This window comes from Prosopis cineraria, unplaced genomic scaffold (genome assembly GCF_029017545.1).
Source record: "Prosopis cineraria cultivar Desert tree isolate PC_DT_omini unplaced genomic scaffold, ASM2901754v1 PC11, whole genome shotgun sequence".
Lineage (NCBI taxonomy): Eukaryota > Viridiplantae > Streptophyta > Magnoliopsida > Fabales > Fabaceae > Prosopis > Prosopis cineraria.
Genome location: NW_026555342.1, coordinates 35,997,184 through 36,069,272, shown reverse-complemented (window position 1 = coordinate 36,069,272; position 72,089 = coordinate 35,997,184). Strand labels below are relative to the sequence as shown.

The window sequence follows — 72,089 nt, the reverse complement described above, 5'->3', positions numbered from 1 at the left end:
ATATTCACAAAGTTTAGGTTCATCACACAAATTCTAAAATTACATGACTTTAACAACTTTAAGCCGGTCCTAACTCTTTCTCCTTGCTCTACTCACTATTGGGACTTGTAAAAAAGGTAACGACAGGGTGAGATAAAAATCTCAGTGACAGAATAACTCTCTACTAATGACTTTCACATGCAACCATAAGTTAGTATAGTATAATATACAATTAAACATAGCATATAACTTATGTTCAATTCACATTTCATCTATATAAATCATTTCACTTCTTTCAGTAGTATATTTACTACTTTTCACCAACTTTTCACACATAGCATGATCATTGCCAACCGAACCTCCAAATCACCCTGACTTAAACCATAGGCTCGCTTTAGACCAATATACACTCTCATTGGCCTTGAGCTCACCTTTAGTGGTAAAATACCAAGTCAAAGGTGTTCTATCACACTTTCGAACTATAGTTTCCCTCAATACACACAATGGAATGTCGTTGACTCCAACACCACATCACATTATCAATCTTCTACTCACATTGCTCTTAAACTCATAAATTCTACTTAAGGTTTTGCCCAAACCCTAGCTAAAAACTCCAAGTCACTACACAATCAATAAACCTAGGTTTTAAAGCTTAATTTAACTCTTCAAGACCTTAACTAAGGCAATGGGTTCAGTTACAACCTAAAGAGAGACAAATCAAACCCCAACACACCCAAAACTACTAAAAATTTGAATAAAGGGAGAGGGAGAAGTATAGGAAACTTAACCAAGAATGAATCTTACTCCAAATGCTTCCAAATAGCTCCTAAGGTCAAGCCCTAACAACCTTAAGTTCATTTACCATTTCCTTCTCGCATTTTTTTTCTTTTTCTCTCTTTTGTTTTTCTACTAAAATTGCAAGTTTGATTAATGCAGATTTTGTCCATCCCTCATGGCACATAGTGTGTCTACCATGATGAATGGCACAGATTGGCCTAATATGATTTTGGGCCCCTTTTGTAACATCCTGAATTTCTTAATCCTGTAATTAGTTGTTCATCAAGGGTAAATTGGTAATTGTAAAGTGATAAAGGTTTTAAGTGATAATGTGATGATTTGACTTATTGGGATATTCAATGGGCAAATATAGGTGAGAGGGTTGCATTTTAGGTCAAAACTAGTGTGCATAGTAAGAATAATTCTTACTGTGCCATGTGCCGTGGCATATGATGCCTGCGCCGTGACACATGGACTAAAAAATAACCCATAGTCGTGAAATATGGGTAAAGTTCATGAGGAAAAATCAAAAACACATAAGAAAGATAGGAGAGGAAGCTATAGTGTGCTAGGGCAAGAGATTTTGGAGCATTGGAAGGCACTTCTAATAAATAACTTATCGGGTAAGCTACGTATAACCCTTACCTTCCATTTTACCCAAATATCTCTAAATATGAGTTATAGAGAAATTAAATTGGTGAAATTTGAGGGATTTGTTTCTTGCCTAATAGTAATAAAAAGGTTCTCGAGAGTTAAATTAGAGCTTTACAGTTGGTTTAGAGTTGAACGATAGAGTTTTAAACTCGTAGGCTCAATTTGGCCCTAATTCATTGAGATTTTAGGGTGAAAATTGTGTTTAAGTGAAATGAGACCAGTTGAGGTAATGTAAAGTGGTAATCAAGTAATAATGGACCTAGAACGAAAAAGTGAAAAAGAATAGACGGCTAAATAGAGCCATAAGTAGTAATTACGTACTTTTAGTCAAATTAGACCAATTGACTAAATTATGTCAATTGTGTTTAGATTGGCATATTGTGCGTGTGAGTTGAGAAAGGAAGCTTGTGAAGAGCTATAGTGGTAGTTGAAATTCACGGGTAACCTTTCTAGTGACAGAAGGGTTGAGATAACCGAATAACTTTTTTTGTTTGACTATTTGTTGTAACTATGTGTAAGTATGCTTTGTAATGCATGAAATTGTTTTGAACTGAGCATGTTTTGTAACATTGAATGTTTATTGCATGAAAAGGGAATTTTGGGTTAAACAAGTAATGAAAATTTGTGTAATTTTATATAGAAATGTGTATATGTATATATATGAGTAAAGTGATAATTGGGAATTTATAAATGGTTCAGAAAACATGATTATAAGGATGGGAGTTCACTCGTGTGAAATGTGGTGTTAAGACCATATGCCATATTCTCCTTAGTGCCCGACAGGGTGCGGTGTTAAAGAATTATACCTCCTTAGTGCCTTTTGAGATGTGGTGTTGGAGATGATCTCCTTAGTGCCTATTGAGGTACGGTGTTGGAGATTTAGACTCCTTTACATCCGTGTGATATAATGTTAGAGTCAACGATACTCTGTTTTATGTATTAGGGGAAACTATAGTCCAAAAGTGAGATAAAACACCTTTGGCCAGGTGATTCTACTACTGAAAGTGAGCTCAAGGCCAATGAGAGTATATATTGGTCTAAGGCGAGCCTATAGTTTCAAGTCGGGGTGATTTGGAGGTTCGAATGATAGAGATCATGCCTATGTTAGAAAAGTGGTGAAAAATAGTAAAAGTGGTGAAATATGCTATGCTAATGAGATTTGAAATGATATATGTTATGTTTGGTGATATATTATGCGATGCTTTCATATAGTTGCATGTGATAGTCAATAGAAGTGAGTTATTCTGTTAATGAGATTTTTATCTCACTCCCGTAGTTACATTTTTATAGGACAAATTAATGATCAAGGTAAAAGAAAAGAGTTAGGATCAACTCAGAGTTGTGACAGCCATGTGATCCTAAAGTTTGTGTAATGAACTTAAATTCTTGTAGATAATGTGTATATAAGTTGCCATAGGGTTGCATGCATGTTTTGAGTAATGAAATAGAGAAATTATAGGATTGGTAGTAAATGTTGTGAATTTTGGTGAATCTTAACCCATGTGTGAAATTATGATGAAATAAGTAATTTGGGGCTAAGATTGAGTTGTGATTATATTATGATGTGGTTATATGTGAATATGTGTTGAGAAAAGGCCAAGTGGGTTAAATTGTAACAAATCGTGAAAAGTTGAGAAATGTAGAAATTGGCCGTTGAGGGGTCAAGTATCAGTATATGTGTATGTATGTGATATATTGTGTTTAATTAGGTGTAATAGGTCCTTTTGGACTTGTTTAAAGCCTTGTGTGTTCTAATAAGACAATGGGATTGATTTGAGTGCTTGAATGTGTAAAATTTTCAGAAAAGGTGACTTTTTGTACTCGGGTGTTCAAATTTTGATCGGACCATTAGATCGTGTCTAAACCTGTCTCATTAGCGAGCTTATAAGATAAGCTTCGTGTGGGCGCTTGAATCATTATGATTGGACGTCGTATTTAAAAATGATACATGCTAGAAGTTCATCATTTTTGTCATCAAATGACAGCAGAAAATTCAGACTGGCATGCTGTGGTGTATGACACAGAAAGTCAGGTATGTGGCTTTGTGTCAAAAGTGCACTCAAATTAATCTAGCTTGATTAGTAGTCACATACACTGTTTAACTCCTTAACCAAGTTAGCCAATTAATTTTAGATTTATCCCTGGTTTTGATCACTTAGAATCAAATCCCTTTCACTTATTTTACACCCTCACATGCCAACTAAGTAAGCTGGATGTGACTTGCAAAGTGGACACCTCATTAAACACATTGTTTTTTATCACCCACTCACACGCGCATTTCATACACTTCCAATTTCCATATCTAACTTCATTTCGTCCCTCTCTTTATTTTCTCTCATTCTTTTCATTTTCAATTCTCCTATTTTCAATCAAGGTTTAAAGCTGTGGAAGCCATTTAAGGAGGAATTTCTACATGGATTATAAAGAGAACTACCATGAGTAGCTAGATCTTCTCAAAGCTTTTCAATGAGATGAAGCTTATGTTTGAGTTTTCCTAACATTGCTTTTCATTTTCTTTTTCTTGTGAAGTTGTGATTCTTCTCAACTCTTTAAGAAGATGCAGCCTATGTTTGAGTTTTTCTAACTTTGCTTTTTTTCTTTTTCATGTGATTTTTCTCATCTTCTTTTGTGATTCTTTCATTTGTATTCTTGATGATTCAATCTAGGTCTTAGTTGTCTTATTTTGGCCAAATTTCTTGTTTTAAGGAGAAGAAGATATGTACTTGACTCTTGACTTGATTGTGTACTCGAGGTATTTGTGAATTGGTCTAATCACTTATGCCTAGTCTCAAAGGTCATTTAAGCATCTTCATATGTCAATTGAAGGGCAAGAACTAAATCGAATCAAGTTAGGAAGAATAAGATTGTATAGATGGATTCATTCCTTGGAGAGCTACTTTAAATGCTTGGTTGAAACTTCAACAATTTCCTTTTGTCACTTTGTCAAAAATTCAAAATTATAAACACTCTAAACTCTTAATCTCACTTGAATTCTCCTCTACCATTAACTTGTTGTGGTCTATGAATTAGTCTTGATTGCCATTGCTTGCTTCTATGGGATTAAAATGACCTAGGGTGTACTCTCTTCTACATTATAGTTTTTCTTTGAAAAGCTTGACACTACTCAAGGCTTCTCAAGAACTTAATACATTATGGCCTAATAACTTTTTATTAGGTCTACCTTGACCATAAAATCTAATTGCAATCTTAAGATCTAACAACAATTTCACTGAGCCTTTTCTGGATCTACTGTAGTCTTTCTCTTGGAGACTCAAGACCTAAGGATAAAGTTGTCACATAACATTACCTCTATTCAATCTAGAAACTATGATGATTATTTGTAACCTTTTCTTATATTCACTCAATATAAAAGAAGATTACAGTGTTACCACTACCTCACATCAATTACAATAATCAAATTTCATTTTTAAAAGTTTCGGTCGAAGACTTATTTTGTAACATTAATCAATTCACAATACAATCAAAGAAAAACATAGCAAAAGTAAATCATACACTCCTCAAATACATAGTGGACATAACCCACCAACTTTTCTATCTTAATTACATGCATTTCAACATAAAAATAAAGCTAAAATTTAGTCCGTGTGCCGCGGCGTGCAGTTCGTGCATCATGGCATATGGCACAGAGCCACACGCTCACCCTTTCTGTGTTGTGCTCCGTAGTAAGTGTTACCATGCGCCACGGCGTGCCTGTCCGATTTTCTACTATCATTTTGATAGCAAAATAATGAACTTTCAGCGTGCACCGTTTTCACGTATGACATCCGATTGAAGTGATTCAAACATCCATACAAAGCTTAGCTTGTATACTAATAAATGAGATAGGTTTGGACACAATCTAAGGGTCCGATCAAAATTTAGACACCCAGGTGTAAAAAGTCATTTTTCCTGAAAATTTTGCGCACCGTAATGCTCAATTCAATTCCTTTCTCTCATTATACCACACTAGGCCTTGAACCAAGTCAAAAGGATCTAATACACCTGATTGACTGCAATTAAACACAATCATACTCATATATAGAAACTTAACCCTTCTATGGCCAATTTCCACAATTCACTAACTTTACACACTTTGCCATTTCTTAGAATTATTTAGCCTACTTGGCTATTTCTCAACTCATACATATACAATCATATTCATAATACAATCTGAGACCCCAAATTACTCATTTTATCATAATTTATCCATTAGCTTAAGATTTCCTAACACAAAATTATTTCAACACAATATACTCAAATCATAGCCCCTTTTGTCTCAAACAGCACATATACATATAATCGGGCTTGATTTCACAAAATCTCAATTCAGTACATGCATGCAACCCTATGGAAACTCATAGACACATATATACAATCTCGGTTTAGTTCATTACATAACCTTAGAGTACACGACTTCACACTCAAGCCGATCCAGACTCTCTTCCCTTACCCTGATCACTTCCCTGTCCTATAAACATGTAATCACAAGGGTGAGATAAAAATCTCAATAACAGAATAACTCACTCCTATTGACTATTACATGCAACAATATAGAAGTAAACATAATATATCATTAAAACCTCATAAAATAGCATTTATATCACATATCTCATTTCCTTTCTCAACTTTTCCTTAATCATAAAGGATTCCATGTTATCTCAACATATTTCATCATATCACATAATATATTAGCATGATCTCTACCAATTGAACCTCTAAATCACCTTGACACGAAACCATATGCTCATTTTAGACCAATGTACACTCTCATTAGTCTTGAGCTCACCTGCAGTGGTAGAATCACCCGGCCAAAGATGCTCTAATGCATAATACAGACTATGGTTTTCCCCCACTACATATAGTGGGGCATCGTTGACTCCAGCATCGTATCACAAGGACACTAAGGAGTCTCTCATGTCCAACACTGTACCTTAATAGGCACTAAGGAGATCTTCTCTAATACTGCACCTTTCAAGGCACTAAGGAGAATCGTTTCTAACACCACACCCTAACGGGTACTAAGGAAACTTTGCCATATGGTCTTTATCATCTCCTACACTTGGGTGAACTCCCGCCCCTATGGTCATGCTTTCCCAAATCATTTAAGGTTCTCATTTACTATTTTACACTTTCTTGCACATAATATATACAAATAACACTTTACATTACAAAACACACATTTCAATGCTTATTTCAACCAAAGGTCATTTCACACACAACAGTCACTCAATGCTATAAAACATGCTTAGTTTAAAATAGTTTCATGCACTACATAGCATACTAACATACAGTTACAATAAACAGTCAAACAAAGGAAGTTATTCAGTTACCTCAATTCTTTGTCACTAAAAAGGTTACCCGTGGATTTCAACTATCACACAAGCTTATCTCAAGCTTCCTTTCTCTACTCGTGCATTTAGTATGCCAATCTGAACACATTTGGCACATTTTAGTCATTTTGTCTATTTTGACCAAAAACTCATTTTTACCATTTAGAGCTATATTCATCCATAAACTCTTTTCCATTTATCCATTCTAAGTCCATGACTACACAATTACTGCTTTACATCATCTCAACTGGTCTTATTTCACTCAAATCAAATTTTTGCCCTAACTTTCTCTCTCTAACGGCTAAAATTAAGCCTACAGGTTTAAAGCTCTATCGTTCAATTCTAAACCAGTCGCAAAACTCTAATTTAACTTCCGAGAACCTTTTTATTACTATTGAGCAAGAATCAAACCCCTCAAATTCTATCAATTCAATTTCCCTATAACTCATTTTTAGAGAAATTTGTGTAGAATGGAAGGTAAGAGTTATACGTAGCTTACCTAGCAAGTTACCAATTTGAATTACCTTCCACCGCTCTAAAATAGCTTGACTTAGCTCCTCAGCCCTTCTTCTCTCCTCTCTCGTGTGTTTCTCAATTTTCACTCTTCTAAAATTTTTGAATTTTCATGACTTATGAAGGCAATTTCTGGTCCATGCACTATAGCACATGGAGCACAAGCCGTGGTGTATGGCACAGTGAGATCTATTCTCACCACACGCACTTGCTCCAACTTAAAACGCTCTCCTATCACCTATATTTGTTCATACAACACACAAACAAGTCAAAATACCAATTAATCATTTGAATCTCTAATCCCACACTGACTTTCACTTTACCCTCGATTAACCTCTAAACTTAGGAATAAGAAATTCAGGATGTTACATTATTCTCCTAAGACTAATCTTAGATGCCATTGATCTACTCCTATATAGTATAGGCCTGCACCCAAGAAGGGGGTGAATTAGGTAATACTTAAAACTTTCAAAAACTTAAGAGAGTGAAATGCTTTATTATGAAGGAAGATGAGACATACAAGGTTTAAACTAGTTCAGCCTTAAATTTGGCCTAGGTCTAGTCCTTAAGATCATACTTGATATTTCTAACTAAATTCACAAGCTTCAATGGGCGCTTGCCACCACAATATAAATCACAAGACTTAACTTGTCTTCAATCAAACAACAAACCTTGTTACAATCCAGCAAGTTATTACAAACACTTGAAAAATACTTTTTCAATATTTTAGAAGAATGAAATAAACTTTCACAAAGAAACTCTCCTAAAGAGTAAATAAATTACAGTTGAAAGCTTATAAACTTGTGAGAGCTTTTCCACAATTCTTTTCAAGAATGATGAATGAATGCTAAATGTTTAAGCACAATTTGAAAGATTTGTGAATGCTTAGATAACGAAAAGTTCACTCAAGAATTAAAAGTTCTTATTCAAACTTAAATTGTATCATATATATAGTTTTGGCAGTTGTCAGACTATTAGAACAATGTTTCTAGTCATTGGTGCAATTTCTTACATGTAACCTGCTATATCATGCATGAAATTGCTTTCAACATGTTCCAAATAAATGTATATGATAAATTAGGCATGAACTTCAGGGTGTCTCACACATGGTTTGCACTATATAAATATGTAATCTATTATGTGTGCAAAAACTCGCGTGCGACTTTCTTGCTCTCACATGTGGTTTGGCTTACAGAAAGTTACCACTAGTTTTGTATGCAAAAACTTGCGTGTGACTAACTTATCTTCATTCATAATTTAGCTTATAGAAAGCCAGTATCAATTCTGTGAATAAAAACTCGTGTGAAACTCTCTTGTTCTCACCTATGGTTTAGCTCACAGAAAGCCAGTACCAATTTTGTGTGTAAAAACTCACGTGGTAGCAATGATTAATCATACATGAAATGACTTACTTCAAACTTAGACCATTCGGGAAGAAGAATCACATATGGAACACAATATTACTCACATGTGAAATGGCAAGTAGTAAAGCTTAAACCATTCTGAAATACATATCACGTGTGGAATTACAAAATACTCAAGCAAGATTTTGCATGATCAAGGGATATGGTTTTGTGAATCACGGATCATATAAATGAGTAAATTAAACTTGGCTTGAGATGACTTAAGACCCAATATGACAAGATGTGCTCAAGGAACAAGTGACAAATCACACATGGCTACCATCAACTCTCACACGTGAAATGGCTCATGGCACAATGCAATGAAACACAACTTAACAAAACTTACATGTAGACTAGTGGGTTACTTGCATGATTTGGAATACAGAAGCAAAATTAAAGCATCACATAACACAAGTGATAAATCATGCATGAATCACTCCCTGATTCTTGCATGAAATGTCAGTTAGTATGCCTAACATGCTAAATCTCGTGAGTGATCACAGAATCATACGTGATTCTATAGCCCACATAGAATTCAACTTCTATGAACCTCAACAAGCTAGAATGATATATCTTGCAAGCTTGAATATACTTAGATAAGTCTTAACGAGACTAATTGAGCTAAAGATGATGCATTCATTTTAATGATTATGAAATGTGATTAAGCTCTCAAAGTTTTTACATTGAATCTAAGAGAATTTAAATGACTTATCCTAAGGTTCTTTATCTTCTCTTGATTCTTCATGCTCTTGAGGTTTTGTCTTCATTCATGATTCTTTATATATATGCACACATAACAAATATCTCTTCTCTTAGTTTTATAATCATCAAAACATATGATCTAAGAATCTCCCCCTTTTTAATGATAAAAAAAACCTTAAGATCAAGGTTCTTAGTTCTGTTTAATGTAAAGCTCCCCCTTAATTAGATATGAGAGAGTAATTGTTAAAAGCTCAGAAATATTAAACATGCAGTCAATAAATTTACCACATGAATAAATAACTCAGAATATTTCATTGATAAAAGATAGAGTACAAGTCATAGCATAACAGTTTATCAATGAAAAATACAAAATCTTTATAAAAGATTTCTTCTTAAGGTTATGTTTTGTGACTCCCCCTTAAGTCTAGCCTATCCCTCTAGTTTCTTATATATCTTCTCCCCCTTTGACATCATTAAAAAGATGCAGGTCTTCCTAAAAGAGAGAAAACCTGATATCTAAAATGGGCTTCCATAACTTCTTTATCAGATAAAGAATCTAGATTAAAGGCTGGAGTATATAGAACCATTACCCAGGTGGAAGAGTCATCTGGAGTAGCTTGAGGAGAATCTTGAGGTAGCTTTGGATTAATGTCTTCAACTTGACCTTTAGGAGGTAGAGGTACTTGACTTTACTGAGGTTGATCTTCAGGTCCTTGGTCCTCAAGTTCTTCAACAATTATTTCCTCAATAGGTTAGCGAAAGGAAGGTTTGGCTTATTTGTGTTTTGGGATAAATTTCTTGCTCTGAAAAGTTTTTATCACTGATTGATAGAGGAAATAGCTGGGGAAATCATAGGCATAGGTATGGGCGAAGGTGTGGCAGGCTCTCTAATATTTTGGGTGAGTTTACTAACAAGCTTAGTAACACTCATGCCATCTATATCTTTATATAGTTCTTTAAACATAAGAGTGCTTGTAGATTTTGGTGGAGAAGGATGTGAGGGATTGGCATGCCATCAAAGGGATGGATGGGCTTTGAAGTGTCTTAATGGCTTTAGGATTCAATTTATGAATTTTATGTTGAGCTGAATCCTGAGGTTGAGTTTCTAGGTGAAGGTGAATAGATGACCCTTGGTCTCCTTAGGAGATAAGATTTTCTTTCTCCTAGGAAGAAAGGTCAATGGGGAAGGCATGTGAAAGGTGAGTGAGGTTGTTTAAAATAGGTTTTGGAAGTTGAGGATGAGTTAACAGTGTAGACTGAACCTTCTCTAAACCTTGATGAACCAGCCTTATCTTGTTATTTGATACTTCCTCATTATGCCTTAAAAATTCCAAGGTAATCCATGATTCTATCTAATTTGTTGTTTAAATATAACATCATGTCACCAAGGCCTTTGATATCATTTTTTAGATATACCACCGCTTGATCAAGTTTGCCTTCAATGCCATTGAGAATCTTATACAGGAAGGCATTTGACATATCACTTAGTGGAGTGGGCCTCTGTGGTAGTGGTTGAGAGATTAAAGCACCAACTGTATTAGAAGTTCTAGCAGCTACTTTCTTCTTTAATTTTCTCTTCTTTCTTGCTGCAACAGGATCCATAATTTTCATCTTCTTCTCGAGGAACAAAACTATCCTATCTAATTTGAATTTCATCTTGAAGAGAGCAGTGTCTTTGAATTCCTTAGGTTCTAATACTATTCCTTAAGTATATTTGACATTAAATCTCCTCAAGATAGTAGATACAACTGTTGGAAAGTAGAGATTTTTGTTCTGCTTTTTTTCCTTCTTCCTTTTCGTGTCTACATTTGAGGCATACAACATCTTGGTCAATACGTAGTGACACATAGTGATCTTCTACTTCTTGATTAATCTTGTTAGTAGCTCATTCTCAAACTTAATACACGTGTTGAAGGCGATCCTTTTATTGACAAGGAATATTGCTATAACATAAGCAAGCATTCTGTGCTTAAATAGGAAGGATGTGGGTCTGAAGATAAATCTAGGTTTAAGTCCCTCATCTGGCACTTCTTCTGTCATCATAATAGCTTTGTATTTATCTTCATTTAAATAAAGTATGGAAGTATTCCTTTAAATTGCTCGATCAAATTTTTGAAGCTCTAGACCTCTTGCTTTTATCCCCAAGATGTGTCCTAGGCTTTTAGCAGTGAAGAACATGGGGCATCCTCTAACATTTTCCTTGTATGTTTTCTTCTATTTGTCCTATCCAAAACTTGCATAGAAAGCTTTGACAACTTTTGCTGAGTAGCTCAAGTTTAGCTCCAATAAGCCTTTATAGTCACTTAAATAATCATCTATATCAAAGTTGTAACATCATGTATTTTAACTTTGGGAACTTCTACTATTTATAAAGGTATTTTAGTCAAATTAAGTGAGTTTTTTTATTAGTAATGCTTTTAGAAGACTAATGTATCAAATGAATCCTTGGACAACTTTAAAAGAAGGCTAGCTCGAAGTATGAGCAGGCCATGGCACGAAGAGAGATTCAAAAATGAGTGTGGAATTCTCTATGCTATGTGCCATGTACTGCGGTGCACGTACAAATTTTTGCATTTATCAGATATGTGACCAGATAAAAAAAATTAGAGGAAGAAAAAGAGATATCGAGAAGGCACTAGGGAGACTCTTGATACTACTAGGGCTCAAACTTTAGACCACTTTGGAAGCATTTGGAGTAAAATTTAGCTTTGGGTAAGCTTCCTTCATTTCTCCCTCTCCCTCTATGCGAGTTTTTCTAATGATTTGGATATTTTGAGGCTTTGATTTCATGTTTCCTTAGGTAATGGCTAAACCTATTGCCTTAATTAAGGTCTTGAAGAGTTAAATCAAGCCTCTAAACCTATACTTATATATTTCATAAAGATCTAGAGTTGTTGGTTAGGGTTTGAATGAACCTTAGGTAGAAATTGGATGATTAAGAGCAACGCGGGTAATGTAATGGTGTTGTTTATGTGTTGGGATGTTAAATAGGATTAATGTGGTTTGTTGGAAAGATTGTTAAGGCTAAATTAGTTGTATTATAAATGAGGTGATTAGTGAAAGGATTTGACAATTAAGGGTTTAATTGTGTAAGTTAACCTTTGATTGAGCATCATGGTGTGAGTGGACTCGTGTGAAGCTGTTAATAGACCACGGTAACCCTTTTAGTGATAAAAGGGTTGAGGTAACCGAATTGTCTAATCTCCCTTTTTATGTGTTTGGATGGTAGTGTGTAGATTTCAAAGTTAATGTTTTGGTTTGGTATTAACATAGTAATAATATGAAATTATGATTTTGAAGTTATGTTGAGTGGAATGAACAGTTTTAATGTTTTAAGTATTTGAAGAGTAAATTCTATTTTTATGTATAACTACTTGCGAAATTTTATAGTTTACATGAAAATGAACAATTGTGATCATGATATGTTATGAGTATGTATTGGATGTGTTAAGCATGTTGTCATGATCGTTGTAAGAGGGTAGGAGTTCACCCTTGTGTGTTGTCGGGACATTTTTTGGAAGTCCATATGGTATGCTGGCACCGTAGAGGCCTCGCTGCTCAGTATTATATTGTTTAGAAGTCCTAATACTACAACTAGTAGATTAAGCATCGAAACCCCCAGCAATTATATATAAGGGAAATCTGTGGTCCATGGTGGGTAAAGTTGCTCTTGGCAGGGTTGCCTCCTACTAATGGTGAGTTTGGACCAGTCCAGTCATATGACTTGGTTCTATCAAATTGTCAGCCCACAAATTTAGTTGAAAGACATAAGGAGGGTATAAGGTGGTGTGTTAATCATGCATATTATCCCACAACCATATGTGTGGATTTATAAGACATGTTATATGTTTTGCTATACCACTTCACATGCGCACCAACTGTTCTCACACATGAGTAGTTGATTAGACTATTTGGTTACTGAGTCCTTGACTCATCCCGTGGTTCCATTTTATAAGTAAAGGCTCCGTTAGGGGTGAGGAAAAGGAAGGTGCAACCAAGCATCGAGGGGATAGCTCTCAGTTGTATAGTCCTTTCATTTATTTTTAGTTTGTAAGGAATATTGAATGCATATGCCAGCTTAGGACACACACACACACATATAGTTTTGTTGTATATATGTTGTAATGGCTGTGAGAGGTCAAGATACCAGTGTAAGTGTTAGTTTTGTATTGATTTATGTGTCTGATTGGCCATTAGAGTATTTATAAGAACTTGTTACCCTTTTGAAATTTATGTTCAAAATGAGGTTTTGGTGGTCAAATCTTGTCTAGGATATTGTGGTTGTGATTTAAATGTTTGAATAGGATTGCTTGTGGTCCATTTGAGTTGGATCAAGTAGTTCCACGACAATTGACATTTGGTTTAGGAGTTTGGGCACCTTGGTAATGATTTTTGAAAGAAAATAGCCATTTTGGGTTTGGATGTCCAAATCTCATTTGATCAATGTTAGAGTGTGGGACTAGTGCTAATAGCTAGGTGGCTCTAAGAGCTATGTGTTAACACTTGAATTGCTCAAATCAGATGTTGGGTAGTGAAATGACGTGCTCTGGAAGTTAGCCTAGAGAGCTATCATGATGGTAGTTTGCTATCATGATAGGACACACGCACCGCGACTTATTGTTCATTGCACCGTGACATAAGGCATAGAGAGGAGGCATTCCCCTCTGTGCAGTCCGCTACGGTAGACAATGCACTACACCGCGGTGCACTGTGCCTATATAGCTAGACTATTTTATTTATATATATGGTAGCCTGATGAATTTCTCATGCTTTTGTTGGCTTATTTAATTGATTTTAAACTATAGCTTAAACTCAAATGATCATTTAAAAAGGGTTTTTCTCGAGATCCCATTTTCTTAAACATTCTTTAACCCTTGAGTTATGATAACTTTATGGGATTAAGGAAATCTTAGTTATCATAACGTTGTTCCATGTTTGGTGTTCTGTGTGTTTGGTAATGTTGGAGATGACGTTACAAAAGTTGTGAGCTTTGATAAAAGAATCATATTTTGTGTAGTGACTAGTTACCACTATGGTTGAGGAGAAAAACTGAGTGAGTCTCGTCTGGTGTTTGATAAGCCATATTTATTACACACTTTTTCTTGTTATTATTAACAAAAAATCATGTTATATTTACCCAAATTGCACACTCATTGTATTAATTGTGAAAATTCGCCTAAGTGTAGGATTCTGTTCATTAAGGGGCATTTTGGTCATAAAATTGGACTTTTGAGAAAATGTTTGAGAAAATTCATCAAGAAGCATTTTTAGTCCAGAAGAACAATAGTCCAATTAGATTTCTCAAACTCTTTTTAGATTGAGAATAATTAATTTCACTAATTGATAATTTTGTAAAGTTAAAGTTTTGGGTTCACTTGTTTTCTTGCACTTGGTTTAGGTTATTTTTGTGCATGTATGGGCTTACAATTTTTAGGCTATTTGGCAAGCCCCAAAGGCTCTTTTATGATGTCATAATTAGCTTTTATTATTTAATTGCATTATATCACATAATTCAAATCCAAATTGACGCCATTACTCCCTCCAAATAGGCTCAAAATAGGCTCTTGATAAAATTAACTTTTAGACATAAGAAAAATTGGTATAATCTTGACCTAATGCAATTTAAATTGTAAAATTAATTCTTTTAACCAATTCCTAACCAATAAAATTGATATAATTCATCCAAATATTTCTTCCTTTTAGAGACTGATTTTCTTGAATTCTTCATGAATTTTGGATTACTTTTTTTAATTATACTTTAAGACACAAAACTCTCAAAAATTATACTTTAACCTCGATCAAGCTTGCTATTTTCAGGCTAACATTCACTCTTGTTTATTTTTAACTCTAGGTACTTTCTCATACTCTCATTATATTTAATTACATATAATTACCTTTGAACATTAATAAGTACCATCTAATCGTAGATAGGCTATTACTCTTCCTCACTTTTTTTTCTCTTTCCTTTTTTAGCCTAATTATAGTTGAGATATCTAACAAAAAGTTAAGGATATTCTCTCTGTAATAGTTAACCAAATTTAAGAAGTTTTTATATTTTAAACTCATCCTAGATTATTGTCTTTGTAAAGAACTGTCTTATACTCTATGGCTCAGTAACTTTTTATTAGGTCTACTATAATCATGAGATCTAGCTAGTATCTTGAGATCTAACTATGATCTCACAGAGCCATTTTTGGATCTACTATGATCCTTAGGATCTAACTGCAATCCTACTCTATGAGACTTAAGACACAAGCAATGGCAGACGTACATATATTTGAGTTCAATTTTGAGATATCTCATGTGAATATAAATTGTGTTTTAATTTACCCCTACTAATATGTTAATTTTAAACCCATTAGTTGAGTAAAAAATAAGGGAAGAGGAAGAAAGAGTGAGAAAAAGATGTCAGTCACCCACACCGAAGTAACATGTTAGAGTGCAAAATTTGTTTGGAGGAAAAGGGAGTATAATTGGATTTAGAATTTTAGGTATTAAAATTTTGAAAAAAGTGAAGTTGACAATGAAATTATGAAAATTTGATACAGTAGGTAATTGAAATGTTAGAATAATTTAAGTATTATGAATAATTTTTTTTAGAGTTTTATTTGAAACTTTTTAATTCTTAGGGGAGTCATTTGTTTTATTTTTAATCTTATTCTGTTACTTTTATTTGGTAATTTATTGATCCTTTGTACATTCATAAGAACATCTTGGGTATTCTAGGTTTATGATTTTTTGTTGGATTTTTGTTGTGATACCATGTACCCTACTTTTCCATTTTTGTTTGATTATATTTATGGAATGTGGTATGGTTGTTTAATATTGATGTTTTGGTTCTGATTCAATGTTTATTCTGCTGGTTATATTGTTTATGGATTTTTTTTGGGTTATTGAATGATTTAAATTTGGTTTTGTTAGCTAATTTTTTACTCTGATCTAATTCCTTCGATCATGATTTTTTTTTTGGTAAACAATTCTTTCGATCATGATTTGTTTTTTACTAGTTTGTTCCTTTTTTTTTTTGGTTGATATTTTATTTCTTTTTTCCTGAATTCATTTTGGAAATTAGCTTTTAAGGATATCATGGACAATATATTGTTCACTGTATATCTACAGCGATGAACCGACCGCACTTAAGATATAAAGGGTGAGGGTATTGATGTAATATACATCATTATACTTTACAATATAGATAGATTTAGTTCTGCTTCTTTTATTAATAAATTACAAACAGCTAGAATGCAAAAAAAAAAAAAAAAAAACAAACAAACGGCTAGTTATAAGTAATAAATTCATGAGGTATAATGCTAAATTTATGATTCTAAGTTTAACAAGTTTAATTTATAACAAATGACAAAATAAAAATTAGATTAATTATCTGATGTTTAGATTTATTGGAAAAAAAAATATGGGAGCATCCTTATGAATCAATCAATTTTTTTTGGGATCCATCACACATTTAACTAAAAAATCCCATTGGTGATAAAAAAAAGAAGAAGTTAAAATCAATTAATCAGTCAATTTAATTTATAATGATACTACCAGTAAATTAAATTTACAACAAACTGCCAGTAATAAATCGTGAGTTGTAACTAACTAATGCTTAGATTCTTTTTTTTAGTTTTTTATTGAGGAAAGTATAAAAGTAACGTCTCGAGTGCTTGTTTTATTTAATTTGTTATAGAAATATTTAATACATTACTTATTTTTTTAAAATCATTTTTCAAATCTTCTCATAAATACCCCATATTTTATGATATCTGATTTCTTTTATTAAAAATTTATTATTATATTATTTTAAAATTTTATGATATTTTCATCTATTTTTATAATTTTACAAATGTTTTTTTGTTATCTCATCATCATGTTATTTTAAAAAGCTACATGGTTCTTTTTAAATAAAAAAGAGTTACTCCCTCCGTTAAAAAATGTAAGATATTTTTAACTGAATTTCACTCCAATAAAGTAATTATCTATTTTTAAAATAACCCTATTTTTTATATTTATTTTTATTAAACACCCTATAATAAATATAAAGTCACCATCAATAGGGGCACTTTTGAAAAAAAGACAATAATTATACCTTAAAAATTAAAAATGCTTTATATTTTTAAATATTCAACTCTTTAAAAAATGCGTTACATTTTTTAACGGAAAGAGTATACAGTTTTCAAAAAAATAAAATATGTTTTTTATATAATGACTAAACAGTAATCATTTATCAATAAAAAATAATATAATTTTATCAAAATTGAATGGAAATCAATGTTTTTTACAAATGGAGGTACAAGAGATATTGTTTATCAATTATAACTATAAATAAAAAAATTCATTACTAATCATAAGGTAAAAAGTAAATTTAACTAGTTACTTTTAATTAACAAGACAAAAATTATATATAGAACAACATAACAACAGCAAAAACTATTCAAGATTTTAATAATAATGATAATAATAAAATAATAATAATAACAAGTACAGCATCTCCTGTCAGTCGGAAACATGATCACTTTTCTTTTATATTTATATTATATTATATTTTACGTTCAGGTTTTTAAAATGAGTTTCTCTTCCCCCCTTTCACCGTCAAATATTAATCTTATTTACTCATTAAATATTTACTAACTTTGGGATACCATCGTCTGTGAAGTTTCAAGAATAGCCACCGCCTCATTTGTCGACTCCTCACTTTCCCTCACAAGCTGTGCCGCGCTCTCAAGAATGCCACCGCCTCATTTTCCCTTTTTCCTGCGACCTTGCCTCCGCTTCTGCGACCTCGCATCACGTATCTCGGGTCCCTCCTCCAGATTGCTCTTTGTTTCTAACCTATGATCACCAATAATGGAGGATTCCCTTTTCAAATCTGGCTCTCTGGCGCAGGGGCAACACTCGGATCGTTTCAGTCTTCGTAATCTTACGCGCTGGGTTTTTCATAGCCCCCCTGCTCGTCAATGGAGGAGATTCGCTTTCTTGTTTGCTCGTCCCGGGCCCCTCCTTCAGATTGCTCCGGTAAGGGTTTCAATTTTCCCATGTGGGTTTCTTTTGATTTGGGTGAAATCTTTTTAAATATTGAACAAACTCCACAATCTGTTCTATGAAGTAAATGTATTATCAGATTCTCTCCCTCTCTTTTTTTAAACCAAAAAAAACTTATGTGCCAATTACCAAGAAAAAAGTAGGCTTATTGAGAGGGCATGTGGAATATCGGCCTCTCGCCTTCGAGTGAGGAGGTCGTATTGTGGGATTCCAGAGCCTTCAACTATTACGTTCAGGCAAAAAAAGAGAGCCGGTTACAACTTGCACTCTAGCCCCATTCTTTTCTTTAGTTTCTAGAGGAGGCGTGATTTTTTTCACACTTGACAGATTTATTATTTTTTGATTTGTTATCATGAGAAAAGGAATAGGGATGGAACTCGATCCTCTTAATCTGACTTAAATTGTGTCCTCTAACTTTTCCCCTTTTCCACGTATTGGACTGTAGCATAGCACCGTGCAAAACCCAATCCAATTAGACCCTGAACTCTAAATTCTAAATTTAAGTAAAAAGAAGAAGATGATTATGAAAAACTAATCTCACAACTCAAAGTGACAAATGTCCACACACTTAAATAAATGATTAAATTTTCAACTCGCGTGTGTGAAATAAATCAGGTTTAAAGTGATTTTTGTTGAACTTTATTTCTAATTTGTTTAATTGTTTATTCCTATCATAATTTGCTGAATATTGAATCAAGCATGGCGTTGCTCAATTACTTGTTCTCCATAGAGAAAAAAAAATGTCAGTAAAATTAAATTTGGAGGAGGAGAGGGCGAGGGCGAGTGGAGGTAGAGGACAGAGTAGCTGTGAAGGCGATGCTACCTGACGGCAATAAAATTTGGAAGTTAATGAGGACAAAACAAGCGAAGAATGCCCCGGTGTTTTCTCCTGTGCTGATATTGTAGCCATTGCTGCTCGTGACTCAATTGTTCTTGTGAGTTCACTTTACAGATAGATGTAGTTTTCACTCTCTGATTAATTAATTAATACATCCCTGTATATCAAAAGAGTTAATAACTAATTCTGTGATATATTTAACTATATTGAAGCTTGGAGGACCTGCCTGGAAAGTGAAGCTGGTAAGAAGAGATTCAAAGACAGCAGCTAGCTTGGCTGCTGCGAACATTAAATCTCCTTTTTCTTCACTTAACACTCTCATCTCCAACATTAAATCTCAGGGCCTCTCTGCCAGGGGACATGGTTGCTTTATCTGGTATTCCTACTTCTCCATTTATTGCCTTTCTCTAGAATCAATCTTTTAACATATCATTTTTAATATTTTTCATACTCGTCGGATTTAATTGTATGTATAATATTGTATGTATGTCTGTATATTGAGGTGTGCTAGTAAGTGGGACCTAAGTGTCACATTTTAATCAACTACGAAGATACCTATTTTATGTCTCCTTGTTTTAGTTAAAAGCCACATCACTTCCATAACAGACGGAGATGAGCTTTGATATTTTTGTTCATATTGAGCAAATTTATCAGTAACTTTGTAATGAAGTATTTACTGTTATTTACCAGATATGAAGAAAGTTGCCTTGCTTAAAATCCCCAGCTTCTTGGTCTGTTGTGTGAATTATTGGTCCTTTATTTAAAATCACTCATATCAAGTACAGATCAATCAGGCATATGTATTTTTAATAAAATTATAATCCTATCAAATATGTATATTGTTGATCAATGAAATGAATGAATTTATATGTCATTATCCTAATTCAATTTTCATATATTTTTCATTTTACCCTCACGAAAATTAAATGCTTCAGTAGGAAGTCAATGAGTCTTGGTCTCATAATATTTTTTAAAAATGGCACTCTGGTATACACTTTTGATGATATCTTTTCATTTTATACTGCTTTCAATTTTGCATTTGATTTTATTAGGTTTCTTTGGATCCTTTGACCTTAAGAATCTGTTCAGTAAAAAAAGAATTGCCCTTTGTCCTTTCATAATTTTAATTTATACCTTGGGATGCATACATAATTACATGGAATTAAGTCTACTCATTACGATAATTTTACTTATTTCTTTCTCTTTGTTTGCCAAAAGTTTACTTATTTCTTTCGATTTTCAAATTATTCACTTAAAAATAAGGTTCAATAATTTATTAGATCTTAGATTTGGGTAGCACTTATGAGTCAATCGACTTTATGAATTGAATGAGGAATTTTGGTGATTTATTAATAATATGACTTCACGAGCATTTGAAAATTTTTTGTTCTAGAATTCAATGGCATTAATCTTTGAATCTCTTTTGCCATAGTCATACTCAAAGTTTCATGTTTTTGAACAGATCTCTTGAAGGATATTGATGTTAAGCATGTCTTGAAGTATTGCATGTTTGGTTGTTTGAGATCACACCATCAACTTTAAGTGCTTGAAGAACTTTAAATTAGGTTGTATCCTCTCCTTCACTTTTACTTGTCATATTGCTTGTTGATTTCTCTAATTGGGAATTGTCTAAGGCCATGTTTGGTATGATGGAAGAGTTTTTAATGGAATCGGAATCAGAATTGGAATCGGAATTGAAATTGGAATTGGAATAGAATTGGATTTAAAAGTGTGTTTGGTATGATGATGGAATCCTGATATAATTTTAATAAAATATAAGTACTTAAAATAAGAAAAGACCAAAGTGCCCTTTTTAAAATTAAAAAAAATATATTGGAGGAGGGAGAAGGGGCAAACTGGAGAAAGGGAACCATGGAATCTATGATGCATGTGATGGAATTGGATTCTGTCAAATTTCCTTGAATCCAGATTCCAAAGAATCATAATTATTGCATACCAAACACACATATTAACAGATTCCATGTCCAATTTCATTTCTTTCTCCATGATTCCAAGCTACCAAACGAGGCCTAAGTGAGGGGGAGGTATTCATTAGGAAAAGGTAAAAAAAAAAAGCATCCATTGCATTTAGGTTTTGATATTTTCAAGCTTTCTTTCCCTTAGTTGTTGCGTTCATTTAGGTTGATAAGTTTGTTGGCATTGAGGGCTGTAACATTTAAGAGTGTGTTTTATGGGGGGGGGGGGTTTGTTTTAAGTCCTTTTGCATGGTTTTATGAGTTGGCCAAAATTTTTCTGATTTTTTGAAAAAGCTTTAGAAAATTAAATAAAAGTTTTGTTTTGATTATTCAAGGATGCTTGGTTTGATGAGATTGCCAATGAGATTTGAAGCATTAGACTTGGATGTTTCAAGTGTAGCTAGGATAGGATAGAATGTTCTACTTGGTTTGCTTGAGCTAGGGGATAACATTGCCTAGATGGAAGGTTATTTTGAGCCCATATTGATTCCTTTCTAGTGTGAATTATCCATTTATTCCATTTCATTCTTCAGAACTTGTTCTTATTCTTTATCAAAGCCACTTTTGCATATGTATTGTGAAGATGATAAAGGCATTCATATAAAATAGCCAGTATAGCCAAATAGCCAACCTAACGTGATTGTATCCTTTGCTTGCTACTTTGGGCCTATTGGTCAATTTCTTTCATCCCATTCATTATTTACACCCTCATGCTTTCCGGGAATGCAAGTTATGCTATATTGTTGTTGGGATCCATTTGCATATCTAGTATTCAAGTTGTGGATAGTCTGAGTTGTATTGAATATTTGATATAAATTGTGAATGAATTGAAGGCGAAAGCTGAAATGATTGTTTTGCAACGGCTAGAAAAAGAAAAGAAAAGAAAACAAAGAGAAAAAAGCCAATAAAAGATCGTCAAAAAGAAAAGAACACAAGGAGAAAAAGCCAAGAAAAGATTGTCAAAAAGAAAAGAAAAAGGCAATAGGCAATGTGAAAAGAATGTGGAAAAAAATAGAAAGAAAGAAAGCCAAAAAAAGGAAGAAAAGAAATAAGAGTGATTGCTTGCTTAGTTATGAATCACCTTGCTCTTAATTCATAGTATTGTATGTTTTCCATGTCTTGAACCTAGCTTATGCTCATGGATCCCATGTCATTGGTTTGTGAGATAACTGTGATATATGTGTTATACCCTTTTTCTTTCCACTTGCATTCCTACATCCACTTTTCACCCTTTACATTACAACCAAATGAAAGACCTTTTGATTCATGTATGCATTATGATAATAAGTGGTGGAGATTTAGAATATTTACAAGCCTATGGTAGAATGATTAGATAAGTGGACTTGAGTGAAAATTTACCCCTAAACGCTAGTGAGATGAGAGTGAACACTTTTCCTTGTGTGGTTATCTGCCTATCCAAGTTTACTAGGTTTGATTCCTGAATATTCTGGTTGCATGAGAATCATTTCAGGTTGAGCATAGAGAATTGAATTGGCATAATTATCATTCTAAGCATGATGAACTCTTTAATGTTTTCTTGATGAGTGATATTTCTTTCCTTCTTTTCACCATCATTTTCCTTGGTTTTTCTTACTTAATCTTTACAAAAATGAGTATTTTAAATGTTGAGTTATCATTTTGGGATTTTTAAGGTGAAAAGTTTTGGGCTAAAATTGTAATTTTCAAAGACACGTTCAAAAAATTCTCAATTTTTATTTCTTCCTAGTTAAGGAATAAATCACGCATAACTTTAACTCAAGACACTTTAATTACTTAGTTTAGCTACTTCCTAGTTTGCCTTCCAGCTTATGTGTCTAAGTGTACTGGGTTTGGAACTAACTTTGGGAATAATTGAAGTTTGAGGCTATGAAATTTTCTTATTTAAATTAACTAATATTTATAACAATTAATTTTTCTTTCCATTCTACTTCTTTTGTTGCATGTCTCCCTTCTCCTGTGATGGATTTTTTTTGAAAGAGCTTGAGTCTCTTCAGTGAACAAGCTAACCTGAGCCTGTGTAAGAACTGATTGGTATCATTGACGGGCAAGCTGACGTGGATGCACAATTTAATATAAGTGTCAAGCAAATATAAGAAATGCACATGTAAGTGGTTTGGATTGATTGTGTTTCCTTTTCCTTTTTCTTTTTCTTTTAAATAAAGTTTGGCTATTTTCTTCTTCACTCTATATGATTGCCGAATTTCTTCTATTTCTAAAAATATTTGCTTAACTTGTTAATTTATGCTATGTCTGTTGTTGTTTGTTATCTTTATGACTTTTGTGATTCTCAAACTATTTGTATGCATTATTACTAACACATTTGCGCGTACTCAGATGTCTTTTGTCCTTGAATTTCTCCCATTGCAGAGGCTGGTACTGACCAAATTGATTATGTATCGGTTTTTTTCATTATTTAATGGTTATGATTCTCAATCATCCTCTCGTGCTCCTTCTTTATAGATTGAAATTATTTTGAGAGAAATTTAGATGGTGTCATTATGTTATTCCATTCTTAAAAGGCATCTTCGTGCAGTTTTCTAGGTTTAAGGTGGTTCAGGTCAGTCAAGGTATCTTTGGCCATGAAGCTGTATTATTGCTAACCAAGAAGGTTGCAAGCACCTTTGCTGGATGAGACTGCGGATCTTTAACTTTGTGTTTGCTTTGGAGGAATTTAATGAATGTTTAACTTCTAGATTGGTGTGAATGGGTATGCATCAGTCTTGCCTTCCTATAGAATTTTCAATTTTGCACTTGCTATTACTGCACGGATATTTTCTGACCAGGATATGTCAAACTTTGCAGTACTATTACAATGATACATACTTGGATGGTGATAAACAAAATGCAATCAACATGAGTCAAATGAGCCCATTTTTTCAAGTTATATCCACATAATTGTATATATTAACTTATTTGATTTGCATTGAAATGAAGTTTTATGATTTATTATATATATGGACCAGGCTTTTCAGCATTGTCAGCCACAACAGGGAAAAGCAGTGTTATGGGAGCTAGATTCGTATTAGTCTTACAATGTTGCCAAGCATGGTTTAGTTTTTACTGATGATAACAATAGGTACATATTGTTTTATTTGACTGCTCCTATTCATGTTATATCAATATAATCAAGCATCTAAGAGGACATTTGTGGAATGTCTTTCTATCTTCTTCCCATATGAAAGATCTTAAGTTATGAACTATTTTAAGAGTATTTAGTGCTTCTTTATTTATTTGAAAATATTCCATTTGGTCCTTACTCTATTAACAGAACTTGTCATGTAGCATAGTCTGTTACTTTGTTTTTGGTAGGAGCTGCAGTAAGCAATATAGAATGATATCTTTTCTATTTGCACTAATGACCTCTTTATTGAAAATTTTTTATTGGCTATGGATTCTTGTATAGCTTTACTCTAATTCATGCTTCTTGTGCAATGATGGAAGTATATCTCCTTTTTTGGGTTGTATAAGTAAATATTCAAGTCATCCTTTGTGGAAAGATTGACACTACTCCTTTATTTTGGCAGGTCAACTATTAAAATATCGCTATCAGATGGAAATGTTGTTTGTTAAAGTGACACAATTGGGAACATAGATGATACAAACAATCAGCATTTATCTGAAAAAGCTGATGACCAATGTCTGTCAGTGTCTGATGCGTCTTTACTTGTGGAAGTGATATTTGTCAATACAGGTACGCTCATGTGGCATTTTGAATGTTGTAAATTCTGGTAGTAACGTATATCCACAAGCCCGATACAGTGATATTTAATAAAAAGCAGAAAGTTCGTTCTGACAAATTTGGAAAGAACAAAGATTCCCCCTGGAGAAGTACAGCAGCAAATGTAAGATTACCATTTGCCTGAGAACTATTAATGTGCTAACATTTTGATATGCACAACACTGTCAATTGGATTTCTTGCAAATAAAATTAGAAGAAGAATGTGTAGATGAAAACTTTTAAACTATGCTGAGAGCATCTTTGAAGCAATGATGTGGTTTTGTATTTTATGCATGCCAGAAGCTTTTATTTAAAACAGATGATGAGGAATATTACATTTCCCTACCTGAGTCATACATTTTGGAGTATTGTATTGTCATACACTCATAACAGATGCGGACTCTTAATGCCTAGAGGTCTCTAATAAGTAGTCATTTCACTACTTTTTTCTCCCTGCCAAACATAATACGCCATTTGAACATAATAACAGAGAAAATGATTGGGGATGTTTCGTCTGATTTGCCTCATTATCTGAATCAGCCAAATCCATCTGCTAATACACAAATGTAATTGGTGTGAAATAAATTGAATAGCTGGTCTCTTTTACTTTTCTTTTTCCCTATCTTCCTCTTCCTCAGTTGTGTTGTCTTCTTCCTCATAATTGCCCTCTTCCTTCTTGGATTTTTGCTTCCTTTTAGAACGACAATAGAGGTTTCAACATGCTTACACCACATTAAGATTTTCATCAATACTCTCCCCTGTCTTCTCCACATCATCAATACTCTCCCCTTCCTTTCTAAGACTTTAATTCTTTCTGGTGGAAGAGTAACCCAAGAACACAAACTTTGATAGCTTGAGGTTCAAGTTTGGTGGATGAATGGAGATGAATAAAGGCCTGCACCCAAACTTTTAAAGGAAGATTGGTCTCAAGATGAGAGAGAGTGTGTTTGGCACAGACACTCAAGTGGAGTAGAATAGGACAATATTTTACTAGATATGATTAATGAGTAAGAATGGCATCTGCCCAAAAGTCACCCCAAAAGTATAGTAAATGTATATTTTTTCATTCAGCCACCCCATTTTGTTGAGGGTTGTTAGCATAATAAGTCTTATGAATGATTCCTTTAGACTTAAGAAAGTTGATAATTAACATATTCAGTTTGCAGAATTTTTAATAAATGTGTGAAATTGGTTCAATATCATTGTGAAGAATTTGATGAAAATAGATGTCACATTAGACTTATCTATGAAAGATATACCCAACACACGTCATCAATGGTATGGGTTCTATTAGGAGCACGAGAAGGACCCCATACATCACTATGAATGATAGAAAAGAGGGCTTATAGAGGGCTTATATTCAGAGCGTGGAAATGAAGATTGATGATGTTTGGGTAACTCACAAATGTCACAAATATCAAGTAGTGGATATTGGGATGACCCATTCTTTTTTGCCATAATAAAATATCAACATTTTCAGAGGTAGATGTAAGGTTGCAGTGGATATGAGACTAGAGATTACTCACGGTTGACTCATCCAAGTAGTAGAGTCCATCACACTCCTCAGCAATCCCAATCATAGGAACATGAAGGATAGAACCCAACTGTAAAAATTCAGAGATAGTAATATTGCCCTTTCCAGCTATAGTAGAAGAGGTTTTCTCACGTCCACTGACATACGATGTAAATAATGTAGAATCCACAGTCATGTGATCAAAGGCCCTTTCAGCTCTTATCCCATTATATTCAACCATGTACCCTTCTCCCTTCTTTTGAATGGATTGCGTAAGTGATTTAAAAGAAACCAAAGTCTTGGTTAAAAGTTGGATCACCTTGTAAACATACCTTTACTCTTCTTACCAATCTTCATAGTCAATTGCCCCCAATTTACCCTTACTTCTAATGATTTTATCCACACCACTGAGTGGAAAAGGATATTGAATAATGTTCAAACCCTGTACTTGCAGCTTGAGGTCACTACAGCGTTGCTTCCCTTTAAAATTGAACCCAATCACTGTTGATCGAATAAACAGCAATTTCCTCTAATTAGAAGTTATGCGATGAAGTTACGAGTGGCTCTATGATCAATTAAGATCACAATTTCAGCCTTTTTGCACATTTGAAAACACAAGCGAAGCTCTTGCCGTCTAGCTAATTCAGCATTAGAGAGTCGTGTTCATCCTCCCAGACGAGTTGACGTTGGTCCAGACTAGTTTCAACCCAGTTTTGAATGCTCCTACCAAGTAAGCCTTTGACACATCACTCACCATGGTTGATACTCGCTCAAACTCTTCCACGTATTCACGTGCAGAGCCTCTTGCTTCACGGCTAGCATCATCTTGTACTCGTCCCCTATTTGTGATGGATGAAACCTGCACAATAGCTCCCTTTTAGACTACATTCAGATAGGGGCTCTGGTTTCGACCCATTGATGCCAGTTTAGAGCTTTTCCTTTCCTTCCAAACAAACAATTGCTGTGTTTCAGCTAATAAGAAATAAAGTACCTCTCCACTCGAAATAGCGAGGGGTCCTCCCCATTGAAAATGGGTAACTCAACTTCTTTCTCATGGTCTCCTATACTTCATGGCTGGGTTGATCTTGTTCATGGTTGTCAGTTGCCTGTTTCTATTTTTCCATTAATTGATCCAATGTTCCTTGCATCTTCTGCATCATGTCTTTCATTAAGGTCATGTCTTTTTAATTTGCCTGTACGTCACAAGCAGGGCAAACTTGGCTATCTTACGGGTACAGCAACAAAGCCGTCTACAAATATACAGCTTGGGAAACTGACAACTCCAAGCATGGTTAGTTAATTCAATGACTATTGAAATTAGTACTCACTTCTCCTTCTACCAGTTAGCACAAGAAGTATGGGAAGCTCCTAAAGATATGTAAGGCTGCCCATATTAGAGATAGCTACACAATTTTAGAAAAGGTAATCTATCGGTCACATAATACTACACGAGTTTGGTTGTCAGATGGCAACAACTTAGTAATGTCACTCAAAGCTCAATGACAGATATTCAAAATTCCTACTAAATTTGATGAAGTGAGGAGTAGAATAACAAGTCTCACATTGCTCGGCCAGTCATATGTAGAGCCGGGAAAACGGGCCGAGCCCGTCGGGCTAGCCCGTTTAAGCCTGTATAAGAGTAGGACTGGGCTTGAAAATGGGATTCCAAAATGATAAATCGGGCTTAAACGGGCTGCCCGTTTAAGCCCGTTTAATTTAGGGCTTAAAAGGGCCGGCCTGCCGAGGGCCAGCCCGTTTAAGCCCGCATATACATTTTTTTTAATTAATTCTCATAATTTTTACTCTTTTTAGATTTGAAAAAAAATAAACTAAATCTTACTTCACATCACATATTAGCCCATATTTACTGAGGATGGAAGGCAAAAAAAAAGAAGGAAAAATAGCAATGAAGAATCACTGATAAAAAAATTATATCAGTCAATGATCACTTGTTGTCAAAATTTGAGTAGATACTTGTGGATTCAAGTTAGCCTTTATCAATAAGTATTCATTTAGGTTTTAATAACAACTTATTTTAATTAACAATAGTTCATTGTAGCTTGTTTTTCATTCAGGTTTTGACAACAATTGATTCTTAATTGATATAAATTTCATACAGAAATCCTTGGCTACTATTTTTTAAAAAAATACAACCTTAAAATCCCTAATTCATCTAGATCTATGATAATGATTCATTCAGTTTAACATTTACTCTTCTAATTTTGATTGGGTGTTTGTCGGCTTAGCTGATCTATTGCTTATTGCATTACCATCATTTTATTTGTGTTTTTAGTTCATTTAGATGTTATTTAGTTTTTTTTGTATGAAGTAATTTTTTATTTGATTAAAAAATTAAAAAAAATAAAAATAGTTAAAAGGGCTTAAAGCCCGCAGGGCCGGCCCTGAACCCGCTATGTCAAGGGCCGGGCTTCAAATATCAGGGTTCTAAAGGGAACTCGGGCTTAAAAGGGCCAACGTCTTGCAATCCATGTAGCCGACCCCACCTAGTGGGATAAAGGCTTGTTGTTGTTGTTGTCTGAAAATATAAGACACTTTAATAAAAATAAGATTTCATTAATAATACTTTTTTAAAATTACTCTTATATATTCTTTCTTTTCAATCACTGTTTTGAAAACTGGATCGGACCGGCCGGTCGAACCGCCGACCGGTCTATTTTTTGGTCTGGTTCAAAAGAAAAAACCGTTTTAAAAGTTGAGTCGGTTTGAGCCGTTTCAAACCGACGGTCGGATCGGGAACTAGCAATTTTCATATGTTCTTATATTTAAATTATTATATACATATATAATTTTTTTTAATTTAATTATTACATCACCGGTTGGACCATTGATCCGGTTGAACCATGCGAATCGTGAACCGCTGACTTTTCCGGTTCAATGTCCGGTCCGGTTCTGAAAATATTGTTTTCAATATTCTTTCATCAATAAAATATTAAATGAAATGTATTTTTAAAAATATTTTTATCTTGAAAAGATAAGGGTGTAAAGTATATTTAATAAGCTTTTTTATCTAAAAATGTCTTATATTTTGAAATAAAGGAGTAATATGTACTCTCATAGAATTAAAAAAAAAAATAGGAAACTCACAGTCATGCCATTGGCAGCATTATTGAGAGTCGCCATTAATAAAACCAAATGGATGCCTGGCCCCAAAAAAAAAAAAAAAGTGGATGCCAATTCACGGTTTACTCGGCCCCTCCTTTTAAAATTATAAAGACACAATTATTTTTTTTTACTTTCATAAAAAAAAATGTTATACTACTCTGGTCATTATTATATAAGACACCTTGTATCAGAATTAATATTATTCATATACATAATTGGGCTAGGGCATTTCAGGTTAGCTTGAAAGAAGTCGAACATATATGCCTGTTTGATTAGTTATCTAATTCATGGAGGTTAAAAAATAACAAAGGGGACTAGCTTGATTTAAAACCATGGTGTTCTTATGTTCAAATAATTTCCCTTGAGGATAAAAAAATGACAATTAAAGACCCTCTAAGAACATTAATCTCAATTAAAGATCATATCATTTTGAAATCCTAGTTAAGGATCATGGTCTTTAATTGGAATAAAAAATGTAGTTTGTGAGGTGAGATTCACTAACATCACTTGGGAATTCACTAATCCAAAAAATTGTTAATGTATATTATGAAAATATGGGAATCGATTGTTCTAAAGTAAATTGTGAAAACATAAAATTTCACCTGAATCAATTGTTTAACAAAAACGTTACTTTTTTTATTCTAATTTGTTCATTTTAAAATAAAAAGTAATTCAAATTTAAAATATCCAAATTAGATATGAGACTTTTAATTTTATCTAACATATAAGATATATCTTCACTAGCATTTGAACTTTCATTTTTTGTAATACCATTGCCTACAGTCAATAATTCAGGTCAAGCCTGACGGACCAACCCGAACCTACCCCAAAAAAGTTAAGGTCGGGTTTGACTATATGAGCTTTTTTAAGAGGATAAAATACTTTAAGAATTTGTGAAAATGCGCAAAGGCTCTTATCCATTTTCTTTTGATGTAATGTAACTTTTTCTTTAAAGATTCCATTATCCTACTATGGAACACATCACATTTTAAAATGGAAACAAAGGAATTACTCAGTCAAGGCTGGCTATTGTTCTCTCTCTATTCAGTACACCAACAGTGATTTCACACTCTTCCTAATTCTTTGATTTGTCCCTTTGGATGTGATGCTCAAGACTCTCAAATCACATTTTTTGTAGATTTGTAAAGTCGAAACATATATAAGTTGCACCGGATTATAACTCTATGTGGAAATTGAGTTATTGTATGAACTCTACTGGGGCTCACAGTAAATTTACCAATGGCAAAGAGGAGAGGAGAGAACAAAAAAGGGAAGTTTTCATTCTGGAGATATTGCAGAGAGTACACCAATATGGTATCGTGCGTCCTATATTTGACTCCCACTCCATGCGAGGTTCTCATACTAGAAAGTAACCACTTTCTCCACAATATAGGAAGAGGAGAATATTACACTTAAAAATCCAAAGTATTATGATAAATCCCATTCCCATTCATTAATGTGGACTTATCTTTGGGTCTAATTTATTGAGGGTAGATATCTTGTAGGTCCCTATTTACTGGAGCCATCTGGCTTAGTTCTTGTTTGTTCACTCTTCTAATTACTCTAATTCAGGATTAGTTAATGTAATTGGATGTTGGAAACTTCAGAAAACTTAGCCTTGGCTGATAAGAATTTCCAAACTATAGAATTATTTTTCTTCTCCTTCATATGATTTGGAACAAATGAAAACACTGCTCTACACAATGATTTTCGTCAAACCCCATTGCAAGTGCTTAGAGAATTGCATAGTCAGTTTCATTTTCTTAAATAAGCCTGTAAAAGGAATTCCGGAACAAATAAGATGCAATTAGAAATCACTTGTAGCCAAATTGATCAGCATCATACAAAGGATTGAAGTATCATTTAGATCTCGATACTGGGTCAAGCCATATCAAATTTGAATTGGAAAAATATACATCACTAAGTTTAAAAAGAAAGTTGTACATAGCTATCTATTATCCATCTAAATGAGATCGATTCACATCAATTTAACTTACATGTATGAGATCGATTCTATTCTAGATCCAGATTAATGCGTGGAACTTAATTACGTCAGTTGGGTACATTTCGTATTTGTCTCCAAAAAGGCCATTATATTCGATCAGCTGAGCAAACTTCAATAGGACATTCATCGCTTGCTTCAAGATTACTGTTCAGTTTCTGTCTCAAAGCTTGATATTTCTATATTACCCGTTGATTCCTTTTCGTTTTTTCATGTCTTTTTTCATTAACTGTTGAAAATTATGCCCTAGAACCAATTATTGTACTATACACATTGTTATTTAATGAATTTCTCTCTTGTTATCATATCAACTACATGTTCACTATGATAACTGTATCCTTAGACAAACTAAAATGTCTGTCTCTGGTCGGTCATCTATAAGAGATCATAGATGAAACAAGGTTAGTATGACTTTAATTAATTATAGAGATATAAATCAAAGTCATGGACACTTGAAAGAGTATAAGGTACTGGACTAACCTGCTATGAAAAAGCTGAATGGTATAAGTCATCAGCTTATCTCATATGTAACTATATCACTAAGCCCTTTGACCTAAGATCATCATGAATTCTTACATAATGACCATTGAACTATGACCTAGTCAAAAGTCACCTTTGACCGAGTGATCATAAAAGCTATAATTGAGTTTAGTGATATTTATGTAGAGGAATATGAGTGGTCAAGATGCAATTTGTCCCTCACGTTAAGTGAGAGATATTACTGGATCTCTCGATGAGTAAGACTGAAAAAATATATGGTCATACTACAATGGAAAGAGTTTTTTTCATTGCTACAGTCAGTTCACTTAGAGATCGAGAAAGTAATGGTTAGGTAAAGAAAAATGACAATTTCATGTCTCATACTTGACTAAAATATCATATGACAAAAGGGATGTAATATGGTTACATGATAAGTTACATCGGTTCATCAATCTCCATATGAATTTGATAGTTACAATGTCTTGCTAGAGGTCACTTGTGACTTGTGGGCTAATAACATAATTAGTCTATTGCCAATTTTATATAAGCCTACAGGGTCGCACATAAGAACAGCCTAACTCAAGCTATAATATTCAAGTTTATTGAATCTAAATATGTCTAGATTCAATGAATGTAATATAGGGTGAATGAATTATATATATATATATATATATTTGAATATTTATTTGATAAATATTTATAACATAATTAGCCTATTGCTAATTTCATATAAGCCTACAAGATCAACACAAGAACAACCCAACTCGAACTATAATATTCAAGTTTATTGAATCTGAAATATGTCTAGATTCTATGAATGTAATATAAGGTGAATGAATTTTATACATATATTATATATATATAAATATTTATAATATATTATTTATGAAATATAAATATAAAATATAATTATATATATATATATATGTTTGAAATATATATATTCATATGTGTGTGATATATATATATGATATATAAAATTAAATATATATAATATATATTTGAAATATATATGTATATATATATATATATTCGTGTATATATATATATATATATAAAATATAATATATGTGTGTGTGTGTGAGATATATATATATATATTATATTATATTGTGTTAGTTTTAAATTTAATTTTATATGATAGATTAAATTAATAACTAACATGATACGAAAGAATATCATATTAGTTTTATAGTTTGAATTTATAAGATAAATTTAAATTAGATATGATATTATAGATTTTATTCATGAGATAAATTTAATCTAAATTTTGGTTAACTCTTCAAGAGGAAGGTAAAAACCCTAATCAATATATAGTAGATACAGGGGGACGTGCAAAATAAGAAAGTTAGAAAAGTTTTGATGGTCAAATATTTTGAGAGCCACAAAACACCCTAGAGAAAGGAAAACTAACATTTAAAGAAGAACGGACGCTAAAAGCACTAGCACGCTATTTAAGTTAGAGAGCTGTTCGTGTGGATACTGGTAAAGGGAGCAGATTTATGTTGTCAGCTCCTAAGATGCAAACTCTTGAAAAGGACGCATGTGAAGCACGAAAAAAGGTAACCTTTCTTCCCACTTTGACTTAAACGATTTCGTTTAGTCCATATCAGGATAGAGAATTTAAAATTTTAATCTTTCGCTGTGCTTCCCTGTCCAACATTAACTACCTTTAGTTTTTAATTCATGACTTTCTATTAATATAGTAGTTTGACTTTTTTCAAAATAATAATAATAACAAAGTGCACATGGGTATATAACTCTCCTACCCCCCCCCCCCCACAAAATCGGAGTCATGACAAGCACATAGGCTAAGCTAATATATTCCTACTTAGTCTAGCAAACATGAACATGTTATACTTCTCAAACACTACAAAAAAAAAAAAAAAGGCTACAGAAGCACTTCTATTATATTTTGTTTTAACAAATTGACCGATCCAGTAGAAGTGCTCTTTTATGCTGATTTTTTTTTCATTTTTTAAATAGCATATAGGAGCGCTTATGGTTAAGCTGATAGGGGTGACTCTATGCTTTTTAGTTAAAAATTATTTTTTTGTCTTATAATGGCACTTAGCTAGAAAAGTGCTCCTATATGGTGGGGTTATTAAAGTGCTTTTAAATAAAAGTACTCCAATATATTTTGCCTTTATTTTTAATTGTGTTTTTGCACATAAGCGCTTTGATAAGGGTGCTCTTATAGTCCTTTGTTGAAGTAGTAATACAAAATATCTCAATACAACACAACTTTTTCTCTTCCATTACCAATATCATGTTAACTCCAATATCCTCATAGTAGTCACAACGTCACAAAATCTCATCACACTATCCAACTATTTGAATCTACTCCATCTATCTAGTAATGATAGAGATGCATTTACACAGGGTAAGTACATCGTCATTAAGCTCATCTATCATCTCCAATCCATCACTAACTCTTATTTAAAAAAAAAATGGTTCAGAGACAACATTTGAGACACACATTTATATACAAGTAGAGAGGGATGTATGGCTGTCAATAATGTTGTCTCTAGAATTATAAGATATTTTTATATTTTTATTTTATTTCATTAGTGACAGATTTAGCAATGGATAAATTTAACCAAAAGATAGTGACCTCTAACCCTATCTCTAGATTTTTGCATATTATTATTTTAGTAATAGAGACATATTTAGAGACATTAAAAAGAAATATATCAGAGACCAACGAATTTTCATTGTCAAATTGATCGCTAATTCTAATTAGATATAGAGTTAGAGATCGATTGTAGTTTTTATTTGTAAATTTGGATCCATCAAAGTTTTTGACATGTGTTTTTGGAATATTAATATGCAAATTAATGTCAAAGGAAGTATAAAACTGTCGATCCTTATTCAATAAGTTTCATACTCATTGTAGTATAGAAAGGGCTATCTAAATCAATTATAAAAGCCTATCTAAATCAATTCTGGAATCAATTTAGATATGGGTGGCAAACCTTTTAAACCAACCAGTTTAGAAGATGTACTTTCTAAATTAGTTATGCATTGATAACTGGTTTAGAAAGTACATCTTCTAAACCGGTTAATGTCGTAACCAATTTGGAAAATCATACTTTCAAAACCAATTATGACGTTAACCTGTTTATAAGATATACTTTGTAAATCATTATAACATTAATCGGTTTAGAAATTAATCTTTTTTTTATTGTTTTGTTTGTTTCATTTACAACCCCATATTTTTTAGGGCAAATTTTTCATATAACCTGCAAATAAAAACTAGCTAATCCCGTCCTCCAACCAATCCTCCATATCATAATCACCATCATCAACCTTCCACTGTTGTGATGTACTTGACCTCAACCTTTTCACTTCTTCACCATGCCATATATATACTATATAACTTTTGCAAAATCCCTCACAAATCAAATGTGTGTATATTTCTATGGCTTTTAATGGCCTCTCTTTCAAGCAATCCACACATGGACAATAAAACTTCTCACTATTATGTTTGGCATCCCTTTTAGCAAAGTCCAAAAACCCCTTTACCCCGTTATCATATTCTTTGGTATATCATTTAGCATTTATCTAACTTCGATCCATGGTTAAATTCTTAAAATGAAAAAAAGTTGAGAAATTATTATCGCTCATTCCCAAAATTTCCAATTTAAGTTGGAAATTTGTAATTTTTTGGAGGAAAATGAGAAATATTCTTTAGAGTTGGCTTCCTTCCTGTCTAATAGGTGGGAGGACGAGGGAAGCCAACTTTAAATTCTTTAGACCTTTTCATATAGAGGAAGGGGCTAAATAATAAGTTTTTTTAAAAAAATCAACAAAGTCCCCCCTAAAAGTTGGACTTTCTAATAATTTTACAATTGAAAATATTACTTTAAAAGACAAAAAACCAATCATGCAATCCCCAAGGGCCTCTGACTTCCTCTACCAACACTCCACCAGATCACAAAAAATAAACCAATCATAGAAGCACAATAAGCTAAGCCAACAAACTAAGAAAGGAAAGGGCTAGCAAATTTAACAATTCAATTCACAAAGGCTAAGTTATATTAATCCAAACAAAAAGCTTATTACTAATTAAGCTAACAATTTCAAACAAATTTAGCTAACACTCATAATTTTAAAAAAAATTTCAGCAAAGTATCCCCTAAAAGTTCACCTTTTCAATAATTTTACAATTGACAATATCACTTTCTGACAATTTTAGGAGACAAAAAAAAAAAAAAAACTAGTCATGCAATCCTTAAGAACCTTTGGCCTCTTCTACCAGTACTCCACCAAATTACAAAAAATACACTGATCATTGCTAACACATTGGAGCAATGTGAATATTCAAAAATCATGCTAACAAAATTTAACATTGAAACAATTAAGTTTAGATGGTTTCACTTTTAGTAAATAATCAAATATGGAAAACTAACCAATCAAGTTTATGTTTAAGTTAGAAAAATGTATTAGTTTCAGCCATCAAAATTAACCAATCAAATATGGAAAATTAAACATAATCAAACAATCAAGCCAAAGCATAGTCAAGAATATTCAATCACTAAAGCTCACAAGCTCTTTTTTTTTAATTTAAAATAAACATCAAGCTCACAAAAAGTCACAGAAGCAAATTCAAAATGAAGCTCACGAAATTTAATCCACAAATTAAACCAAAACAAAGCTCAAAGTACCTATAAAGCTTAAAGCAGGACATGGAAGTAAGGATTAAAGCTTCAAAGGCAACCACAAGCAAGACTTAAAGCTACCCACAAGATAAATTGAAATGAAAAAACAATGAACACCAAATGCATGATAGAATTTAGAAAATAGAACAAAAAAATTTGGGTGAAGCAGTTGGAGCACATGAGCACGAGGGAGGGAGGGAGAAGACAAAATACCTAGGCACAAGCACAATTCTAGGTTTCAAGCTCTACAATTCTAGGTTTAATCTAAAGCTTGGTTCAAGTTTAAAAATGGGGTAGTTTAGGGTGGGAGAAGATGAAGAAGGGAGCGAGAAGGCAAAGATGATGGAGCACAATGTGAAGGTGGTTTTAGACTTTGATTTAGCCAGTCGTTCGTAAGATATCGAGTGAGAGGGAGACGTGCGAGCAAATATGATCTATAATGAAAATGAACTAATGTGAGGGTTTTTTGAAAAATTCTAAAGTGTTTCTAGACTAGTTATACACAATAACTGGTTAGAAAGCAATTACAAATTATATTTTTAAATATTTTAAAGACTTCTAGACTAGTTTCTACAAATAACCAGTTTAGAAAGTTATTTAAATTTTAATCAAAAAAATATTAAAAGCTTTCTAAATCGGGTGTCAATAAAACTAGTCAAGATAAGCAACTAAAAAATTAAAAAAATTCCTAAAAAAATTCAAATTGGTTTTCAAATTAACCGGTTGAGAAAGTACAAAAATTTATTTTTTTAAAAATAAATAAATTCTAAGATTTTATCACATCTTCCAATTTGAAGATATTTTTACTTTGGGAATGGAAAGCTATAACTCTTCTTAGCATCAACATTATCAACATTTTCTTCTCCCAAGCTCTCTCATAAGCAATTAATTGTCTTAGCTTCTCACAACCTTCATCAATTGTTAATCTTTCCAATCGCACCAGACTTTGAGCAACAAAGGGTTGGAAAATTGATGATTGGAACATTGGACAATATTGCAATTCCAAGACCTTCAAACAAGGTAGTTGGAGATTGTTATCCAAGAATATGTTATGCAATTTCTTACATTCATTTAATTTTAAAATATGCAACTTGCTGAGAAAAGACTAGGAAGCTAGAAAGCATATGACCTGAATATAATTCTTTCACACCCAAATCATCTATATGCAGCTCAACCAAGTTGGAAAAGGCTGTCACATCATAATATATGCTTACTATTATCAATAAGGTGCTCAATGTCAGTCCATTCAAATAAGTGAAGTTAATTCAAATGATTTGTCATCGCTTTATCTTTTACAAGAACAATGTCAGGGCCTATACTCACTACTACAAAAAGGCACTTTTACTATGCTAATTCACATCACATTTTGAAAATGTAAGTTAAAAAAAAAACACAATCCACATCACCCAAAAAAATAGAGGATGTGGATGCTAAAAAGATATTTCTTTTAATTTTTAAGAATCCACGTCACCCAAAGAGGAGGGGGATGTGGATTATAAAGAATTCACGTCACCCTGAGAGGATGGGGACATGGATTCTAAGAATCCACATCACCCATGTCATTAGGGACGTAAATTCTAAAGAATCCACATCACATGTGAGATGGGAGAAGTTGATTCTTAAATCCACATCCCCTTCTAGTGATAGGTGACATGGAATAGGCTAATTTTTAGAGCCTCGTGCCTTGTCTTAGCTTCTTTTTTCAAAACAGATAGTCCCTGTTTGTCTTCGTCTCCATCTCTATGTCTTTCAACTTCCTCCCTCTTTGTCTCTTTCTTTGTCTCTGTGTCTCTTAGCTCCCTCCCTTTCTCTCTCTATCTCCATTACCTTGCCTGAAACCCAATCGCAACTCCCTTCCTCTCTGTCTCTCAGCTCTGTTTGTGTCTTTGTCTCTCAGCAGCTCTTTGTGTCAATGAATCCCAGCCACTCATGATTGAGCAGCTTCATGCCAGCAAGACCCACACAACTCTTGTCCCTCGGTCTCTCGTCTCTCCTGCTGCCCCTCTCCTCTTCTCTCTTCTCCTAAAACAATTGTCTCTTTGACACTAGCTCTAGGTATATTTTTTTTCTTTCTTTCTTTTTTTATTTGTTGTTATCTTCACGCAACTCTGCCTCTATAAGATTTATTTCTCTGATTTCTTTTCAATTTATTTTCCCACATTATGTCCTATTTTCCATGCTCTAACTCTCCACATAAGTGATCTATTTGCTCTAATTTAATGAGATAGTTTGATGAAAATTTAGATAATGCTACACCTAAGAATTTGTGATAATGGTTAGGTCCTCCTTGCAATAGATAATGCTATAGATTATAAATTATATTATATAAAATATTAGGATGAATAAAAAAACCACAAGATCATAACACAAATTGCACAATATATTAAATATATATAAAAAGAATTGTAAATCATAACACAAATTGCACAATAAAATCTTAAACATTGAAAAAGCAAAGTATATTGGAAATTAAAGTGGCTCACCTCAACTTTATCCTCGCATTCATTTAATTGGAGGGCTTAAGAAAATGAGATTGTAGGGGTAGCCAAGTCAAGTTCTTTGATTCAATAAAAAAGAGAAAAAAAATTTTTTTTAAAAAAAGAAGGAATAGAGCACGCAAACAAAAACAACATATAACAAGACACACCACATACACACACCTAATTGCCTTGAAGAAGTGAATGGTGGAGGAGAAAAAAAAAAGAAGGAATATCATGCAAGCAAACAAAAAAAAAAAAAACATGAAAGAAGACAAAAGGCATACACGTACCTAATGGCCTTGAAGCTGTGAACAGTGGCAGCAACTTTTCAAAACTTAGAGGTAAAACTGCACAAACAAGACAAAGTATATTTGACATTTATATACCCTAAATTAAAATTGGCAACCTTCCTCTTTTCTAGTAGTAAATTTTATATTATATTTATATATTACACATACGTTTTAGATGCTAGAATTTTTCAACTTTGAATAATATATTATTGTAATATTTTTATATTTATTAAAAGGAAAGTAATATTATGTTTAATATTAAATATATTATAGATACAAAATATATTTTAGTGGGGCCGGACATATATAACTCTTATGTTTTATTAAAATAAAATTAAAAAGTTGGGAGGGCTATGGTCCACTAGTTCCCCTTATCTCTCTCCCACTACCCAGAAAGGTATGCTACAGCAAGAATTTAACTTTCTTCATAATCTACCATTTTACATTATGGTCAAAATGATATTTTTGTTATGATTTCTCTTTATGTGTTTTCGATATTTTACATTCTTTCTTGTCTTCTTAAATTTCACATATATTCTAGATATTTTATATTTTAATATGAAATTTGAAGATATTTTATATTGTAAATTCTAAATTTTAGAATCTTATCCGAAGAGAAATGCTTAATCAGAAGCGACCATTATAGTGGCCAAAGAGGTATAAAATAATACACATGCATATATCAAATCAATGAACTTTTTTTTTTTTTGGACCAAAGAGAAACTCCATTAAAGGAAGCATAAGAGTTTACAAACAGAAAATAACGAAAGCAACATAATAGTCAAAAGCTAAAAAGGCCAAGACCTAGCAAAAGACAAAACAAAAGAAGCTACAACAAATCAACCAATTCCTTCTCTATCACGATTCAACACAGGACGCTGGAAAGAAGACTGAAAATGATCAAAATCCTTCAGAAGAAGACAAATAAGAGGAGGTGGTGGACAGAAGACCCATCCATTCACATCCACATCCTTTAAAGTGGAGGCTGCTATCCAATTAGCAGCAGAATTACCTTCACGTTTGACAAACCAAAAGGAAAGAAAATGCAAGGACTCTGTGATAGCCAATAAACCCTCCAGCAACCCATGACAAGGCCAGGACAGGGAAAATAAGAAATATCCCTGTGAATCAAGGCTCGAAAGAGATCAAGACAATCCAGCTCAATAATAACCTTGCCCTTATTAAATTCAGAGGCTAATTGTACTGCTTTCTAGCAAGCCAAAAGTTCAGATAAAAGCTAGAATCAGCATCAACAACCTCACGCCAGCCTTTAAGAAAGGTCCCAGAGCTGTCACGAGCAATGATGCCAATGGCTGCCATTTTTGTAGCTTTTGAAAATGCTCCATCAAAATTAATTTTAACACCAGAATCTGGGGGCTTCCAAACAGAATTGAAAACCTTAGAGGACCCAGTGATATTTTGCACTAAGTGATTAATTTTCCATAATTCATCCACTGCTGCAGCTGTTGATATTAGAACTTGGCTGGGATTTAGAGCTGCTGCATTAAAGACTGATGTAGACCTGGTTTTCCATATATTCCAGCATAAGCAAGCTATGTAAGATTTGTCATAATCAGTAATTGGACTGTCATCAACTAGAAAGAATTTGCACCAGTTTGCAAATGAGGATATATGCATGGGATCAGTTATTAGAATCAGAGGGGAACCATACTAGATTTTTCTAGACCAATCACATAGCAGTAACATATGTTCTATAGATTCTAATTGAGATTTGCAAAAAGGGCAAAGAGGGTCAGCAGCACGTTTCCTTAAGAAAAGAGCCTCCTGTGTTGCTAGTGCTCCATTTAGAGCTCTTCACATGAAATGCTTAGCTTTAGGATGAATATTTAGATTCCACACATGCCTCTAAAGAGTCTTCGGGAACTCAGTAGATGAGCCAGGATCAGCAAGGATCACAGGGTGATGTTGGTCATATTCTAACTAATACCCAAGTTTAGCAGTGTATTTTCCATTATTAGCTCTAGTCTAAACAACCACATCTGAAGAGGGATACAAAGGTATTCGAATTTTTTGAATTTGATTAATGGTGATTGTCGAAGCAGTAGACAAAATGGGTTGCAAATCCTAAGCCCCATTGGAAATAAGGTCTTGAACTTTAAGAGCTTTATCTATGACAGCACTATCACAGGACACAGCCTTGAAGTTAGGCAATCCAAGTACCCATGGATCAGTCCAAACCAAGATGTCTTTCCCATGTCCCATTCTATAACAAGCATTTTTTAAGAGAATGTCACGACCTTGCAAAATGCTGCTCCAAGCGCATGAGGCTCGTGCCCCTTTTTTAGCTTGAAGGAAGGAACTAGTAGGAAAGTAGACTGTCTTGAGAACTTGCACCCATAATTGATTAGGATTCTGCAATGTTCACCGTGCTGTTTGGGCTAGAAGTGCATCATTGAAATTCATAAAGTCATGAAAACTAAAGCCCCCATCCTTTTTTAGGGCACATAGCTTGCTCCAAGCTTTCCAATGAATGGAATTCCTAAAATCAGTCCCCAAAAGAAATTAGCAACAAGACAGTTCAATTTAGTACATGTCCTCTTAGGAAATTTGAAACAAGTCATGGGGTAAATAGGGATAGCGTTAGTTACGGACTTTATCATAACTTCTCTACCAGCAAAGGAGAGAAATTGGCTTTTCCAGTTGTGAACTTTGATGCCCACTTTGTCCTTCACATAGGCAAGAGCAGCGACTTTTGAACGTCCCCATAAAACTGGTAAGCCCAAATATAAGTCTGGATTATCCACAACATTAACATGAAGGAAACAATAAACTTCATCCTTGCCAACTTGTGAAGTATTTGCAGAGAAAAATAATGATGACTTATCATAGTTAATACGCTGACTTGAAGCATTGCAATAGGATTGAAGGAGCCTTTAATGATGATGTAATTTTTTCTATCAACATGAAGAAATAAAATTGTGTCATCAGTGAACAGGCAATGAGTCAGCATTGGGCATTCATCAGTAATTTTGATTCCTATAATGTCACCATTTGCAGTATGCTTACTTAGCATAAGAGATTACACTTCGGTAGCAATTATGAAGAGGTATGGAGATAGTGGGTCGCCTTGCCTCACCCTTCTTTTTGGCTGAATGCGAGCAATGTTTTTACCAGAAACCTAAATATTAAAAGCAAGACACATCACACATTTCATAATCCATTTTATCCAAGTTTCATAAAATCCCATCTTGGCTAAGACAGCCTCAATGAAATCCTATTCCAACCGATCAAAAGCTTTATTCATATCCATTTTAAAGGCAAAGAAACAGTCATTTCCCACTCTGTGCATTTTTAAAAAATGAAACACCATATGCACTAAGATGATATTATCATGAATAAGCCGGCTAGGGACAAAAGCCCTTTAACTTTTAGACACACAGTCACCCAAAATACCCTTGAATCTGTTAGCTAAGACTTTTGAGAGGGCTTTGAAGGCAAAATTACAGAGACTTACAGGCCTAAATTGGCTAATTGTTTCAGGCCTTTCAATCTTAGGTATAAGAATCAAGTTTGTTTCATTCAGGGAGCTAGGATCTTCATCTTTGAACAGAATATTATTAATAAGCAAAAAAAGAGTCACTGACCTCTTCCCAAGAATATTGATAAAAGTGGCTATTAAAGCCATCAGGCCCTGGAGCTTTGGATCCCCCAAGTTGGAAAACGGCTTGCTTGAGTTCTTCTTTAGTAATAGATGAAATTAACTAGTCATTCTGAGAATCACTAATATAGGGCTGGACATATCTTAAAATAAGATTAAGATCCTGAATATGGCTCTTAGTGAAGAGGATCAAGATTTTCACTCACCCAATCTAAGCCTTTAAGATCCAAGACTTTCATTCAGTCAAAAAAAGGTTCCCAAGATGCCCTCACCAAATGGTGAAGACCTTACTTAATAATTTTGACCTTCCGAGAACATAAATTCTACAGGGACCAAATCTATTGAGTAAGTAACAGATTAGGTGAGGTATTCACAGTAACCTCCGAGAGTTCAAAAACTCCTCAGGAAAACCACTACCAACCTCTACTAACCTATGGTAATCATCGACCCGGGTATAGAGCCTAAAATATTTGTGTGTCGAATTGTGTAAGTGTACAGTGTGTGAAGAGAGTATGCAAGCCTGTCATCTTATTCCTAATGTTGCCCAACCCTCATCTACTAATCAGATCAAACAAAGAGATAAATATATGTACAAATAAAAGTCTTCTATCCTAAGATTTATTCCACATGTTATCTATCCTAAGACATGTTATAAAAAATGAAAAGAGAGAGAGAAGAGAAAAAGAGGGGGGAAAAGCACACACAAATTAAAAGGAATAATAATAATAATAAAAAGAAAAATCAGATTATATCTTGAGCACAACAAACTTATATAGGCTTGACTTCCCAACTATCCCCAGCAGAGTCACCAACTGTCACACCCAAAAATGCGACACGGATAGTGCGCGCAAGAAAAGGTTCTGGCCTTCAGAAAGAAGACTAAAGAAATGGGAGTCGCCACCAAAATTTTGAAGAAAATCTTGAAAAATCATTTAAAGGAGTTAAGGATGGTTTGCGAAATTAAAAAATAGGTTTGAGAGTCAATTGAGTGTGGGAAAGGTGTTAGGTACCCCACAACACCCGTTCGTGAGAACGGTTACTTAAAATTCATTATGCTAAATTAATATGGCTTTACAGTTCTTTTAATTATCTCTTTCTTATTCACGTGTTTTAAAAAAATGATAATAATTAAGTAAAAAATATTTATTTATTTACAAGGAAAGACTTGACTCAGAATCAAACTCTAAGGGCTAAGTACCCTGCGATTGGAATCAAAGTTCACGTAGTTCGAGATTAAAAGTTGTTGGTGAAAATATTTTTTTGAAGAGAAATTAATTAGAAGTAATTCACCATCTTACAAATAAAACAATTTTCTAAAATTTTGATATGTATGTTTTAAATTGAAAAAAATAATTTAATTTTAATTATTTTTTAAATTTTTGAAATAAAGAAAAGAAAAGAGTTTATATTTTTTTTATATTTTATGATTGAGAATTTAGTTACTATACCTGCAGAGCCTTATTAGCTCATACGGTAATACAGTTATTCTATATATCTGTGGAGATTTCAAAATCTCACACGATAAAAGAGTTTAACAACTTAATTTATTTACTTAAAATTTTAAATATTAATAATATTATTATTTTTAGAATGTTCATACATATATACTTTTTTAAGAGACTCTTAATCATCATACGTACAAAGTCTTATTGACTTTTATGGTAATATAATTATCCTAAATATTTGCAAAAATTCAAAATCCTCATACAATAAAGGATTAAATAATATATTTATTTTAAATATATTTTAATGTGTAATTATATAACTTATATTTTTAAATATAGAAATTTTAATCGTTATATCTGCAAAGCTTTATTGACTTACATGATAAGACGATTATTCTAGAGGTTATGGATATTCAAAAATCTCATGACTAAAAGATTGAATACCTTAATTTGATTAATTAATTTTATTAAAAAAGTTTATAATTTTATTTACAAAAATAATTTATTTATTTAGTATATACAAGGTGATAATCATATCATCTGCAAGGATTTATTATCCCACACGATGATGTACTTAATTTATATCACTATGAAGATTCTTGAAATCTCTCATTAGACTTAAATATTTTATTGATTTAAATTATATATAAAAAAAGAGTTAATTTTAATAATGGGCTTTTGAAACCCATATTAATATATACAAGTTGGATCTTCATACCTGCAAAATCTTATTAATTTACATGGTAGAAGATCATTTTATGAGGATTTTAATTTTCTTTTGCGATATTGGTTGTTCAAGAATATCCCTGTTATGTTGCCTATCATGCAAAATTTATTGTATTTGATTAAACAAAGGAACTCTAAAAATCTTGCAAATTTTACACATCAAATTGCACATGTAAAGAAATATAGATACAAAAATTTAGCTCAAAAGTGCCTTCGTACAAGAAGAAAAAAATTCACCAATTAAGCTGTAAAATTAACATGAGGTTTATCAACAGACTCTTAGATGTAATTGAATGGATAAATGAGATCTAAACATTCTAAGAATTTTATGTCTCAAGCAACAGTTAGAGAGGGTCATGGATACAAAATTTCGGACTAAATTCACCTCTGTATCAGCACATAAAAACACATTACTCAAGCTATAATGAACTGATAAAGGAAAGATTTTCATGATCAGTTCCAAAACCAGCATATTTGACCGCGCAAATGGGCTTCAAAAGTCATGAAAATTTTATACATCAAACAAAACAAGAAGAGGAATGTTTATCCAAAATTTCGTGCAAGGATTACCTAGGTACAGCTAGAGAAAAATCAACAAAGTGAGCTATCAGGGTGACAGAAAGTTTCTCAACCAGCCTTTAAAACTCAGCATACTTAACAAGGAAAATTAGATCTAAAAATCATGAAAATTTTATGCCTCAAACCAGACTTTAAGGATAGGTTGGGTACAAAATTTCAGGTCAAAATAACATCTACAACAGTACATAAAAATCCATGAAGTCAAGAAACAGAACCAAGAAATAAAGACAAGTAAATCTAGGAATCAAGGCAAAGACTTTCATACTCATAACAGTGGTAACCTCATCACAGAAATCAAGGCCACATAAATGTCCTTTATCTTAAGCTATAAAAATTTCAAGAATGAATGATTCCAACAACTAAAATCTCAAGAATGACAGGTACACACAATTTATCAAAATCCAGAGCAATATGTACCTAACAATCATCAATCCACAGCAAACAACTTTGATAAATATCAAAGGAAGTGTGTTTTCAACCTTTTAATCCATATATCCATTCAAATTCATGACCGAAAAAGAACAAAGGGATTTCTATGTTTAGGCAATATCTGTACAAATCCATTTGTGCATCTCAACATCAACATAAACGCTATGAAATAGGATATAGAGATAGTCCAGAAATCAAAATATTTATTAAATCAGACTCAAGATTGGCTTTGAACCTTTTGACAGAGATGGACATACTCAATTGTTCCTTCTTCCTTGTTGAACATTTGGTCTTTCCCTCTGCCATGTTCTGCTTCCTTCCTCTAGCTCTCAATCATCCTCTTGCCTTCAACTCTCTCTGCCTCAAATTCTCTCGTGCTCTCTTAGTTTTCTCTCTCTCAAAGCTCTCAAAACTCTGCTCTTCAAAAAATCGCTCCCACCTTTGTCCCCTCTTTTCAAAAAATCTCCAGCCATTCCCTTTATATCGAAGACTAGAAGGGAAAAAAATAAATAAATAAATAAATACCTGGGTAGTGTGAATCTACAAACTCTGACTTGATTTCGCTTTTCCTTCCTCACATAGCGCCGAATTTCCTCTGCAACGCCACCTTTCTTCAACATATGAATTTGGTCTTTTTCTTCTTCCTCAACTTAGACGTTTTCCAAAAGTAGAAGCAGGGAAGTAGACTTCTGAAGCTTGTGTATTCCCCTTTTCTCTACTCTTCTACTCTTCTTTTGCGTGCGTCTCTTCTCTCTGTGTTTTCTTTCGCGCGTGTGTGTTTGCATAATGAACCAAAAAACTTTAATCCTTCGGTGCTTTTTTTCTTTTTTATAACCCTTTTCTTTTAAAAAAAATGAAATACACACACACACACACATATTACTTTAATTTAAAATGAAGGATCTTTTATTTCAAACCTCAATTTTTTATTAAAATTCAAAAGAAACTTTTATTTAATTAATTTTTAGGATTTTGTTAGGTTTGTTTTAACTACCATTTTTAAATTTTGATTGACTTTTTTATTTTTTGTAAAAAAGAAAGATAATCTAAAATAGAAAAATCTTTTCTTAATCCTAGATTTTCTTAATTATTAAAATTTAAGAAAAAATATTTTTTTAATTTTTAACTTTTTTAAATTAATTGTTTTAACTAACTAAACGAAACAGAATCCTAATTAACAGAAGATTACTTAGGCTAAAATAAAATAAAACCCTATTAATTTTTTTTAGGGGGAATGGTATTGAGGGCCTTAAAAATAGAGTTTATTACACTTAGGACCTGAATTATTCTAAAATTTCTCTACAAGCCTTAGGGCCCTAATTGTAATATTTTTTCAGACCAAAAATACTACTTTGCCCTTAATAGGAAGAAATAAAATTAAATGTAGAACGAGGATGACAAACACGATAATGGGTATTCAACTGGAGGATGGGAAGATTTCTGAGCTCTATTGGGGCGGAGTAACTTTCGAGATGCATAGATTTCAAAATTCATCCATATTCAGCAGTGCTTCTGATGATTTCAAGATCTCAGCTAGACGTTTTTAGGTTTCTCACATTCTTGATGTAGAAGTGAGCTGAGATTATTATTGTTCTTGCTAAAAAAATGAGCAGCATCCATTTTTGCTGTAGAAATAGTTTAAGGTTTGTCATTGCTGCATGTCAGCTGCTGATGAAATGGTAACAGAGGTGATATTCACCCATTCAATATGTAGCAATTCATTTAATGGAAGCATTTAATGGGGTTTTACATGAAGTAGTAGGGTGCACATGAGATGGACTTTTTATTGTACAAACTATAATGTGATGTTGTTGAGATTGAAATTTTATTTGTGATTCTACTACTAATATGAGGTAAAGGTTGCTAAACTATTTTGGCCACAAAAGTTTTAGAATGGATTAATTGTTGTACAATAATGATGGTTGACTTGTTTATATTGAACTTTTACATGTGAACTGAATAAAATATAATCCAATATGAAAAAAATCTTCTATCAAAAATGTTGAAGTATTTGTTGTACAAAAATAAACTTTCAATTGTTTTTGCAAATATTGAGTTGTGCATTTTGTTAAGCCTAGCTTAATGATAAATTGAAATCACATGACTTTCAGGTGAGAATATAGGAACTTTGTGTTGTGCGTAGCAGATATTATATTGTGCCATATTTGCCTAACTTGAGCATTCCTTTTGTTAAGCCTAGCCTAATGATAAATTGGAATGACATGGACTTTCAGGTGAGAATATATGAACCTTGTGTTGTGCATAGTGGATATTATGTTGTACATTGTTTTCCTACAAACAAGGAAGATAGAGTCTCAATTTCAAGATAAGAAGATTTATTATTGTTCAAGACATGGGGAGGCCAGATATAGTCGCAAGACATGTAAGAATCCTAACTTAGCATGAGGAGTAGTCACATTATATTTCTCTGGTGTACATAGGCAATAATAATTATGTATATGAAAGCATTCCTAAGTAATGTTGTTTAAGTAATTGGGAATGACAGATATTTTTTGTTTTTATATAAAGAAACAATTGTTAGATGTTTTGGATATAGTGGCTAACTTTTTATATATATCAAACTTGAAATATCATGTCAAATTTCATGTGGGTACTTGTTTTAGTACCTAAGCTAGTACCAACATAAAATTTTTCATATCTGATGTAATTCTCCTTCTTAATATTGAAAATTCATAGACTTTCTATTAAGTATACACGGACATCATCTTCTGCATAGTGGATGTTGTGTCATGTATGATTTGCCTAACTTGTCATTTCTATTGAACAAGGTTAGTGAAATCTTCAAAATGCATAGACTTTCTATTGTGCATGTGTGGACATCGTCTTATGTATAATAGATGTTGTGTCGTACATGGTCTGCCTAACTTGTCATTTCAGTTAAACCTAAGGCTAGTGAAATATTTGAAATGCATGGACTTTCTATTGTGCATGCATGGACATCGTCTTATGCATAGTAAATGTTATCTTGTGCATAATGGAAAGGCTTAGACTTGTAGATTTCATTTCCTTTTCATTCAAATATATACATAATTCCAATTACAAACAAAAACTAATTTCAAATTATAAAAAATTTAAAATATGTACATAATCCAAGTAGGAGAACCTAATTCCACAATCCTATAATTTTTCTTTCCATACTTCAGCTACAACCTAATTCCATTCTATATGGCTCCCTCTCTTCTACGCTCATTTCTTTCCATACTTTAGTTGCAGCCTCATTTAAATCACCTACTTTTTCATATTTGCCTTTATTAATCTCCAAAAATTCTCTTCTAAAATCACGCCATCTCATAGTTGATATTAGCTTTTGTGATTTATTGAAAGCCATTTTATACTATGTACCTGCACAAATTGACTATGATTAGTAGAAGAGAAAATGATCAAGGATAGTAAAGCACAGCATGCATTAATATATTCTCTATTCATATAATTATGCTAAAACTTACAAATATTTATGTAGTTGGTCACTTGTCAGCTTGGAAGAAGAGGAAAGGGATATAACAAAGTGAAAGCTTGCCTCTCTTACAAAGTTCTACTCTCTCTCTCTCTCTCTCTCTCTCTCTCGGTATTTTGATATTTTCTCTGCTCCTAAGCAAACCCTGGCCTAAGGAATCCTATAATTAAGCCTTGATACTTGCAACATGCTACCCTCTCAATGACTGTGCCAATAAATAATCATGAACTAAATTCACTCTATATTTCTTCTAAACTTCGAGTTATGTGTGTGTATTAATTTTTTTACCATCAAAACTCAGGAACAACCTATTCATCTTACACATTTCTGCAGATTGCAAAGAAGAGTTATCTCAGATCCAGATCATGTAGAGCTTGTAGAGAGGCGATGGGGCGGTAGCACTCATATCACAACTATATTTAGAATTAAATAGCACTCGTTAATTTCCTCATATTGCAGATAAAATTATCATACTACTCAATGACTGATGTGGAGCTCTTAGCTCTCACTAGCATGAGTTGTTTAAATTACATATCCATTTATCACTTGGAGAGGTTAACTTCAAATGGCCTAGTGGCTTTCCTTATGACATGTCAAAGTCTGATTAGAGTAAAGCTGAACACATCCTTCAAGTCATTACTACCTAAATATGTTCAAGAATACATGGAAGTAAAGAATCTCAAGCTTCCAGTTATTAACTCACTCATATTTATGTTTACAAGAATATTTTTCTGGGTTAGATATATAACATTCAAGCTCACTAATTAGAAGCTACAAACATGTTAACAAGTGGGAATAAGTCTAAAAGGATGGGGCAGGATGCTGAGAGGAGTTTTGAAACTCCATAAGGTAAATATGGCATCCTAGTTTTTACTATTCGAAAAAAGTCAGCTATGTGGTTTAAATCATTAAATATCATTGTGTTGACAATGGTTACTCACATGATCTAAATGTTCAAAATTTTTAGGCAATACTATTTTTTACTATCCAGAGACTCAAGGTGGAGGAAGGATATCATCAACGATTCAATCAATGATAAATATATATGAATTGTATAGATGATACACAGATAGCTAAGAAACTTGAGTGAGATCAGCTAGATATATAAAGTATATGGCTACACAAACCATTCAAGACACAACTTAAGACTGCTATGTGACTCTGTTCTTTATTCTTAGAATTAATCAGATATACATATCTCTCTTAAGCTCATGTCATTCTTCTAATTTTTGACGTATGTAACTGTAATTTTCTAAAATGAAAGATTAAACAACTAGTTAGATGGACTTAACCACAACCAAAACTAGCTTTTGGTTTCTATTAACTTCTCATAAGAATAGTCCTGCCAAATCTGACTTGCCAAGATAAGAAAATAAGGTTAAACATTAATGTGATACCGAGAGAGAAAAGGGAAATTCTAAACAAAATTTTTGATTCCTAAAATTAAAGTCCTCTCATTTTCTAAACCACCTCATGGATCTAATTAATATGATTCAATGTTAAGAGGTTGAGGCAAAGAATAGAACTAATTACCAAAGTTGCAAACACCAGAGACTTAGTGTTGAGATGCTGAGGACCACGAGAGATTGGATGTGATTGTGTGAGGATGTGAGCTTCAGACGGCAAGAACGAGACTTTGATAGAAGCTTAGGGTCAAGTTGTGAGAGCGTTCGGGATGAACGATGACAGCAAAGAATGGATCAGGCCAAGTGCCAGTAATAGTGAAGAGAGCATAGCAACACAGGAAATAATGAACAACAATGGAGCAACGAGTGGTGAAATGAGAAGGAAGACAAGACAAACACTGAACAGAGCTTCGTTGCTCTGAAGGTTCACACAAGTTTCTAATTCAAATCAAACAAAGCGCAATATAGTATTTTTGCTCTAAAAAATATTGCAATTGGGGCCCTAAGGCCTGCAGAGTAATTTCAGAATAATTTAGGCCCTAAATGCAATAAACTTTATTTTTAGGGCCCTTAATGCCATTCCTCCTTTTTTTATTTTATTTATATTATTAAATTTTCATCTTTTAGTTGAATTTATTATTATTTTATATTTAAAAAATGCCCGAACAAAATACAGTGTTTACAACTCCTTTAGCCCATTGACCAATTTCATTCCAAATTTGCTTTCAGTTAGACTCAACAGGAGGGCCATATATACATGAGACAAAAGTGGAAACCTCCCATATAATGGAGGCTAAAGCTAAATGAATATAATTTTTGCAAGAGGACAAAATTTGACAAGATACCTCATTCTTCCACCAAAGGGCTAGGCCCCCTAAGAGTCCTAATGGATCCACGTACCATGCATTCTTCATACCACAACTTTTTTCAATGTGATCTAGATAAGATGCTTGCTGCTTGGTCTCTATGAGAAAAACAAGTGCTGGCTTATTTTTGGAAATAACCTCCTTGAGGTTTTTTACTGCCAAAGGTTTTCCAAGCCTTTGGCAGTTCCACGATAATAGATTCATGGCCCCTTGGTGGCTTTATGAGGCAAGCCACCAAAGCCTTCAGCAGGAAAAGTGGAGATGGAACCATCTTACTTAGAGTTAAACTTGAACTAGTCCTCAAGAAAGTCGATCTCAACCGCAATAGGGACATTAACGAGATTATCGTCTTCAATAGTAGAATCGTTCGCACATTTTGAGAGAGAAGAGGATCTATTTTTGGCTTTACTTGAAGATTTATCATAGCATCGAGACTTTCTGAGCTTCATATTTGACTGAGTTTCAGGGGTATCTGTGCTAGCATCATCAAGTTCTGAAAATAACTTCCACCTTTTCAGGGATCTACTAGCATCTGTGACCTCAAAGTCATGCTCCTAGTCCACACATTTTAGCTTTAAGGACACTTCAATCAATGGAGATACAGGAACATACAGGATAATGGCCTTAGAATTACCAGATTCAACAATAATTGGGCTTTTTTTGAATGGGCTCTAGACTTTTAATTCTTCTACCAAGGGCGATTTACCCATCATTAGACAAATTGACTTTTGATAAATCCATGGAAGGAGATTCCAAAAGGGACGGCCCAATTTCTTCAACAGATCTTGGCCTAATACTGAGAGGAGGATTAGAAGCCACAGGAATAGGCTTAGAAATGGTAGGGCCCAAATGAGGAGAATCTGAGGTTTGGTGGTTTTGGATGATGTGGCAGGAGGCAGATTCCATGCTTATCAGATCAATGAAATGCAATACTTAAAATCAGCCATCAAATTTTGCATTGTTTATTTAACTTAATTCTTTAATAAATTAATAATTTGGAAAACATAAATAAGCTTTAATTAATTTTAACAACTTTTATGAACAGAAAATTTTGATACATTTTTTAATGTCATCAATTATGAAAATTTGTGCTGGACTCTCAATGCATTAACAATGATACAAGTGCAGAAGTACGCATAAAAGAAAACTCAATCAAAAAGTGTCATTGCTTCCAATTATTTTCAAGATTACAACACGGTTGATCGATATGCCTTGGAGAAGGAAGCCTTTTTTAAGAGAAAATGACAGAAAAATCCTCTTAGAATACCATAATTCTTTTTAAATTCTTAAAAACCTTTCTACCATTAATTATTTTTTGTGGAATAACTAAAATATCTCAATTTAAAATAAAAAAGAAAATAATAGTTACTATTTTAATTTAAGTTATGATTATTTTTTTATATACCAATAACGAGAATGAAACAAGTAATTACAACTTATCCTATATAAATTACAACTTCAATTAATAAAAAATTTGTACAAGAACAGTTGTAATTACTTATTTCATTCTAGTCATTATTTAAACTAAAATAGTTGATAATATATATATATATATATATTATCAAATATATATATATATTTATTTAAATTAGAGGTATTTTAGTTTTTTCACCAAAAAGTCCCTAAAAAACTTGATAAGAATTATAATATTTCATGGGATTTCATTGCTATTTGCATATTTTTAAAAAATTTTCTGTCATTTTGCCCTTTTTTATATTCTTTCTTTTTTCCTTTTTAAAAAAATATAAAAAATTTCACAAGATCAAACTAAGAATTAAGAAATGAAGATGACTATGAAAAAATTCACTTGACAGTTTACACAAAATACTATAAAGAAAGCTGTATCACACTAACACTAACCTGAAAAGAAAAAAAATGTTCAGGCGAGTGATGGAAGAATTAAGCATTACAAGATACAAGAATTAAGTATTCATGGATTCAAATCTTCTAAAGTTAAAATTAGTGAATTTCTGTTTTTTTTTTAAAAAAGAAAGGGAATATTTTAAATTTTATAAACATAATAAAATGAACGAAAATACTAAAAAAACTTTCCATAAATTTACCAATTCCAATTTTAAAGAATTTAAATCTTAAATACTACTTAACACTCCTAGGAATTGAAAGTGAAATAATAGTTAAAAAAACCCACACAACACACACACAGAAGGAAAATCACTCAAATTAAATGTATATTTACCGCTGTACCTTTTTGTTGTTTTTTCTTCAAACTCGTAAAAGATCACAAGAGCCCAAAAAAAAAAAAACAAAGAAAGAAAGAAAGAAAGAAAACGAATGCGAAACTGGAAGCTCAAATTATTAAAGCACAAGTACCAGCTTTTGATTTCACAAGCTCAAATCGTATTTTAGTCTAAATTTTTTTATTTTTAAATATAATTATTATAGTTAACCAACTTTTTTAAATTTTGTGATATAATTTTTTTTCCTTATATAAAAAAACGGAGGAGTGCTTCTTAGCATGTTTGGCAGTTCAAATTTCTAGTCATTTCATTTTTTTTTTTTGGGAAAATGAAGGTAGGATGTAGAAGATTAATTTAATTACAATCAAATCACCAAAAAATCATTAAAAATGAATTGCAAATACAAGGAAATACGATCATGTTACCTCAAAAATGGCATGCGATTTTAGATCTTTTTATTTTTAATTTTTTTCTGACACGAGCAATTCAACTGTTTGGAAGTAAAGAAAGAACATGAATGAACATATGAATGAAGCCTAGCTCCCATAAATATGTAAAATTCATGGCACACAAGCTGCAAAAATGGAGAAAAAATTTAGTGTCATACTCAGATATGAGACAATGAATTTTGTGAAATTTAATGAACAAACGCCATTAGAGGCTCAGAATGGAAGTTAAAAAAAAAGAAAAAAGGAGAATGCTTATTTAGAAGTACCTTCAGACAAATAGTTTCATGTTTTATAACAATTATTTATGTCTCTAATAATTAATTGATCTCATGAAAGCATCACTTGTCAAATAAGCATAGAGCATATATAAACTAAAAATATTTTTTGGCCAAAACTAATTTGATATTTGAATTTTTTAGTAAAATGAATGAAGAAATATTTCATTTTTAAATGATATGAAAAAGATCACTTTACCTCAAAATGGCATGAATCTAGCTGTTTAGAAGTAAAGAATTTGAGGAGAATGGGAACACAGGTAAAGCCAATCTGCTTTTGCCATATAAACACCGAGAAATCACCACACCCAAATTGCAATAAAAGATAAACTTCAGTACTTTAATTTATAAAAGAGACCAACTTTTCTTAATTCATTAGTTTCATCCTTAAAACATAACGGTCAGTGCTACATATTTTTCATTTGGTTATTGGGAAACATCATTAAAAAATGTGTGCTCAATACATTGTTACTTTAGATTAAAAAGTGATTATTAATAGTTTAGACATTTTATAAAAAGCAATTTGTTTTTGTGCAAATGGAACTACGTAAAATTTGGTTACAATCATTAAAAAAATTTTAACTTAAATGATTATAGATACTTAGACAAAGCAAAAGTGCCTAACACGTAAAAGTACTTTTTAAATTTAATACAAATTAATTCCAAACACCAATCCATCAAAGTAAATGTCAAAGTTTTTATGAACATTTAAAAAAACAAAACAAAAATCTAGCGACGCATTTGTCTTGGTAACGGGTCTCTAATACCATTTCTTTTTTCTTCTATATATCTAACATCCACTTGTATTTAATATTGCCATTCATCTTGATCACATACATTGTTATCATCCCTATCATTAAAATTTCATTCTCTATCATTTAACTCATTTAGATTCTCAGGATTTTAAAAAATATCCAAGTCATCTAATGTAACATCCTCAAATTTTAATTTGGTTGTTTAAGCATAATTAGATTAATTAAATTTATTAGTGAGATGTGTGGCCAAATAAGTCTAACAGGCGTGTTTGGTTGTAATTTCAACTAGAAACGTGGGTTCGAAGTGAAGCTGGATCACCTGGATATGAAAGAGGAAGAAAATTTGAAGAGTAAGGCTCTGTACCATGTGTCGCGGCTTGTGAATAGGCCACCGTGGTGCATATGTGCCGATATGCCTAGGGTAGGACTTCTTTATGCTATGCCTTACGGCTCATTGTGCATCTGTCGTGGCACATGGTTACTTTTTTGCAAAATAAGAACGCGAAAACTAATGCAGCATAAGAGAGAAATATGAACCTCAATCTCTTTTTGGGCAAGAAACCTTTGAAATGAAGCCCTAGACCTAAACTTAAGAAAGTTAAAGGCTTACGATCTGATCCAAGTGATTGAGTCAAACTACTTTCACTTGCTGCTTGTGTCTGACTCTGACTCTGACTTTGAGTCTGAGAGGTGTCAACCCCACTTGAATAATGATCATATAAACGATACAAGACATCTGAGACTTTTTTGTGATAGCTTCACATTGTGTAGCCTCAGGAAACATATCCTGAAAAGCAAACTACAAATATTTCATTTTATACCTTGTGTCAAGTACCACTGCTATTACAAGCAAAAGATTAAGTTTCTCTGAGTTCCCCCAATACTTATTATACTTGGTCAACATGCTCTTAGCCATATCACAAAGCAAGGAATCATGATTGTTTGCACTTTCATATAAAATTGCAAAGACATCAACTATCTGTTGAAAGCAAACATTTAAGGTCACATAAAGTGATCCTGAAAATTGCAAAGTAATGTCATAGAACACCTTCAAAAAGATCACAAAATCTTTTGCATCCTTTCAATCATTTTCATTAGGGGGACCAATTAAATTTTTATCCAAGAAGAAGTTTCTATAATCATTATCTTGCTGCTCCATCCTCTCAAAAACACTGCAAAATTTAATTGCACTCTCTAACTTGATGTAAGTTTTATTCCATCTAGTTGGACAATCCATGCTTAATAGCCTTTTTGAATCAATTTTCATTTTTTCCACAAGCTTCTTGAATTTATGAAACCTTGATGGAGAAGATCTCACATATTTAATGACATTCCGAATGCCTTCAATATACTTGTGCATATCCTTCACACCATCAGAAATAATCAAATTTAAAATATGCGCACAACAACGCAAGTGCAAGAACTCCCTATCACAAACTAACCATTCCAATGCCTTAAGACCCCCTTTAAAGATGCCAAAGCAGTGTCATTAAAAGAAGCATTATCAACTGTGATTGTAAACACCTTATCAATGCTCCAAAACAGCAAGCATTTCTCAATTTATTGAGCAATTGTTTCTCCCTTATGATTTTCAACTACACAAAAATTCAAGATTTGCTTTTGATATGTCCAATGCTCATCAATCAAGTGAGCAATTAAGCACATATAATTGGCATTTTGATTGGAAGTCCAAGTATCAGTAGTGAGGGAAACACGGATTTGAGATTTTTTAAAATACCTTTTCAATTTTCTAGCTTCTTCAAGGTACAACTTGTAGCAATCTCTAGTAACTGTCGCTCTTGAAGGGACTTGAAAGCGAGGTTCTAACCATCTCATCATCTCTTTAAAACCATTACCTTCCATAACATTAAAAGGCATTTCATCCAATATCACAAATAGTGCAACAGCCTGCCTGCAATCGAGTTGATTAAATAGATGGTGACTCAAAGTTTTAGATGACCCTAGTTGAGAGCTCGATAACAGAGATTGTACCAACTTGTTTGCTTTATTCGGATTTTTGGGACATCTTTTTACATGTTTTCTCATTCCATTTGTCCCATGTCTTGTAGAGTCACAACCAATTGTTATTGGACAATACTTGCACTTGGCACGAGGTTCACCATTAGTTTTGTCCAGTGGCAACCTTTCAAAATGCTCCCAAACAGCTGATTTACGTCTCTTTTTTCCACTTTGTCCTTCATTTTTTGACTCATTTCCCTCATTTTCATCTTCAGTATCAGGTGATGAAGCATTTTCAGGATCTCATTCTATTGTTTCAACATTTTCTTTGTGGTGTCCATTTTTCTTCACAATGTAAATTTAGCCAACAACAACAACCACCCTTAATTGATTAAAATCACATATTAAAATTCAAATAAGCATGCATAAAAATCAAGGGTGTTAAGTTTCCACAATCAATTTATGACATGCAAATAATTTAAATTATGTAACCAAACACTTAAAAGCCCAATTGTATATGTTCTAAATAATATATAATTGACACACACTTTCCCAATTTACCACATGATAAAATTGCTATGAACAGAACAAAACAGATAAAAGCAAGCAAAAAGGAACAACTAATAATGCATGTCGAGGGATTAAAAATAAAATCTGGTGCTTGCTTTTATCTGTTACAGATAAACTTGCCATGAAATCACTAGATATGCATTATTACTCAGATCGTTGCAAAGAAAATTACTCAAATAAAAGCACCAAATATGCATTATTGCTTTATGGTGCGTGAAGCCGTGAAATCAATGCTTTACTAATGTTAAAATTTCAAATAAAATTAATTGCAAAGGAACATAAAGCAAACAAGTAACTAGCAACTCAGATAATTGCAAATGCATATTAAAAGGAAGATATAAAACAAAAAAAAATGAATTTTTGATGGTGAAATGCACCAGATCTGAGGAGTGAGGACAATGAGGAGAATGACGAAGGCAGCAACAAATTTGGGTCAAGGCGAAGCTGAGAATAGAAATGAAAATCTGAGGCAAAGCTAGGCAAAGCAAGTATCTTCCTTCTTCTAGTCACGTCGCTTCGAGGTGTGAAGTGGAGGCTGAGATCTGGGTCTTGTTGCAGTTGCTGTTGCTATTCTGTCGAGGCGTGAGGCAAAGGGCGAAGGCCGTTAACTGGTCGGAGCCTTGAGGTCTGTGTGGTGTAGCTCACTGGCTCTCCTCGGTGCAGGTATGCAGCAGAAGATTGAAAGGAAAGGGAAAAGTGAAGACTGAAGTTGAACTTGAAAGTTGAAATCACACGTGTTCTGCTCAGTCCTCCTGACACTCTAAGTCTGTAAGCTGAAAGAAAGCCTGAAACAAAAATCGTCAAAAAAAAATAAAATAAATAACATGCCATATAAACGGGACGGGACGTCTCGATAGTGGGCCTGAGTCCCGTCCCGTCCCATTCTTGTTTTGGTCTTGTCCCGAAAAAGTCCCGTCCTGATTTTTTCGGGTCGGGATAGACTCGTCCCAATATGATCGGGACGAGTACGGGCCAGTCGGGCTGGGTACAACTTGAGCACCCCTACCTATGCATGCAAACTAAAACATGAATTAAGAACCTATACAGAGTTAGTATTTTATAACTTGAAAATCAACCTAATACTATGTTAGTATTAACTTAGTTATTTTGAAGTGTAAATGATATATGCTCTCACAGTGAGTTACTTTTGATTTTTTTATAAAAAAAATCTATGGTTCTAAAAAACAAATCATACACAAAACTGCAAGATCACTTGAAAAATAACTGGAAAATGTCTCCTGATGATAATTTTTTTTTTAAAAAAAAAAACTCACAACGCACCCCAACAAAACGCAGGAGATTCAGACCCAAAACAACCACTAGAGCATAAGAAATTTTTCATGATAATTTTTACTCCATCTAATAACAACGTGCTCTAGTGGTCCACATTTTACATACCCTTTATTTTTACAAAAATCATAAAAATATAAAAATATTTCTTATTTTATATAAGAATCAATAATTTAAAAAAAAAAGAGCCACTTCAAAAAAAAGATAATTTTTTTTACCAACAAAAAAAAGATAAATTAGAAGCTCGAGGAAAAATACTTGGGTGGGGTCAGCATGTCCCGATAGTGAAGGCCAACTGCGAGTTCTTTTAAGCTTGTTAAGTTGGCAATGATGTGGCATTTTAACTGTGGGAATCCGTTCAGAATTCCGAAATGTAATCAGACCAAGAAAAAAAATCACTCCGAAAAAAAAAAATCAACGAGACAGATAGAGACCTGAGATTGAGTGGTGAGAGATAGAGCGTGGCAAATTCCGATTCCAGTGAGGGTAAGAAGACGAAGAAGTACGACGAGAATGGATATTTGATATTTGGTAAGTAGGTTGAAAATGAGAAGACGAAGAAGGACCATACAAAATGAGAAGGGAAGGCTATGGACGCTGCTGGGATTGGAAGAGATGATGATTGAAAAGAGGGGACATAACATTAGAAAACAAAAGGGCAGAAAATATATAAATATTAAATAAAAGAGGAGTTGTCAGCAATGTTGAAGGAGCGGTGGTGTTGCAAGGCGTGGGGTGTCTCCGCTTCCTAATCCTCGTTTTCTCCTCCATTTCCTCAAAACGACGGCGCTTCAGTTATTTAAAACAAAAGTACAGAGAGAGAGAGAGAGAGAGAGAGAGAGAGAGGGAAAGCAACTCAAAGAAAGACTCTCGGCCTTCCCATTGTCGGCAGTCAGCACCGGAAAATGCTCGCCTCTACCACCGCTACACTCGCTAGAAGAGCCGCCGCTGCTTCTGCTTCATCGCCCTCTTCTTCTCCTTTTCCTTCTCCTTCTCCTTCTTCTTCTTCCACCTCCTTGGTATTGCTGCCTGCATTCTCTACCTTGTTTTCCGCCCTAAAGCCCCTGGCTACACCGTCCACGGCATTGCAATCAAAGAAATCAACCTCATGTTGCCATCGCCCGAGATGGCTGGAATTTCGTCGGAGGAGGAGCAGAGGAAAGAGAGTGAACTGTTGAAGCTGGAAGTGAAGGCGTGGGTGAAACTGAAGGTGGGGTCCTTCAAGGCATGGAAAATCAAGGTTGAAGTTAAGTGTGATATGACGATGGATAAGTTGACGGAACAACCAAAGATTGTTTCCCAGAGTCGTCGTTACAGTACGAATGTTTGGTGATGAATACCTAATAATTTGATGCGATTTGCTCTATTATTTGTTCTGTTCTATTTTGTCTTTGTTTGTTGCAAAGGTTAAGTAGATTTTATTTGATACACAAATAAGAAGAGGTGGCGCCGACTATCGAGAATGGGAAGGCAGATGGACTTTTTTTGAGTTGCTTTTTATTTTTTTTTGGTTGGCATTTTAAATAAGCAAAACGCCGTCGTTTTGAAGAAGTGGAGGAGAGGATTGGGAAGTGGAGACTCCCCCACGCCCGGTGTTGCAGAGGTTTTTCATCAGTTTTGAGCCTTATCATATTCCGTGCTCAGTGCTCACCTTGAAAAGATTAAAAGCAGAGTGCCAATGTGGATAAGGCTATCAACCTATATCACTCACGATTTTGTTTCGAGTAAAATGCTCTAAGCTCTGGAATATGACGCATAAAACTGGAAATCCTTACACACTAGTAATATTTCATGGGATATTTTATTTGGTCTTGTATGTTGAGAAATCTGGTGTTTTCGTTGCTCTACTGAAGCTGGGCAAGAACGATACATCGTTCCTGGTGTCCCAAGATTATTAAAATGATAGATAAGTCTTGTGAATTGGCTAGGAATGTACAACATACTAATACAAGCTGGATTCGGCCAAAGGAATTTGAGGTTCCACTAGATGATGATGAATTCTCTAAAAAAAAAAAAAAAAGCATTTCTAGATGTGGTAGCGTGGTTAGAAATTGGACTAATGATATACTTTTATAGTGGATAGTCTCCCCTCGCCATCTCTAAGTTGCAAGTCTTATTTGGGGATTACAGCTCCTCTATTAATGAGAGCCTACATGTATTGTGCTGAAACGATTCTTCTAATTACTAGCTGATCAACACACTTGCAAGAAGATTTTTGATTATGCTAAATATTTTTTTGTTCAACAGTAGTTTTATTTCTGTAGATCAGTTTTATGTGTAAAAAAAGTATCTCTTATACTCATTTTCTCGCTAGCCCTGCTTCTACTAGCATTGGCCATTTCTGCTTTTAAGATCAACCCACACTTTTTTGTTTAGGGGTTATGAATGATGAGACCTAATTTGTCCTCTTTTTAGTTAAGTAATGTTATTTAGTATTTATTCCAAAAAAAATTACTCTGAACTTTCTTTATTTTATTTTAATTGAAAATATTTTATTTTTATTCCTGAAACCTATTTAAATTTTTACTAATATAAATAATTACAAAATAAGAATATTCCATCTATTTTCTAAATTTTATTTTTATTTATACAATCATTAGTTACTCGTTAATTCACACATATTATACTAAAATGTTTATTCTTTAAATATAAATGCTGTGTATAAATCATACAAAAAAAACTAATGAATATATTTATATACTTTTTTATTTATATTTAAATTTTGTATTAAATTACAAATCTGTTTTAAATGTTTTTGAAAAAGATGCAATTGATATTTTAACATTTTTTAAGGTATAATGTCAATCCAACGTCAATTCTATATCTAAAAAGTGAGCGAACGACAGTATTTAAATAGCATATTGACAAGCTTACCCTTAATTAATTGTCACTTTCTACTAATACAAGCACAGTATGTAAAAATTTATGGGACAAAAGTGCCCTGGTGGCTGGAGCTTGGCTTTTTTCACTCTAGGCCGATGGAATCTGACTTCTATCGCAAGACAAGGAAAAAAATTAAGGACACGTGTCGCAGTGCTTTCTTGAGCACTAAGTTGGGTTCCTGCCTCCCAGTTCGAAGTTCCAGATTTCTGGCCTTCACCCATTCTACTTCTTCATTCCCACCTCCCGACTTTTGTCATTTGACCAGAACATTTTATAGCTCCTCACCATTTGTCTCCTCCCTCCACCTCTCGCTTGAAGTTCGGAGTTTGTTCTCCATAGCCACTCCACAACAAGCTCTTTTGTTTTTTCTTCCTCACCTTCCACCATGTCGAAATTCGACTGTGTAGCTTGTATCACACTCTGTCCCCTGTGGATCACCGTCACAACCGCAAAAGCCCAAGGGATTGAAGCTGCTCATCTTATTCCAAGTCTACCCGTGCTAGGTCTTCTTTCTAATTCTGAGAGATGGATTTGTGTTTGAAACGTCTGCCCCTGTGTTGGTATTCGTATGAATTTTGGAAATTCTCAGTTATGCTGCAATTTTAAGTGCTGTATCCAATGTGCTTTAAAATTCATGTCACTGGTTGTCTTCTTTTTCCGAATTTCTCTAGTCTCTTAGTTAAGCATATGAAATGAGCAGGTACCCAATCAAAGTGTTTCGCCCCCTGGTTCAATTGCCATGAATTGGGCTATTGAGACACAATTGAAAAGTAGTTCTTCATCTAATCCTTTTCATGAGGTATCATACAAAATATATTTGAAAATGTATTTTTAATTATTTTCAGTCATTTAGATCAGTATTAATCCATAAAATTTTCAGGTCTAATCCTTAGATATAGAGGTTGAAGAAGATACTTTTTAAGGAATGCCTTTTGTCCTTCTGTCCTGTGAAAAATGAATAATGAATACAGGGTCAAACTTCTATATTGCATTTGGTAGTAGAAAGATGCAGACAGAGAAGGTTACAATCCTCGATACTTAGTCTTCTTTTCATGCATCGATCAGTAGTCTCCTGAAAGCTTTTGACTTCTTACATCATGGGTTCTGCTTTTTTTTTTTTTTCTTTTTTTAACATCAGGACTTGGCAGTGATGGAAAGCATGCAGTTGTGTTTAGAGAATGTCATCAATGCTGTTTTTTGATGGTTCTAATGAATTTGCCAAGGCAAATGCTTAACTTTAGCCTTCAGTTTGTAGAATATTTTAAGGTTTTTTGTTCGAATTTTCCATGATTTATTGTTGCATTTAGGCTTGCGCTAGTGGCAGTTCCTTAATAATTTTGGTTATTTTTCTTGAAGTCTTACTTCAGCTACTTCTTTATGCAAAATGGACAGAACCTTCCCTTGTGGAAGTACTTGGTCACTATCTGGATGCGATGGCTCCATTTCTGAAGTTTCTTCCAGATGCAGTTGGGAGCGTTATCAGTAAACTATTTGATCTTCTTACTTCCCTTCCGTTTGCCATCAAGGTTCCCTAAACAATCTCCTTTCTGACTTTACTTTTGATTACTGAGAAACTACTTCAGCTTGCTGGTTAAGACTTAAGGCTATATTCCTCCTGGTAGGGTACTTCGACATTTAGTGCACGTCATGCAAGGTTACAGATTGGCACTTCATTTATCTGGATAGCAAAAGCTGCTGACAAAAGCACTTTGCCTCACATGAAGGTACATTATTTTATTTGTTAAGTTTTTTATTTGTATGCTAAGCATGGCAGTGAAATGCTAAATGAGTGGGAATTGACTTTTGTCCACCTAGCACTAAAACTAAATATGAGAAGAGGAGGACAAAGGTTGTCATGGAAATTTATTAATCTTGATTAGCTTTTGAATAAATCTCTTCTAAGACTAAATCATGATGATAGACCAGTGCCTTTGAGAGTATTGTTAAATTTGCTGGCGTCAAACAGACAACATCATGTGTTCAGTGATTATACACTACTACAAAAATAACTTTTTACAGCGGCTAAAAATGACTATTTACAGCGATTAAATAGGCGATGTTGTTACAGGAGATATAGAAAGTCTAACCTTTTACATCGGTTATACGACCATTGTAAAAAATACATATTCTACATCGGCTAATCATAACCGATGTAGAAAATGGATCAACGAATAAAAAATAAAAAACTAGAACACTTTTTATAGCAGTTGTGTTTGAACCGTTGTAGAAAGTAGAAAGTCTACTTTCTACAACGGTTGGAAATCCATCCACTGTAGAAAGTCCGCTCTCTACATCCAACCGTTGTAGAAAGTTCGAACCGTTGTAGAAAGCGGACTTTCTACAGCAGTTAACCGCTGTAGAAAGTTCGAACCGCTGTAAAAAGTGGTTCAAACACAACCGCTGTAGAAAGTAGACTTTCTACAGCGGTTAGTAGAAAGTGGACTTTCTACACCGGTTGGAGTTCCAACCACTGTAGAAAGTGGACTTTCTACCAACTGCTACAGAAAGTCTACTTTCTACAGCGGTTCAAACACAACTGTTGTAGAAAGTTTGCTATTTTACATCGGTTTTTACATTAACCAATGTAGAATATTAATTTCTACACCGGTTATGGTAATAATCGTTGTAAAAAGTGTATTTTTTTTAAAAAAAACGTCCGTATTTTTAAATTTACCCTACTCTGTACACAAAAATTACCACAGCCAAATCAGACAACTCAATTTATTTACAATTTTCAATATAAAATTAAATTAACAACTATTCAAAACTCAAAGTTATTTATAAACTATCTAAAAACTATATATTGAGCTATCCAAAACATTGTGTCAACAAATGTTTTCAAAAGTTGTCTATAACTAACAAACTTCTTAAATTGTATGAAACTTTCTACAAAACTCACAAATTCTCCCCAAAATAAGTTGCCCAATGTATGCGAATGTCTTCAATTTCAACTTCGGGGAATGGATTCGAATTGTCAAACATCTAAAATATAATTTGTAAAAGAGATTTATTATGTACTCTCAAATAACATAATAAAATAAAACTCTTAAAAATATATTTACCTCTTTTGTAAATTCAGTCATACCCAATGTGATAATGTTGAGCATATGTCTCATGACATATAGGCCGCACAAATTCGTCTTCACTGGTTGTCTATGGCTTTGTATAAGAATAAATCATAAGAAATCAATAAAAAAATCTTAGTAATTGAACATATTCATAAAGTATAGCATTACCTTTGGCTCGATCCATGTAGGATCCTTGAGCTCATGTCTGTGCTTTTGCAAGACCACATTTTGATATGTTTTCATTGCTTTATGTTCAAGATTACCAAGTTAGTAACTAAAATATTTAGTGTAAATTATATTAAATATTTTTGCACAAATATACTTACGAGTCTATCGTCTTCTTCATTTCCTTCCCAAGTTTGTAATGGAGGGAACATAAGAAGATAATAGTGTTGCTCTTCATTGAAAGAACAAACAACTGCCAATGGTCCCTGCAAAATATGACAAATTAAAGTAAATCTATATCGAAAAAACTATTAATTACAAATTGATCCTCACGAGTGCACATATGGAGTCATAAAAACATCTTTCTTGACTTCACATATTCTTTGTTGGAGATACTGGGCCCTTAACTCTGGAGTATTCCTTTTCTTTGTCATGTGATATGGGCAAAAGAATCCGAACTTATCACCTTTGCTCGATGTGATGCACAAATGATAAAGGTACCTACAGTAATGCAATTGTGTTAGATCACTAGACTTGATAATTAAGTTAATTTCATTAAAGAAACACAAACTTACATCATAAATAGTTCAATGTGTGGTGTGGTAAGCTGACTATTTGATAAAAGTCCAAGCAAATCTTTCTGTTCAATTGTCACTATCATGTCTTTCTTACCCACAACCTCCGAATCCATTTTTAAATCTTTGAATTTGAATGATGGATCATACACCATTAAGATCATTTATTAGTGTGGAGTTAACGAGGGTTCTGGAAGTTTCGGGAGATTCGGCAAGAAAAGTTATTATACATAATAAAAAAGAAAGAAATAGTTAGTAAGAAAACATTTTAGGAAAGCTGCAACATAATAAAATTGCATACCACAGGTTAAACCATATTCACAAGTCTCTTAGGCCACAGGATAAAATTGCCAACAGCTTCTGCTATAGTCTTCACCTCATCAGTAGGGAATGGAACCAACGTGTTTGGCACTTTTGGATCTTCAACCATCACTCTTACTTGATAATCTTAAATTTGCTTATGGTGGATGGTTGATCTCAAGTTGTAAACGCTACCAAGCGTCTATCAGGATCTTCTAGAAACATCTCGTATGGTTCACCAATGTTGTCACCAGAAGGACTATTTGACACACGCTCAAGAACATTACTCCCTTTTGTGCTATGAAATCCAGGAGACGTATGAACTGGTTCAGTAGGCGTCTCCTACGTGAGCTCATCATGCTCATCATCTCCTCCTTCATTTTCTCTTTCATTTGTAAAAGCCGAGCCTCGAATGAAGCTTCAAACTCTTCTTTAGTTAGCTGTCTCACAGTGAATATCACTGTTTCAAGTTCTTCTCTAGTCACTACACCTCCTAAGTTCGGCGTAAAGGTGCTCCAAAGTAGTCTCTTATGCCCATACCATGTCCAACGCCCCTCACACGACCTGGATGCTCTGGTTTTCCCGTTGCAACCGTCAAGATATCATTTTTGTCCTCTAGAATGAAACTTCCTTGGGCTTGTTGCTCCTTAAGAGCATCCTTTAACATAGAAATAATAATCTTAATTAATATTATATATAATTGTATAGAAATTTAAAGGGACAAGAAATAATAATATTACTTACAATCCTCTTAGCAATCTCGTGCGCCATCTCGCTTGTATAGCCTTTTTTGCCTCCTTTTTTGTATTGGTGTCCATATCTCCATTTTTCCTCTCGGGAGACGGGGGATGGTGGAGAAAGGAGTATGGAAGGATCGGACTTAGCTTTTTCTTCTCTCCTTCTGTTTCTCCACCATCAATATATTATTAGCCCTAGCATAACCCCCACGAGACAGCGTGTGGGGGCATTGATTCTGTCGAGCAATTTCCTGCCCTTTAGCTCGTTTTTCCTATTAAAAAAATGAATTTTAAATTTTATAGTTCAAGTAAAACTAAACAAAACTTAAATTAATTAGAAATTAACAGACTAAAGCTTTTTCAGAAGTTCAAATCCTGACAAATTCTTGCCAAGTATCTTCATCAAGGAACTAGTATGTGTCGAAAGGATTAGGATGAGCCTGACCCTTTGGCACCTCAATATGGATATATCTCCTAGCAAGATCGATCTTGAAATTTCTCCAGCACATTCCACAGGAGGAAATCAACTTGTGTCGGCAATCTTGATTAGAAGGAACATTGTACGTGAGCTTCAATTAAAACACAAGATGATAATTAGTAATTTAACAATGATATATGACTACATACATAAATTAATTACATACTTGAATACTTTCCCACATCTGGTCCTTCACACGTTCTGGACATCAGACCAGTCCTCAAATACAATAGGGGGCTTGGTACGAAATAGGAGGCCAAGAAAACTAATAAACTTGGCCTTGTGTTCTCCTATCGGATTCTATCTCTGATCAAATTGGATTGGTAACTTGTGCCCAGCACTCCTACTTAATGTCAAATCTCTCAATCGTGTGCCACGTCTACCTCTCCTCATAGACTGGCTCTCACTACGGGTGCCATGACTTGAGTCATCACTAAGTGGCTGGCCAATAGTAGGTTGGCTTTGAGTGTCATCACCATGTTTACTCTGATACTCCATGTTCCTATTAATTCATATAAATTAAATTAATTAGAAAAATAAACAAATATAAGATAGTTAGAAAACATAATATAAATTTAATTGAACTTAGGAAACATACTTTAATTTAAAAACTAAATTCATATAAGGATATTCTCCCATATCCCTTCATGGTGATCACTTCTTGTAGCATGTTCGTTATCTACTTCATCTACTACATTTAAAATTAGTAGCCCTGATGAGAAAGTAGGGGTTTCAAAAATATCGAAGCTTGATTCTTGATTATCATCACTATCAATCACCATTTTTCCTTTCAGTGCTATTGACCAATTTTTATTTTCTGGATCTGTCACATAGAAAACTTGTTTAACTTGGTCTGCCATGATAAATGGCTCATCCCCATAAGTTAGTTTTTTAAGATCAACCATTGTAAATCCTAACTTATCATCATGAACACTGTTGATGTCAACCTATTTGCATTTGAAAACAAGAACTTTAAATTTTGTATAATCAACCTCCCAAATCTCTTCAATAACCCCAAAATAAGTCCTTGCTGCTAGTTTAGGTTTCTTATCTTTTAAGCTAGAGAAGTGAACGGCTTCAGCCACTATCATAACCCCACTATTTTGCACTGTACTCTTTTCATCCAAGGACTTTGTGTAGAAAGAATACCCATTAATATCATACGCACTCTAACATATACCATTAAAGTTAGGACCTCTTGCCAACCATTTAATTGTATCAAAAATGCTACTTTCATTCAAAACTTTCTGCTTAAACCAATCTACAAAATTCTTATTATGCTCTTTCAACAACCTTTGTTCAGTCATTCTCATTCGATAATTTTCTGCCTTTAGAAGTTTTTTGTGAGAAAAAATGTATTCTTTGACTTCATCAATATTATTCAAAATATATAAATGTACTTCTTGTAATTCATCATGAATTATGCTCTTTCCTGATACTCCATGTGTGCCTTGACCTAATTGCCTCTTCTCACGACGAGATTTAGGAAGTCCAATTGACTCTGTACTTGACAAATAATTAAAACAAAATTCTATAGCTTCTTCGGCAACATATTTTTCAACTATCGATGCTTCAAGTCGATATGGATTCTTGACATACCCTTTTAGTATTTTCATGTATCTCTCAACTGGGTACATCTATCGTAAATAAATAGGGCCACACAATTTTACCTCCCTCACTAGATGCACTATTAGGTGAACCATAATGTAAAAAAAAAAGTAGGAAAAAAGTACATCTCAAGTTGGCATAAAATCATACAAGCTTCTTATTCTAACTCTTCTAGTTTACAGGGTCAATAACTTTACTGCATAAAGCATTGAAAAAGAAACAGAGTCTAGTTATTATAAGTCTTAAATCTTCTTTTAGTATACCTCGAATAGCTAAAGGTAATAGTTGTTGCATCAAGACATGAAAATCATGAGACTTTAAGCCTGCTAGTTTCAATTCTTTCACAGACACAAGCTTCCCAATATTTGAAGAATACTTCGAAGGAACTTTAATTCCATGTAAACACTCACAAAAATTTATTTTCTTAGACTTGTACAATGTATGAGAGGCTGGGGGACAATAAGTTCACTTACCTTCTAGTCTCGAGTGCAAATCCTCTTGTATTCCTATTTCTTTCAAATCTAATCTTGCGTTCACACTATCCTTGGTCTTTCCTGGTATGTTCAGAAGCGTTCCAATAATACTATCACACATGTTTTTCTCCACGTGCATAACATCAATACAGTGCCTCACTTCAAGATTGTGCAAATATGGAAGGTTAAAAAAGATAGACCTTTTTTTCCATATGTTTTTTGCACCAATGTTCTTTTTAGTCTTATCGAAGACAATATTGATGTCTTTCACCCGTTCAAACACTTGATCCCCAGTCAAAGCATGTGGAGCATGATTGTGCTCTTGGTGACTATGAAAAGCTTTCTTTAATTTACGATAAGGGTGATCTTGTCTAAGAAACCTCCGATGGCCAAGGTAGACTGTCTTCCTTCTATGTTGAAGTTGATGATAGTTTGTGCTTTCTTTGCAAATTGGACAAGCTTTATGACCTTTCACACTATAGCCAGACAAATTCCTATATGTAGAAAAATCATTTATAGTACAAAAAATTATAGCATGTAACTTAAAATTTTCCTTCCGATTTGCATCAAACACTTCCACACCTACCTCCCACAACATTTTCAAATCTTCAATTAGAGGTCTTAGGCAAATATCAATATCATTTCTAAGTTGTTTTGGTCCTGAAATCAATATGGATAGCATCATGCACTTCGTTTCATGCACAGCCGAGGTGATAGGTTGTAAATCACCAAAAGAATAGGCCATGAACTATGTATACTACTGAGACTACCATAAGGATTCATTCCATCAGTAGAAAGTCCGAGCCTCAGGTTTCTTGGCTCATTACCAAATTCAGGAAACAATTGATCAATTTTCTTCCACTAAGGAGAATCGACTAGATATCAAAGTTTTCCATCAGATATCCTCTCATTTGCATGCCATATCAAGTTCTTTGCATCATTAGTATTTGCAAACAAGTGCTTCAATCTTAGTATAATTGGAAGATACCATAAGACCTTTGCAGGAGCCCCCTTCTCTTTATACCATGGTGCCTCACATTTCGGACACTTCTCCTCCCCTTTAAGCTCTTTTCTGTACAACACACAATCATTAGGGCATGTATGTATTTTTTTTATACTTCATATCCATTGGACATAAGATCTTTTAGGCATCATAATAACGATTTAGTAGTACATTGCCTTTTGGCAACATTATTTGAAGTAACTCTAACAATCAAGTGAAACTTTGGTCACTCCACCCAGCTTTTGCCTTTAAGGTAACCAGTTTTAACATTCTAGATAACAAACTAAAATCAGTACACCCCGGGTATAGAGGCTTCTCCATGTTATTGCACAAGTTATCATACACATGTGCTCATTCAAAAGCTTCTTCCCCAAGATTACGGATCATGTCCTTTAACCGATCTTCATTCATATCTATTTCATTATTCAGATTATCAATTTCCACATATTGAGACATGTTATTATAATTTTCCAATCGTTCACCATGCCAAATCCATATCGTATAATTCTTACAAATTCCATCATAAATCAAGTGCTCTCTTATTTCGGCAGCACCTAATCTCTTCTCATTTAAGCAATTAACACAAGGATAATAGAACCTTGCACTATTGTCAACATCATTTTTCTTAGAAAATTTTAAAAATTCCTTCACCCTATTATCATACTCATCACTCGTTCGTCTAACATTCATCTAACTACAATCCATATGTCAACTCCTAAAGAATATAACTAATGTTAAAAATTGGACCTTCTTAAAAATGATCACATGCAAACAACTTGATGAGGCCTTCTTAAAAACTAAATTTAAGCAATTCAAGGGGAAAGAATGAATTTTAAAAAATTTCGACAAAATTTTCCCTAAAAATTAGACCTCCCAAGAATTTTAAAAAATTTTAATAGAGAAAATTGATAATTTTAAACCAAATTAATGATCACATGCAACAACTTAAGACTTTATGAATCCACTAACAGCACTCTTAACAATAATCAATATCATTATCATCATATATATACACATATCAGCCTAATAAATTAAAAAAATTAAAAAAATACAATCAAATAAAAAATTATTTTTAAAATTAACTAGGGGGAGGGGGGTGGGGAGGGGGTGGGGACGGGGGGCTAGGGGGACGGACGGGGGGCGGGGGCACATGGGTGGGGACGAGGGGCTAGGGGGAAAGGGACGGGGGGCGGGGGGGACAGGGGTGGGGAGGGGGGCGAGGGCTGAGGAGGGTAGGGACGGGGGGCTATGGGGAAGGGGATGGGGCCGAGGGGGCCGAG

General features: G+C 33.5%; 1 protein-coding gene and 2 long non-coding RNA genes across 19 annotated transcripts in view; 2 read left to right on the top strand and 1 right to left on the bottom strand.

The window, feature by feature from the left end:
- The first annotated feature begins 18,020 nt into the window (after positions 1–18,020).
- On the top strand, positions 18,021–50,461 carry LOC129285858 (uncharacterized). Of its 10 annotated transcripts, XR_008587389.1 has the most exons (10): positions 18,021–18,370; positions 19,128–19,332; positions 19,448–19,611; positions 20,698–20,800; positions 23,189–23,315; positions 23,745–24,287; positions 24,736–24,902; positions 48,511–48,659; positions 49,758–49,826; positions 50,085–50,461. It is a non-coding gene; the product is annotated as an uncharacterized LOC129285858 (long non-coding RNA). The 10 variants fall into 10 exon arrangements; XR_008587391.1 differs by lacking the exon at positions 49,758–49,826; XR_008587388.1 differs by lacking the exons at positions 48,511–48,659; positions 49,758–49,826; positions 50,085–50,461 and having other exon boundaries at positions 23,745–23,918; positions 24,014–24,091; positions 24,175–24,287; positions 24,736–27,646.
- LOC129285857 (uncharacterized) lies at positions 39,974–47,184 on the bottom strand. Of its 8 annotated transcripts, none has more exons than XR_008587379.1 (4): positions 46,534–47,184; positions 42,506–42,617; positions 42,092–42,393; positions 40,181–41,978 (listed from the first exon to the last, which is right to left on the bottom strand). XR_008587379.1 is itself a non-coding variant. In XM_054921797.1 (2 exons), the coding sequence occupies exons 1-2, from the start codon at positions 46,580–46,582 to the stop codon at positions 40,673–40,675; spliced, it is 399 nt and encodes a 132-aa protein (XP_054777772.1). In that variant the 5' UTR covers positions 46,583–47,145; the 3' UTR covers positions 40,181–40,672. The 8 variants fall into 8 exon arrangements, 2 of the variants coding, with proteins under 2 accessions (XP_054777772.1, XP_054777771.1); XR_008587381.1 differs by having other exon boundaries at positions 46,802–47,182; XR_008587380.1 differs by lacking the exon at positions 46,534–47,184 and having other exon boundaries at positions 40,181–41,000; positions 41,737–41,978; positions 42,506–44,148.
- Positions 50,462–63,823: 13,362 nt separating the features above from the next.
- The window catches only part of LOC129285860 (uncharacterized), a 15,639-nt gene continuing 7,373 nt past the window's right edge, over positions 63,824–72,089 (top strand). Inside the window, exons 1-2 of the long non-coding RNA XR_008587394.1 lie at positions 63,824–63,928; positions 64,025–64,126. This is a non-coding gene — a long non-coding RNA (uncharacterized LOC129285860). The remainder of the gene's footprint in view (positions 63,929–64,024; positions 64,127–72,089) is intronic.

Excerpts from the sequence above, each read along its gene's own strand:
- LOC129285857 (XM_054921796.1), bottom strand. The coding sequence starts at position 46,896 with ATGTTGAAGAAAGGTGGCGTTGCAGAGGAAATTCGGCGCTATGTGAGG. Across the intron at positions 41,001-46,801 it reads TGTAGATTCACACTACCCAG|GTCTACATCAGTCTTTAATG; the intron begins GTATTTATTTAT and ends ATGGAAAACCAG.